This window comes from Lithobates pipiens, unplaced genomic scaffold (genome assembly GCF_037356315.1).
Source record: "Lithobates pipiens isolate NorthernLeopardFrog02 unplaced genomic scaffold, aLitPip1_a1.2 Scaffold_10, whole genome shotgun sequence".
Classification (NCBI taxonomy): Eukaryota; Metazoa; Chordata; class Amphibia; order Anura; family Ranidae; genus Lithobates; species Lithobates pipiens.
Genome location: NW_027507686.1, coordinates 191112816 through 191184904, shown reverse-complemented (window position 1 = coordinate 191184904; position 72089 = coordinate 191112816). Strand labels below are relative to the sequence as shown.

The 72089-nt window shown below is 43.7% G+C and overlaps 1 protein-coding gene across 1 annotated transcript; it reads right to left on the bottom strand.

Moving 5' to 3' along the window:
* Window positions 1-14661: 14661 nt before the first annotated feature.
* INCENP (inner centromere protein) lies at window positions 14662-61262 on the bottom strand. The gene is made up of 18 exons (XM_077460777.1): window positions 61100-61262; window positions 48772-48916; window positions 48384-48494; window positions 45736-46478; window positions 43493-43541; window positions 42690-42717; window positions 40955-41081; window positions 35389-35422; window positions 33290-33407; window positions 33067-33213; window positions 31192-31301; window positions 28099-28219; window positions 27867-27989; window positions 21593-21780; window positions 16585-16696; window positions 16039-16203; window positions 15774-15930; window positions 14662-15031 (listed from the first exon to the last, which is right to left on the bottom strand). The coding sequence occupies exons 2-18, from the start codon at window positions 48906-48908 to the stop codon at window positions 14817-14819; spliced, it is 2685 nt and encodes an 894-aa protein (XP_077316903.1). The 5' UTR covers window positions 48909-48916; window positions 61100-61262; the 3' UTR covers window positions 14662-14816.
* Window positions 61263-72089: the final 10827 nt, after the last annotated feature.

Here is a 72089-nt window from a genome sequence, read left to right as displayed (position 1 = left end):
GGCACCCTGTGGTCCCCCCCACCCCAAAGCACCTTGTCCCCATGTTCATGAGGACAAGGGCCTCTTCCTGACAACCCTGGCCGTTGGTTGTCGGGGTCTGTGGGCGGGAGGAATCGGAATCTGGGAGCCCCCTTTAATAAGTGGGCCCCCAGATCCTGGCCCCCCACCCTATATGAGTATGGGGTACATCGTACACCTACCCGGTCACCTGGGGGAAAAAGTGTCAATAAAAAAAAAACACACTACACAGGTTTTTAAAGTAGTTTATTAGACAGCTCCGGGGGTCTTCTTCCGACTTCTCAGCGCTCTCCGGTTCTTTTCGCTGGGCTCCTCCGCTATCTTCTGCTCTTTTGCTAGCGGAGCAGCCCAGCTTTCTCCTTCATCATCACCAGCTTCTTCTTTTTTCTGTTCTTCCGATGTTGACACGGCACGTTTTTTCGGCGTAGGGGGTTACCCTTAAAATCCATACCAGGCGACGGGGCTCGCAAGGTGTCAATCTCGCTGATGAAAGCGGCGACATTGACTTCCTTCTCTAGTCCCGTCATACCTGGAGCCACGTTCAAAATGAACGGACTTTAGTCCGTGAGTGGGAAAGTCCCTTAATTTTGAAAGTCCGTCGGACCTCCGTCAAAAGTCCAACAGGAAGTCCGTCTGACCTAGTCCGCCAGAAAGTCAGTCCGTGTGTGCGCAATTCTGCTCATTCGGAAAGTCCGGCGGATTGTCTGCCGGACCAAGTCTGCCAGAAAGTCTGATCGTGTGTGTGTGTGCGGCATAAGACACCAGCCCGGCAGCTGCCCACTGGTGTTAATTACAATAGAGGACCAACGAGGAAGGGGAGGGCCAATCATCCACAGTCCAAGACCTAGGAGAAAGGAGAGCATCAAAGCCTGCCAGAGCAAGGAGTTCAGTAAGTATTACACCTTACTTTTATACTCTTATGCCCTGTACACACGATAGGATTTTCCGATAACAAATGTTGGATGCTAGCTTGTTGTCGGAAAGTCCGACTGTGTATGCTCCACAGAACATTTGTTGTCGGTATTTCCGCCAACAAATGTTTAAGAACAGGTTCTCAAATTTTCCAACAACAAAACTTGTCAGAAATTCCGAGCGTGTGTACATAAGTTCAAACGCACAAAAGTCCATGCATGCTCGGAATCAAGCAGAAGAGCCGAACTGGCTATTGAACTTCATTTTTCTTGGCTCGTCGTACGTCACCACGTTCTTGACATTCTGAATTTCTGACAAAATTTGTGTAACCGTGTGTATGCAAGACAAGTTTGAGCCAACATCCTTCAGGGAAAAAGAAAATCCATGGTTTTGTTGTCAGAAAAGCCTATCGTGTGTACAGGGAATTAGACTTAACGCACATTTAACCATTGCAATGCAGAAGAGGCCCACTACAAAGGAAGAGTTCACCTTTAAATCTTGTATTGTTAATGCTGCAAAGACTCCCATTTGAACCTATTCAGGACAGCTACTTGGGTTTCGCTTTCATAAAAATTAGCGCCACGTGAATCGCGCATGCGAAGTAGGAAACGAGCAGTGAAGCTGCAAGGCTCCACTGCCCGTTTCCCTTAGGATGGCAGCACCGGCACCCAATCCGATGGATAGATTGGCCTCAGGGGGGCGGACATCGTGTGCTCACTGGACAGGCAAGTCCCCTTATTAAAAGTCAGCAGTTAAAACGTTTTAATAAAATAAAAACAGCCAGACCGCCGCTTTAAATAAAATCTATTCTCTGCCATTATAAATAGGTAGCCACTATATTCTTATAATAAAAATAGTAAATTTTATTGACACATATACTTCGTAAAGCAGTATATTAAAATTGTGTATACACGGTTTACAGATGAAGCAATCAATAAGTAATGGTACACTTGTTAATCTAAAATACTTATTTTACAACGCACACATCTTGACACTCAAGTGTGGAGAGGGCAGGTGAAAATGCTTTTCCCATTGGTGCCCTTCTCGACATAGGAGTGTTTGCTGAAGAGTGTTTGACCTGAAAAGGGCATCGGTTCCATGCGCTCCTTACATGCCAGCTCCGCAGACCAATATTTGAGCCAGAGAGCCCTACCCATCTGAACAGACAGAAGACATAACCTGATTATCTGATGAAGGAAATCCCCCAAGACCATCCACACAATACCTCAAGCAATGGAGGACCAGCAGGTTAGGGAGAATAAAACCCAGGTGACGGGCAATTCTTTTTTTTTGTCAAACCACAAGGATCTTTCAACTACAGTTGCAAAAGAAGCTTAACAAGAGTTTTAGACCCCTTTCACACTGGTGCCACAGTAAAGAGGCAAGCTTTTGGTTAAAACATCTCCTGCGTTGCAGTGCTTTGAAATTCATTCATTCCGATGGGTAGGGCATTTTGGAAGTGCTAAATACTGCACTCCCAACCCACCCCAAAGATGCTGCTTGCAGGAGTTTTTGGAAAGTCCTGCAAGCGTACCACCCAAGTGTGAAAAGTTACACCTGAACGAATGGGATGCCATTTTGAGTGGTAAAGCACCTGAAAACCACCCCAGTGTGAAAGGGGTCTTAAACTTCTTGTCAGTGGATTCCTTAAAGCAGTTTTCTCTTGCAGTGGGGGTTTGGGTGGGAATCAGGTAACGTACATCAACCCTTTCACCCCCCTTTTGCCAGTGTCACTAAGCGATCATTTTTCTGATCGCTGCATTAGTGTCACTAGTGTCGCTAGGTAGCTAGTTATTTTTTTAGGTTCACCGCCAGGTTTTTATAGCGCTAGGTACCCCCATATACTACCCAATAATGGTTTTAACCCCCATTGCCCCTAGTTAAACCTTTCACCAGCGATCACAGTATAAGTGTCACTGGTGACGCTAGTTAGCCAGTTAGTTATTTAGGTTCCCCGTCAGGTTTTTATATAGCGCCAGGGACCCCCATATACTACCTAATAAAAATTTGAACCCCCTAATTGCCCCTAGTTAACCCTTTCACCAGTGATCACCATATAAGTGTTACGGGTGACTCTGGTTAGTTTGATTTTTATAGCATCAGGGCACCCACCATTTATTAACCAATAAAGGTTTAACCCCCTGATCACCCGGCGGGTGATATCAATTAGGTTTTAGGGTCAGGGTCTGCGTCGCCCCAGGCAGCGCTAGGTTAGTGCCAGTACCGCTAACAGCCACGCGCAAAGCATAAACCTCCCGTAGTGGTATAGAATCTGAACAGATCAATATCTGATCTGATCAGATCTATACTAGCGTCCCCAGCAGTTTAGGGTTCCAAAAAAACGCATTGTTAGCAGGATCAGCCCAGATACCTGCTAGCACCTGCATTGTGCCCCTCCGCCCAGCCCACCCAAGTGCAGTATCAATTGATCACTGTCACTTACAAAACACTAAACACATAACTGCAGTGATCGCAGAGTCAGGCCTGATCCCTGCGATCGCTAACAGTTTTTTTTTGGTAGCGTTTTATATTTAAATCTGGAAGGCAGTGCTTGGTTTTCGGGGTCCCGTACGTGGCTAGGCTCCCAAAAAGTCCCCCACATGTGGTATCCCCGTACTCGGGAGCAGCAGCAGAATTTATTTTGGGGTGTAATTTGACTTATGCCCATAGCATGTGTGAGCAATATATCATTTAGTGACAACTTTGTGCAAAAAAAAAAAAATGTTTAATATTCCTTCAACTTGTGGCAAAATCTAAAATATTTCATGGACTCAACATGCCTCTCAGTAAATAGCTTGGGGTGTCTACTTTCCAAAATGGGGTCATTTGGGGGGGTTTTGTGCTATTTTGGCATTTTATGGCCTTCGAAACCGTGATAGGTAGTGAGGAGTGAAATCAAAAATTTGCACCCTTAGAAACCCTGAAGGCAGTGGTTTTCGGGGTGCCGTACGCAGCTAGACTCCCAAAAAGTCCCACATATGTGGTATCCTCGTACTCAGGAGAAGCAGCAGAATATATTTTGGGGTGCAATTCCACGTATAACTATGGCATGTGTGAGCAATATATCATTTAGTGACAACTTTTTGTAAACTTTTTTTTTGTGTGTCATTATTCAATCGCTTGGGACAAAAAAAAAATATTCAATGGGCTCAACATGCCCCTCAGCAATTTCCTTGGGGTGTCTACTTTCCAAAATGGGGTCATTTGGGGGGGGGGGGGGGGTTTGTACTGCCCTGCCATTTTAGCACCTCAAGAAATGAGATAGGCAGTCGTAAATTAAAAGCTGTGTAAATACCAGAAAATGTACTCTAGTTTGTAGACGCTATAACTTTTGCGCAAACCAATAAATATACGCTTATTGACTTTTTTTTTTTACTAAAGACATGTGGCTGAAAAAATTTTGTCCTAAATGTATGACTAAAATTGAGTTTATTCCATTTTTCTTATAACAAAAAGTAGAAAATATATTTTTTTCTCAAAATTTTTGGTCTTTTTCCATTTATATCGCAAAAAATAAAAATCGCAGAGGCAATCAAATACCATCAAAAGAAAGCTCTATTGTCACGAGGATCCTGCCAGCAGTGGTCAGTCCGGACCTTCCGCCGCGCGTCCTTGCACGGGTCCTGGGAATTACGCTATCATTCTCCACCGCTTACCATCCTCAGACGAATGGTCAGACCGAGAGGACCAATCAGACCCTCGAGCAATACCTGCGTTGTTTTTCATCCTTTTCTCAAGATGACTGGGTCACACTGCTTCCGTTGGCTGAATTTGCTTATAACAATTCCATGCATTCTGCTACCAAGCAAAGTCCGTTTTTTGCTAATTATGGCTTTCATCCAGCTTTCCTTCCTAATTCCATTCCCGAATGTTCTGTGCCAGCAGTCTTGGAAACTATACATTTTTTCTCCTCGAACAACCAATTATTACAGAAGACCATGGCAAGATCCCAGGAGCAGAATAAGGAAGTGTTCGACAGGAAGAAGCGGGGTGAATTGTTGCTCGAACCAGGTGACCGTGTATGGTTATCCTCTGCGAACCTTAGATTGTCTTGTCCTTCCAGGAAATTGGGTCCCAAATTCCTGGGCCCTTTCCCTGTTTTTCATGTCTCCCTGTTGAAACCCTTTGTCCCCAATCCTTTTCCAGACTGGAATGTGAATCCTCCGGACCCTGTAATAGTGAATGGGGAGGAAGAATTTGAAGTTGAAGCTATCCTGGATTGTAGGAAAAGGAATAACCAAGCTCAATTTTTAATTAAATGGAAAGGCTATGGCCCGGAGGAGAATTCTTGGGAGCCTGTGGAGAATATCCATGCAAAGACTTTAATCCAAGCTTACAGGAGACTGCACCCTGAAAGATGGGCCCGATTGGGCATCCGGAGGCTGCTCCTTGAGGGGGGGGGGGGGGGGGCAATGTCACGAGGATCCTGCCAGCAGTGGTCAGTCCGGACCTTCCGCCGCGCGTCCGTGCGCACGGGTGTGCGGTCATGCGCGCGCGTGTGTGCGCTCGTTGGCGCCAGGCGGGCTATTTAACTCAGTTGGTCACATCCAGTTCTTGCTGTCTGATCTACAGCGTGCGAGTACCCTGATTCTGAGAACCTGCCTTCTGTGACCTGTTGACCCGGCTTGTTTACCTACTGCTCCTGCTACCTGCCTGCATCTGACCCCGGCCTGCCTGACCTCCCCTCTGCTTGATCCTTCGGTGCCTTGCTGCCTGCCCGTTTACCGACCCGGCTCGTTCGACCATCCACCTGCTTGATCCTTGGTACCTTCGCTGATCGCCTGACCTCCGACCCGGCTTGTCTGACTGCTCTGCTTCCAGCCTCCTGTTCCGGTGCCGTCTGCTGCTCTACCTCCAGTAGTGGTTCCAGCACCTGCCTGAAGTCCTGCCTCTGCCAGAGTTCCTGCATTGGTGTCCTGGTCCAGCCTCTCTGCCTGCCGCTCTGCTTCAGCTTCCTGCACCTGCCTGCTGATCCTGTTTCCCTCTGATTCCATCCCCTGATCCAGCTGTTGATCCTGCCAGACACTCGTGCCCCTCTTGACTCTTGTGTTACCTGTATACACTACCAGGGCCCTTGAGTCGGAGCCGCAAGAGAGGTCTCCTCCTGCAAGTCGGGCTCTACCACCAGGTACGTGACACTATTTGTGGGAAGAAAAGGACGCAAATTTCGTTTGGTTACAACATTGCATGACCGCACAATTACCAGTTAAAGCAGTGCAGTGCGAAATTGTAAAAAGACCTCTGGTCCTTAGGCTGAAAATTGGTCCGGGGCTGAAGTGGTTAAGCACCAGAGGTCTTTTTACAATTTCGCACTGCACTGCTTTAACTGGTAATTGCGCGGTCATGCAATGTTGTATCCAAACGAAATTTGCGTCCTTTTCTTCCCACAAATAGAGCTTTCTTTTGATGGTATTTGATTGCCTCTGCGATTTTTACTTTTTGCGATATAAATGGAAAAAGACCGAAAATTTTGAGAAAAAATTATATTTTCTACTTTTTGTTATAAGAAAAATCGAATAAACTCAATTTTAGTCATACATTTAGGGCAAAATTTATTCAGCCACATGTCTTTAGTAAAAAAAAATGTCAATTAGCGTATATTTATTGGTTTGCGCAAAAGTTATAGCGTCTACAAAGTACATTTTCTGGAATTTACACAGCTTTTAATTTATGACTGCCTATCTAATTTCTTGAGGTGCTAAAATGGCAGGGCAGTACAAACCCCCCCAAATGACCCCATTTTGGAAAGTAGACACCCCAAGGAAATTGCTGAGGGGCATGTTGAGCCCATTGAATATTTTTTTTGTCCCAAGTGATTGAATAATGACACACAAAAAAAAAAAAAGTTTACAAAAAGTTGTCCCTAAATGATATATTGCTCACACATGCCATAGTTATATGTGGAATTGCAGCCCAAAATATATTCTGCTGCTTCTCCTGAGTACGGGGATACCACATATGTGGGACTTTTTGGGAGTCTAGCCGCGTACGGCACCCCGAAAACCAATCACTGCTTTCAGGATTTCTAAGGGTGCAAATTTTCGATTTCACTCCTCACTACCTATCACAGTTTTGAAGGCCATAAAATGCCAAAATAACACTAACCCCCCAAATGACCCCATTTTAGAAAGTAGACACCCCAAGGAAATTGCTGAGGGGCATGTTGAGCCCATTGAATATTTTTTTTTTTTGTTCCAAGTGATTGAATAATGACACAAAAAAAAAAAAGTTTACAAAAAGTTGTCACTAAATGATATATTGCTCACACATGCCATAGTTATATGTGGAATTACACCCCAAAATATATTCTGCTGCTTCTCCTGAGTACGGGGATACCACATATGTGGAACTTTTTGGGAGTCTAGCTGCATACGGCACCCCGAAAACCAATCACTGCCTTCAGGATTTCTAAGGGTGCAAATTTTGGATTTCACTCCTCACTACCTATCACAGTTTTGAAGGCCATAAAATGCCAAAATAGCACAAACCCCTCCCCCCCCCCCATATGACCCCATTTTGGAAAGTAGACACCCCAAGCTATTTACTGAGAGGCTTATTGAGTCCATGAAATATTTTATATTTTGCCACAAGTTGCAGGAATATTACATTTTTATTTTATTTTTTGCACAAAGTTGTCACTAAATGATATATTGCTCACACATGCTGAGGGCATAAGTGAAATTACACCCCAAAATAAATTCTGTTGCTTCTCCCGAGTACGGGGATACCACATGTGGGGGACTTTTTGGGAGTCTAGCCACGTACGGGACCCCGAAAACCAAACACTGCCTTCCGGATTTAAATATAAAATGCTACCAAAAAAAACTGTTAGCGATCGCAGGTATCAGGCCTGACTCTGCGAACGCTGCAGTTATGTGTTTAGTGTTTTGTAAGTGACAGTGATCGATCGATACTGCACTTGGGTGGGCTAGGCAGAGGGGCAAACGCAGGTGCCAGCAGGTATCTGGGCTGATCCCGCTAACAATGCGTTTTTTTGGAACCCTAAACTGCTGGGGACGCTAGTATAGATCTGATCAGATCAGATATTGATCTGTTCAGATTCTATACCACTACGGGAGGTTTATGCTTTGCGCGTGGGTGTTAGCGGTACTGGCACTAACCTAACGCTGCCTGGGGTGACGCAGACCCTGACCCTAAAACCTAATTGATATCACCCGCCAGGTGATCAGGGGGTTAAACCTTTATTGGGTAATAAATGGTGGGTGCCCTAATGCTATAAAAATCAAACTAACCAGAGTCACCCGTAACACTCCCTGGCGCTATATAAAAACCGGACGGGGAACCTAATTAACGAACTGGCTAACCAGCGTCACCAGTGGCACTTATACGGTGATCGCTGGTGAAAGGGTTAACTAGGGACAATCGGGGAGTTAAAACCATTATTGGGTAGTATATGGGGGTACCTAGCGCTATAAAAACCTGGCGATGAACCTAAAAAAATAACTAGCTACCTAGCGACACTAATGCAGCGATCAGAAAAATGATCGCTTAGTGACACTGGCAAAAGGGGGTGAAAGGGTTAACTCTAGGGGCAATCAGGGGGTTAAACCTTTATTGGGGGGTGGTAGGGGGCTGCCCTGGACCTAACACTAACTGCCCTGACAGTTTTTACTTTTACAACTGACACTGAATGCAGTGATCAGAAAATAAATGATCACTGCAATCAGTGACACTGTGACGGGGGGGGGTGAGTGGGGGGTTTGTGTGCCTACATGTTAGTGTAGTGTTGGTGCACACTTACTTTCACTCTTCTCCTCGTAGTCCGGTCAAAAAGACCGCCCCGAGGAGAATGACATCACTTCCTCCCTGCCTGTGTTTACTATACACAGCGGGAGGAAGCTTCTCATTCGCCAGGAGCGATCGAGAGGGGATGGCCAGAAACCAACGGCCATCCCCTCATCCCGGATCGCTCCTGAAGCGAAACGGACCGCCGCATCCAGCGGGAGGGGGGTCCGATCGGACCCCCCACCCGCTGGAAGGGAAGCACGTACATGTGCCTGTACATGCCATTGTGATGACATACATTGGCATGCAGCGGTCCTTAAGTGGTTAACATCAATTAAAGCTTGAAGTTTTTTGTGGTATTTGTGGATGAGGTTGTCTTCTCAGATCGTAAAGCTGCCCATTCCCCTTTGGCAAAAAGCCTCCAGTTCCTGTAAATTCTTGGGATGTCTTGCATGAACTGCATGTTTGAGATCTCCCCAGAGTGTTTCAACGATATTGAGGTCAGGAGACTGAGATGGCCACCCCAGAACCTTCACTTTATTGTGCTATAGCCAATGACTGGTCAACTTGGCCTTGTGTTTTGGATCATTGTCATGTTGGAATGTCCAAGTACGTCCCATGCACAGCTTCCTGGTTGATGAATGCAAATATTCCACCAGTATTTTTTTGATAACTTACTGCATTCATCTTGCCATCAATTTTGACCAAATTTCCTGTGCCTTTGTAGCTCTCACATCAGCGCTCCACCTGTTGCACAGTAGGAATGGTGTGTACCTTTCAGCATAGGCCTTGTTGACTCCTCTCCAAATGTAGAATTTATGGCTGCGGCCAAAAAGCTAAATTTTGGTCTCATCACTCTAAATTACTGTCTCAGAAGGTTTGTCTCTGTGCTATTTGGCGTATTATAAGCAAGATACTTTGTGGCATGTACATAGTAATGGCTTCATTCTGGCAACTTGACTGTGCAGCCCATCTTTCTTCAAGTACCTCCTTATTGTGCATATTGAAACAGCCACACCACGTTTTCAGAGAATCCGGTATTTCACCTGAAGTTATCTGTGGGGTTTTATTTGCATCCAGAACAATTATCCTCACAGTTGTGGCTGAAATTTTAGTTGGTCCAGCGGCTGTGGTATGGTTTGAACAGAACCCCCTCATTTTCCACTTCTCGATTAGAGTTTGAACACTCTCAATTCCTTGGATATCTTTTTATATCACTTTCCTGTTTTATACAGATCTACCTTTTAGCCCAGATCCTTTGACAATTCTTTGCTTTCCCCATGACTCAGAATCCAGAAACATCAGTGCAGTACTAAATGAAAGATGAAGGGTCCGTCCGGAGTCCAGAAACTCATTGACCGTGGGTACGTACGTACGTTCGTGCGTGCAGACACACACACACGTGGGTATGGTTACCTTTAACCACTTCAGCCCCGGACCATTTTGCTGGTCAAAGACCAAACCACTTTTTGCAATTCGGCACTGTGTCGCTTTAACTGACAATTGCGCAGTCATACGACATGGCTCCCAAACAAAATTAAAATAAGGGGGGTTGTGTTGCACTACCTTAAAAACCAAATAATATGAAAGAATGATAAAATAAACAAACAACACTAATACTGGCAAAAACTAGTGTAAGTGCAAATGAGTATTGTAAAAACAATGCCAAGTTATATAAAAAGTGCATACGTGCATTTATACATAAATAAACTATTTAAAAGTGTCTATGTGCATCATTCAAGTGTCACAAATTTGAGATACATTTGCTACATGCAACAAAACGCATATACCCAAATAGAAAAACGGTGTAAAATTGCAGTGTATATTCAAAATTAAAACACACACAAAAAAGAAAATTAATTCCAAACAGGAATCAAATAGCAGCAGATGAGTGCACGTATGCACTTTTTATATAACTTATAAGCACTTGGCATTGTTTTTACAATACACATTTGCACTTACACTCGTTTTTGCCAGTATTAGTGTTATGTTTATTTATTTATCATGCTTTCATATTATTTGGTTTTTAAGGTAGCACAACACAACCCCCCTTATTTTAAAGCGGAGGTCCACCCTAAAATGGACCTCCGCTCATCGGAATCCCCCCCTCCGGCGCCACAATTGGCACCTTTCAGGGGGGAGGGGGGGGGGGGGTGCAGTTACCTGGATAATCCAGGTAACTGCACCCACTTCCGGGATAGCTGTCTGCGGAAAGGGGCGTAGATTACACCCCTTTGCGCAAGTGCCCTGCTGCCTGCTGGGAAACACACAGTTCCCAGAGGCAGCGGGGACCGTCCGGATTGCGCCGCGCGGCTCGCGCATGCGCAGTAGGGAACCGGGAAATGAAGCCGAAAGGCTCCATTTCCTGATTCCCATACCTAAGATGGCGGCGGCAGGACCCGACAGACGACCTAGCGATCGGCTTCGGGTGCCGACATCGCAGGCGCGCTGGACAGGTAAGTGTCACTATTTTAAAAGTCAGCAGCTGCAGTATTTGTAGCTGCTGGCTTTTAAAAAAAAAAAAAAAAAAAACGCGGAATCCCGGTGGACTCCCGCTTTAAGTATACAGCATTGAGAGCCAACTCATACAGTGATTGCCGCTTCTGTTATTTTACCTTCTTCCTCTATTGTCCATAGAGCGCGGAAGCCTCTTGATATACATTCCCAAACAAAATTGCCGTCCTTTTTTTCCGACAAAAAGCTTTTGGTGGTATTTGATCACCCCTGCTGGTTTTATTTTTTGCGCTATACACAAAAGAAAGAGCGACAATTATCCCCCAAAAATATATATATATAAAAAACGTTTTCTCCCCTCAGTACATATTTTTGGTTTAAAAAAAAAAAAAAACACAATAAGCAATTATTGGTTTGCGCAAAAGTTATAGCATTTACAAAATAGGGGATAGTTTTATGGCATGTTTATAAATTTTTTTTTTTTTTACTAGTAAAGGCAGCGATCAGCGATTTTTATTGTGACTGCGACATTATGGCGGACACATCGGACATTTTTGGGACCATTGTCATTTATACAGCAATCACTGCTATATAAATGCAGAGATTCCTGTGTAAATGACACTGGCAGCGAAGGGGTTAAGTTTTCCTAGGGGTGTGTTACTAACTGTTGGGGGCTGGGCTTTAATTTAGTGAACACTGATCTCTGCTCCAATCACATGGAGCAGAGATCAGCGTCACTAGTTGCTAGGCAGAACGGGGAAATGCTGTTTACAACGGCATTTCCTCACTCAGCCGCCCCGTGAGACGATCGCGGGTTTGACCGCGGCGGTAGAGTCCACGGGACCCGCGACTGGACTCACGGGGGTCCCGACCAGCATGCCGCCAGGGCGGAATTAAAGATTGGTCGTACCTGTATGCCAATATGCCTGCGCCATTCTGCCGACGTACATCGGCGTGCGCTGGTCGGGAACTGGTTAATAGCCATTCAAACTCTTGTGTCAACTTGTGTGCATGTTATCAGGCCAAAAATCACCAGAGTATGTAAAACTTTTGATCAGAGACATTTGGGTAGTTTGTTATGATTTAACAAGAGTAAACGCAATTGCTCGATAATGAATGGCTTCTGCCAAACACTAACCATGGGGTTGATGGGAAGTTTGTTATTCATATTATCTGAAAAATTGCCAAGAAATCAAATTCTGCCAGGGTATGTAGTTATGAGCACAACATATTTTTTTTTTCCTTTCGGCTATAAAAACCCATAACCAGTTAAAAAAAAAAAAAAAAATAATAATCTTGATACATTTAGGCCAATATGTGCTCTTTTTGGTAAAATAAAAAATTGCAATAAACATATATTAATTGGTCTGCGCAAAAGTTATAGCATCTACAAACTAAGGGTGCAACGGATCGTCACGATCCATGAGCCGAACGGGTCACCCCGCTTGGATCGGCACACGCTGCGATCACGGCCTTAGGAAAGGCTGTGGCTTCGGCCTAGCTCCGAAGCGGCGGCCATCTTTCTACACATAGGCCGTTTACAAAGTGATCGCTTGTAAACAAACCGGCGTTGCGACATGACACTGCTTTCTATCTGTACAGTGGAGGGGGGGGAGAGATCGGATTGGCTGCATCTGTAGTGCCCACAGCGCTGCTCTTTGACAGCCTACTCTGCCAATACTACAGTGGGGGAGATTGTGGATATTACAGTGGGGACTTAACAGCGGTGGAATTTTCACAGGTTTTTGCAAATTCAATTATTTGCTGATCCGAAAAATGATCTGATCCGTGACTCTGATCCAAGGAATGATCCAATCCATGAGTTTTTTTGATCCGTTGCACCCCTACTACAAACTAAGGCATATATACTGGCATTTTATAAGTAATGGCAGCAATCAGCGACTTCTAGCAGGACTGCGATATTGATAGTGAACAATGACACTTTATGGGAACCAGTGGCACAAACCGTGATCAGTACTAAAAATATGCACTGTACTAATGACACTGGCTAGAAAGAGGTTAAATATCTAGGGCAAGCAAAGGATTAAATGTGTGCCAAGCGAGTGTTTGGGTGTACTGTGTTAGGTGCTTTAACTAAAAAAGTTAATTCAATTATTCCCTACTTTGTGGGGAAAGAAAAGCCATTACTTCCCTGCTGACAGGCAGGGCTCTGTACTCTGTAAATTCATGACACTTGGAGGGTGTCGGTGGTAAGTCATTGGGCGGCACCCACTGATTAACATCTGCTTGTTAATAATCACAGCATGGCTAGGTTATAAGTAGAGCATGCCCCCTACCCAGCACGGGCAGATCACATACCCAATACGTAATCTGGTGCAGCAGAGCTGCTGTATATCTATGTTATAGAGATGGCTGGCCAGCAGTTAAAGAGGACAGGCGCCCTGTTTATCAACCAGAATAGGACCACAATATTCAATACAGAACGTGGCTCCCCCGTTTCACAATATCATATCCCAGAAGTCTTCAGGATCTGAGTCACACCAGAATGATTTACCACTGTCCTAGATCTGTATAGCACCCTGCAGTTAATTCCAAAAACTGCACAATGGAGGAGCACCAAAATGCAGGATCCAGTGCCCAAAGCAACGTTACAGGTTGGTCAAGCATCTTTCACCATTTCAGCTGGATCAGAGTCTTGAGTGCACCCAACTAGTACAGTGTCACTATGGTAAGAGGATGTGTAAAAAAAAAAAAAATAAATAAATAAAAAAAACACACAACCTTTAAAAAAAAAAAAAAAAAAAAAAAAAAAAAACTTGAATACTTTTTTTGGGCTTCATCTCTGCTGTCTATACAGCTCAGGTTATAGTTTTCCCACATGTCCCATCAAGTAGGTCATTTTATTTATTTTTTTAACAAACATAACGAAGGAAATATAGCATAAAAAAAAAAAAATAAAAAAAATAAAAAAAAAAAAACTGAGGCAGTACATCAAATCTGGCTCTTTTAAAAAATAAAAAAAATGATTTACCCCCAACCCCCCCCCCCCCCCCCCCCCCAAAAAAAAAAAAAAAAATTGAGGCAAACGTGAGATACATTTTATAAAGCACTTTGGTTTTACACCACACCAAGCCATGTTTTCTATAAGACCAGGTCATAACATTCTTCATTGTTGCAAAATAAAAGATTCTGCAATCCCACCATGTCATTAATGTAGTGAAAACTGCTATCCTTTGATAGCAGTACCCATTTGTGAATAAATTAACCAGACCAGTACAAACATACATATATATATATATATTTCAGTTTATAAAAAAAAAAAAAAAACATACAGAATGGCTGCTGGAAAATTACACACACTCACACTTCAATGGACTGGACCAGCCAATGGTTTTTAGATGTCATAAGCATGGACACAAAATCACCAATGTAAAAGCTACCTCTGTAATAACATTTCTACTGAGACAAAGCCAGTCAATACCTTTCAAAACAAAATCTCTTCTCTAAACTTACCTTATATGCACAAGAACATTTCAAACACCCTGCAGTTATGCAATGCAGAAAATGAACTAAATCTTTAAAGAATCTTTATTTTTATAACAAGACATCCCTACCATACAAATATATAAGATAACCAGTTTAAAAATATTACAGATAAAACAGACAGGTATGGAGCAGCGTGCAGTAGTCTGGGATATGGGCTGCAAAGCCTGCAGTGCCATTGCTTAGAATTTCTTAAGACTGTAGCCCACAGCAAGATGCTGCCTGTTGCTGTTTAGTGGTGGTGAGTGCCATACTGCAGAGCTAGTGCGCTTGTAGTAGCGGGGCTTTTTCTTATAAAACAAGTCCTCCAGTTTTGGGCTGTCAATTGTGCCAAATATTTTGTCGAGATTTATGGGGCGATAGTACTGTTGGTGCACTGCTTGAGCAAACTCGCTTCCTGTGGAGAAAAATGAGAGGATGGAATACATAGACATTACTTAAAGCGTTGGTTACCCAAATACTTCATATTCCTGATATGTGCCTGCTATAGCATGTAATTGTATGAGAAAGTAACCTGCTCTCTTTGTATTGCTTAATTTATGTGAAATCCCTGGTAATCCTGCTAGTCCCTTTGCTTTTTCAATTAGCAACTGACCACACCAATCAGGAGAGCACAACAAGCTCAGCTCTCTCTGGGAACTCAGCCTGCTCTCCTCCAATGATCAGACGTAAACTGAATGGGCTGTTTTACAAGGTGATAGTTTACAATTACTTTAATACTGATGGGGAATGAACATGCAAACTAAAAACAATCGTGTAAGGTGCCATATGATGGAGCATAGAGACAATTGCATTACTTGAGCTCTGTTCAGGTTATAAGGAGAGGGGGAAAAAAAAAAAAAAAAAAAAAGTTGATCACTGCTAAGAGGCACGATCAAAAAGGGGTGTTACTCATGTCAAAACCACAGGCAAATGAACATGCTTAGTGTCTCATAACTAGCAACCTGAAATAGCATTTTCTTCAGAGAAAAGAACATACATACATTGCCCCATTAGCAACGTGCATAAAAAAGGATGGGACAGGTAAACGTCAACTTCTAGAAGTCACAGATTTTAGTAGCTCCTATTCTCAATGTAGCAGTAGGTTTAGAGGATACTGCAGGCCTGTGAAGTCACCTCTAGGCTGATAACACACTCACCACATGCCCAAGTTGGGACAGGCTTACGAGGCTTGCTGTCATCATCTGTGGAGTCATCACTGTTTAAGTCCATGCCGTAATCATCTGGATTGAATTTAGGTGGGTGGGGTTTGTATCCTTTAGGCGTCATGTCATAGGATTCACAGGAGGAAGAGTTCTGAAAACACAGGGAACCATTTACCCAGTCTGAGCAAATAGGCAGCAAGACACAAAATAGATTTCCTGTTCCAATGTCAACATGTCCCTGTTTAAACTACAACCTTACCTGCATTTCTACAGTGACATTTAGCACTGGAGTGTTGGCAGCCAATGACTGCTCCTTAGTGATTCTCTCCTGCTCCTCACGCAGCCTCTGTGCCTCTAGTTCTTGGCGTCTCTTTGCCTCCATTTCTTTACGTAACCTCTCCTGTTCTAGCCTTTCCTGCTGCTCCTGAAATTGCACATATAGCAGGTTTTCATCATACTTGTATGTGAATTCATTGGACATCTCATTGATAAATATTACATGGCTTTATAGAGAAAAATTCACATCAGTGAAGCTCACAATATACAGTCAGTCAGTCTCAAACTCTGGCTCTACCGTAGAAGCCAATTAGCCAACTAAGTTTTTGGATTATAAAAAGGAACACCATACAAAGTCCATAATGTTTGTTCCACCAGCAGAAGTTAATTGCCACAAATTTCTCATCAGCAACAATGCCCCACCCACATATCTCACTGTAATAACAGACTTCAACTATGCTAAACACATGCATTGCTCCAATGTATTCTGAAACAGATGAGAATACTACAAAGTAGAATATCAACTCACTCTCTTCTTGCGTTCTTCAGCCTCCTTGCGCTGTTGCTCTCTGTCTAGTGCTGCCCTTTCGAGTTCTTTTTGCAGCTGAAGAGCCCTTTCACGCTCTAGTCGCTCCCTTTCCCTAAAATATCAATTTGTTGTTAAAATCTTAAAAAAATAAAAAATAAAAAAAAAGGTAGATTTACTAAAACTTGAGAATTATATAATCTGGTACAGTTGTACATGGTAGCCTAACTTCAGCTTGTTCAATTCAGCTTAACACGGAAAGCGGATTGGTTCCTATGCAGAGATGCACCAGATTTTGCACTGTCCAGTTTTAGTAAATAAACCCCCATTGTGATTCAGAGCCCAATATTCCAACCCTTCACAGCAGGATGCCAAACTTTAGCTTTGGATAAAGTGGAGAGAGAGATTAACCTCCCTGGTGGTAATCCTGAGTGTGGCTCAGGGTTCATTTTCAGTACCAAAAGCAGTAACTGAGCCACAAACATTGTTGCATCATAGTATCCCTCTATTGTTACCATATCCCTAAGATCCCCCGATGTCCTCTGGCCCATGTATCTGTCGACTGGGTTCTGTTCCCTGCGAGCGCCGCATGGGAGGCAGAGTTGGCAGGAAATTTAAAAAGTTCAAAATATAACACACAATATACATTGTAATCCGTTGTACAGTATTGTAAAGGATTACATTACTGTATCAAACCATTTCAATTCAGTTTTGTCCCTAGTGCTTTGTCCAGTGCCCTGCCTGCACTTTTACCATTCTACCTGGAAACTTGAGAACGTCCAAAGCATCCAAAGAGGATCCCTTTAAATAAAAAGGTTTTAGACTAACTAGAAAACAGCAATAGGGAATTAGAATCACTTGCAGAATTAAATTAAAATGATTAGTGGGGTAATTTGTCAGACACTGAAAGTGACAACAATTCTGCAACTGAGCTCAGTGATGTGCTAACTTGGTGCTCAATTGACTGGGATGATCAGGCAGCACCCCCAAGATTCACATTTACTGGGGCATCTGGTATGAAAGTAGACATTGAACATGACATCCCATTGGCATACTTAACTTCTGACCGATGGTTACTGAAAAAATAGTTAGAGACAACCCGGTACAAAGAGCAACAATTAGCTACCACACATCAGAAGTTTCCAAGAAGCAGAAAATGGGAACCAGTGACCAAAGATGACTTTTGGAATTTTTTTGGGGCTAATAATGCTTCAGGGAGTGGTAGGGAAAACCATGCAGAAGTGGTATTGGACAATAAAGTACAAATTTTCTCTGATCATGAAATATTTCATTTAAAAACATTTTTTTGTAATTTTGAAACTACTCATCATACTCCAAAAATAAAGAAATTGGGAAGCATCTCAAAATGATTCTAAAGAATTTCTACCGCAGCAATGTGCCAGAAAGATATCAGCATAGGTGAAAGTGATGGCCTACAAGGGGAGGCTCAGCTTGGCACAATACATTGCATCAAAGAGCACAATTTGGCATAAAATCCTACATGCTATGTGAATCAACTGGCTACATTTGGCATTGTTCTATTACACTAGAAAAGGAACAAAATTCAATCCAAAAATACAGCAACTATGGGATGTCAACATTTTCCAGTTCTGTCACTCATTGAGCCATTGCTAAAATTGGGGCTATTGAGTAACAAACTTTATAAGTCTCCTGAAATTTACGAGTTTTTTTCTGCAAAACAAAACAGATATCCAAGGAATGCTTAGCAGCTGTAGATTGGACACTCTTCATTGGAAGCTTTCAAGACATTTTAAACGTTATACCTGGGAAGTCTACTAGACTCGTTTAGACAGATTTAAGAGATTTTTAAGATTTACAGGCCTACAGTATAAAACAAAAAATTTACATGCAAAACAATGTACCACTTTTACATTTAAAAATAGACAAGACCGCCAGGGAGGTTAACACACCTGTCACCTGTGTTGCTGTCTGCACTTGTGAGATTCACACCAATTGTCCCATTTATTATCACCAAAATTGAAAGTAAATGAAAATCCCAAATTTTGGAGGAGTACCCAGAATAGTGGAGAAATCTGGAAATGCAAACACTAGTTCTGCCGACGAGCAATTCCCTACTTTTCAAACTATTTACTCACTTCCTGTTTTGGCCATGGCATAATTCAGTTTTAATCCTCCCTTACACTAGCCAAAATTAAGTCAAGTTTTGTCTTTAGTTCTACTTTACCTATGCTTATGCACAAGTTCAAAGATATATTACACCCAACATGCTAGAATAGTGTAGTTACAGGTTTTTGAAAAAATTTGGTTCTTTCGGGGAAAATACAATTTTTGGACACAATAAAAGCCTTTTGGCGGAAAATAGGAAGCCACTTTTTGGGTTATACTGAAACCTTAAAGTGGTGGTAAACTCTCCTCCACAACTTTGTCCCATGTAAATCAGTATAAAAAACCCTAACACTTCTGGTAGATATCTCCTTACTGGCTTAGTATTGTTCTAATCCTTTTTGTTCTTTAGAATGACATCACTGAACATGTCCAGATCCCCCCTGATTTACGGCACATTCTATGTGCTTGTCGATCTGTTATCAGGACTTCCCACGGCACGCCACTGAAATCCCAGGAGGCTGCATAATCACTCAGAGCTTCCTCCTACACCTCATGTGACTTCACATGCAGTGTAAAACGGGCCATTACTGCAGTGTTATCAGCTAAAGTTGATAAGGCTGACACAGGCAAACAGACAATCAACACAAGTAAATATTATGAAATAAAACAAGCCAGCTATGAACAGGGTTGCCACAAATGTTGGATTGAGAAGGAGGCTTGGTTAACAGTACAGGAAGTGCTCAATGTAAGGGCGGAAATACACTCTACTGTGGACACAGAAAACAATACAATACTTAAGATGGCGCTGCCTAACCCCTGGAAACAAGTTTTTTTTTTAAGTTTCTTTAAAAAGTAATATATGATTTGGGCTGGATTACAGTGGCTATAGTTTAATTACTTATAATGGACTAAATGACAAGCAGCGTCAGAGTGGGAGAGTTTACTTCCTTTTAAAAGCAGCATTTAACAACAAACACCCAACACTGGTTTTTATTGTAGGTTCAAAAATCCAGTTTCGCTTACACTGAGGGACACAGAAGTCTTCCATTTTTAGGACGTCCAAAAGCAGTCCAGCTGAGGGAAACCGCTCTGCTTTTGTGCATCAGGCCATGGTCTGAAGGGGTGCTAGAGACCCCAAAAAAGGGCTCCAGAAGGATGACTTCAGCCACAAAAAAAGCCTAGAACCATCTCTAAAAAAAAAAAAAAAAATGGCATCCTCCCCTGAGAGTTCTAAGGTGGCTGATCAGAGTGAGCTGTCAGCTGTTGCAGCTGCTTTCAACACTGCAGCCCCTGTCTATTACTGAAGAGTTTTTTTCCTCAACCATATTAGGATTGGAGCAGAAAATTGATGCTTTAATTGCATCCCAGAGTGGGACAAAACACGATAGGTCCCCTTCTATTGCCCAGGACCCTCAACCTAAGGAACCGGGGCTGGCCTCTAACCCACACAGTAACTACTATGGCTCTGTGTCCCGTGATGTGAACACTCAAGATGCAGACCAGAGGTTGAAAGGCAGGTCCCAGAACCAGCAGCAAAGCATAGGAAACAGTTGCGCTGCAAAGATGGAGACATGCAGGTTTGTGTGATGTTAAAAGCTAGAAGTCTACAGCTTCTCAGAGGCAACCTGATGTCTAAAAGCATGGCAGAATCCACAGGGATAAGGCACAAGAGTGTACTTGTAACCTCTACGGTCAGAGTCTGCTAGTAACGGGGTGATTTTGGCCATAAAATGTCTCTGTACACTGCTGCATTCATCTTTCCCTCAATCCCGACTAGTCTCCCAGTTCCTGCCGCTGAAAGATATCCCCACATGATGCTGCCATCACCATTCTTCACTATAGGGATGGTATTGGCCAGTTGACGAGCAGTGCCTGGTTTCCTCCAGACATGATGCTTGCCATTCAGGCCAAAAAGAGCATAATCAGTTTCATCAGACCAGAGAATTTTGTTTCTTATGGTCTGAGAGCCCTTCTAACAAACTCCAGTCATGTGCCTTTTACAGAGTTGCAGCTCCATCTGGCAACTCTACTATACAGCCCAATTGGTGGAGTGCTGCAGAGATAGTTTTTCTAGAAGATTTTCCTCTTTCCACCAAGAAACGCTGGAGCTCTGTCAGAGTGAACATCAGGTTACTTTGTCACCTCCCTAAGGCCCTTCTCTCCCTCAATTGCTTGTTTGGCCAGACGGCTCACTCTAAGAAGAGTCCTGGTGGTTCCAAACTGTGCTCATTGAGACCTTCACAATGCTGCAGAAATTTCTGTACCCTTCCCCAGATCTGTGCCTCCATACAATCCTGTCTGAGGTCTACAGACAATTCCTTGGACATTATGGCTTGGTTTGAGCTCTAACATGCACTGTTAACTGTGAGACCTATAGACAGGTGTGTGAACGCCTTTCCAAATCATGTCCAATCAACTGAATTTACCACAGGTGGACTCCACTCAAGTTGTAGAAACATAAAAAGGATGACAAGTGGAAACAGGATGGCCCTGAGCTCAATGAGTGTCATGGCAAAGGCCGTGACTACTTATGTACATGGGATTTTTTGTTTTAATAAAATTTGCTAAGATTTCAAAACAAACTTGTATCACGTTGTCATAATGGAGTATTTGTAGAATTTGAGAAAAATAATTTAATCCATTTTGGAATAAGGCTGTAACAGGAAATGTGGAAAAAGAAGTGCTGTGAATACTTTTCCAGATACACTTCAGTTGCCAGTGCTACTATGGAAAGACAATCCTGATGGGTTTTTTGTAGAGGGAATTAAACGGTTTATATGTAACCAAATCGATCATGCTTGTCTCCCAATGGTGGTTTGTAAAAGGTAATGCATCAAAAAAAAAAGGTAGGTTCTCTCAAAGTAAATAAATCGGGAAGTTGTTTCTACATCATTCAATAGGTTTTAGAAAAATCAATCCTCACCGTTCTGCTCGAAGACGCTCTTGCTCTCTTTCAGCTGCAGCCTGCAGCTGTCGTTGCCTCTCACGTTCTTGTTCTGCCTGGCGTATTTCTGCCAATTTCTTTGCCTCTGCAAGCTTTTTCTGCCTCTCTTGCTCTTCTTCCTCTCGCTTCTTCTGGAGGAGCTCCTGGTGCCGGCGCTCTTCATCATCCTACGTTATAAAAGCAACAGCAATCTTATATACTGGACCATCTAATTACTCTCAAAAATCTTACAAAGCCAGAACACACACACACACACACACACACACACACACACACACACACACGTGCAGAATTGTCACAAAATTAGAAATATAAGCCTGTAGGTTTTTTTTTCTTCTTCACAAAATAAACACCCTCACACCCTCTGGGAGGATAGAAGTTAAACTGCATTAACTTAAAGTGCAAGTCTAGTTGTAACTTTTTTTTGTAAAAAGAAAATCCCTGTTTCACATTAAAAAAGGTACACTTATTTTTTTCTTTAAAAAGCAGCATAATAACCTGCAACCACAATCCTTTTTCCATCCTCCAATGGCACTCCTGGCTCCTGTTGGCAAATGTCTGCCCCCCCCCCCCCATAGGAAGCCGCTTCCTATGAGGGCTCACTCCCGAGCCACCTTGTCTGCCTCCATTAACAGACAGGGTCACTCGGACCTGCCTACCGCTTCCTCAAAGAATTTGACAGCAGCGGGAGCCAAAGGCCCCTGTTATCAATCTGCAGTGAAGCGGGACAGCCATAGTGAAGTCACCACGACAAGCCTGGATTCACACAGGAGCAGTGAGGGGAAACCACAAGAGATTCAGACAGGATTTGCACCGCATTCCTGTTCACATCGCATGCAATTCTTTGCATTGCAATTTAAGCCCATTCATTTTGGATTGGCTCAGATTCCACGAAAAACGTATTGGTTCTAGATATCGGAACATTTGCACAAGCACTTGTGCAAATGGTTAGTATCAGCACCGATATAACACTAATTTTGAGTGTTAGATACGGGAAGCATGCGGGAGGTTTAGTGGTGGTTTTAAAGTGGTTGCAAACCCTTACAAACCACTTTGACCTACAGTTAAGCCTAGATTAAGGCTTACCTGTAGGTTCAAGAAATATCTCCTAAACCTATACAGTTTAGGAGATATTTACTTAAAGACAGCGGCGCGCAGGCGCACTGGGTAAGCCGCAGATCGCGGCGATATGCCCCGAGTGTCGGCTCCCGTGTGCATGTGCGGGAGTGCCGTCATCGCTGCTCCGGCGAATCACAGCGATGGAGCGGCGAGACCCACCAAGACGATGGATGCTCTGGACTACAGGGGACAGCAGTGACTTCGCTGGCTCCTGTGTCAGGTAAGGGACACATAATGGACTACTATGCGATGCATAGTAGTCAAAGAGGAAGTAAACCCAAGAGGATTTTTGTAGTCACTGTAAAATCCTTTTCGGTGAAGTTCATTGACAGACACAGCATCTTCATCTTGACCTTAGGGACGTCCCCAAGAAGTGCCAAAGAAACGGAGGGGTAGGAACAGCATGAAAATAACTCCACCCATAACAACCAGAGCTCCTCAAAACGGAGGAGTTTCAACCTTAAACAGCCTCCTGCAAAACCACAATCCGAAGATGCGCTCACATCAACCTTGTAAAATTAAGTGAACGGACAACCAGGTCACCGCCTGGACGCTTTATGTTGGAAAGTCCAAGAGGCACCGATTGCCCTGATAGAATGTGAAGTGACAGGAAAGGGAGGTGCCCATCCCCTTATGGCATAAGCCTGAACCATCCAGAAATGGTGGCAGATGAGACCGCCAGTCCCTTCTTCGGACCAGCCACCGATAAACAGCGAGTCCGACCTCCGAAAAGGAGCCGTAGCAGACAGATACACCCACAGAGCCCGAACAACGTCCAAGGAATGCAAAGCCACCTCTTTGGGGTGTGATGGCCAAGGACATAAGGACGGAAGCACGATGTCATTTAGATGAAAGGCTGAAACAATCTTTGTCAGAAAACGAAGGCTACGGACGCAGCACCGCTTTATCTTTGTGGAGGATCAAGTAGGGAGACTTGCAAGACAAGGCCGCCAACTCAAACCCTCCTGGCAGATGCAATAGCCACTCGAAAAGGACTACTTTCTGAGAAAGTATCAATAAGGGGATCTCCCTAATGTTTTCAAACAGCGGTTTCTGAAGCACCGAGAGCACCAGATTCAAATCCCATGGAAGTAGCTTTGGTCGAACCCGGAGGGGTCACGTGTCAAACCCCCTGAACAAGCGTACTCTCCAATGAATGTGTCGCCAAGGGTTGCCGAAAAGACAGCCAAAAGTGGATGATACCTCCCCCTTGATGGTGCTTAAGGCAAGTTTCTGATCTACTCCTCGCTACAAAAACAGCAGGATCCTGGAAATCGAGTATGTGCGCAGACACCACCCCATCTTTTAACACATGGAGATGTAGGCCTTATACTTATGATAAATGTTCAGAGAAGATGACTTCCGTGCCCTCAGCATAGTGGAGATTACCAAATCTGACAGACCTCAGTCCCATAGCACCTGGCTTTCAACAGCCATGCCATTAAAGCCAGTGACGGTAAAGCAGGATGAAGTATTGGACCTTACGACAGAAGGTCCTCTCGCATCGGCAGTTACCAAGAAACATCCGCCACCATTCATACTATATGTCGTACCACGGACACCAAGGCCAATCTGGGACAATCAGAATTAACGGAATCCCCTCGGCCTCCACTCTGAAGCAGATGTGGTAGAAGTTTGAGTGGGAGAAAGCATAAATCAGCAGATAATGCCCCCATTGAGCCACAAACGCGTCTGCCCAGGGATCCTTTGACCTGGTAACAAACCTCAGCCTTCTGATTGAGTCAGGAAGCCAGGAGATCCAAATCTGACGTGCCCCACCTTAGGCAAAGGAGCCAAAATACATCCGGATGTAGCCACCATTCCCCTTAGTCCAGCATCCGACTACTTAGGTAGTCCGCTTGCCAGTTTTCTACACCCGGAATGTACACGGCCGACAGAGCCGGCATGCGCCGCTCTGCCCACCGCAGGATGTGAGCGACCTCCAGTGCTACAGCCGAGCTCCTGGTTGGTTGACAGACGCCACCGCTGTGCTGTTGTCCGACTGCATCCTGACCGGCCACCCCTGCAGCCTCTGTGACCATGTGGAGAGGCACTGCCTGATTGCCAGAAGTTCCAGCACGTTGATCGGCAGGTGGGATTCTTCCTGGGTCCAGCGCCCCTGGGCTGACTGTATGCCCCAAACTCCCCCCTAACCGGTCAGGCTAGCATCCGTTATGATCACGGTCCAATGAAGAGGAAGGCACAATGACCTCAGTCACCAGAGCAGGGAATCCCTGACTGACTCACCCGAAATTTGACGATTGTACAGGTAGCATTACCCCGGGCAGCAGCAGGTCCTGTACTGTCCCGAACAGGGCTTCAACGAGCAAGTAGATGAAGATTGGAGGGGGAAGAAAAAAAAAAAAAAAAAAAAAACAGTTTGGCGCACAAGAAAGAAAAAACTCTTGTATCCTGATGAAACCAGTTCGCAGACCCGCTGGTTGGAAGGACCACTGGGCTGCAAACTCCCGAAGGCAACCCCCCACCCAAGAGTCCGGCGGGGGCAAACCTTCCTGCGGGAACAGATTTGCTCGAAGGCTTGCGAAACCAGGGACACTTTTGTCCCTCAGCAGCCACTTCAGACTGGAAACTCTTACCTGCCGACCTGGACGGATGAAAAATTTGCTTCTGAACAGAAAAGGAGGGCCCTTGCCTACGGCGTGACTCCTTCCCTTTTCTGGGCTGTGGGAGCAACGTACTCTTACCCCCAGTAACATTAATAATGTCATCCAGTGAGGCCTCTCTCCCTGAAAGGGCAAGACCGCCAGTGCTTTTTTTTGATGCCTGGGCCGGAGACCAGCATTTCAGCCAAATCAGGTGACGTTAACACTACTGCTGATACTGAGCCTCTAGAGAGCAAGGTGGCATCACAGACATAACTTAAGGCCCTGCACCAACTGGTCTGCCAGCTCCATGCAGACTGGGGAAGCCTGTTGCTTCTCCAAATCGTGGTGCAACAATTTTGCCCATTCAGTAAACGTCTGACACCAGTGCCGTGGCTAACACTGGCTGCAATGCTGACCCCCCCCCCCCCCCCCTCACCGAATCCTCCATTTTTACGGTATCCTGCACCGTTGTAATAAGTGCTCCTACAAGCGATTTTTCCTCTGCTGACCCGGAGTCATCCTCATTGTCCTGGTCTGCAACCTCTGATATGTCAGAACAGGGGCAGTCTGCCACAGCTGGGCCCGAGTCCGAAACAGAGCTTTCCCCAAAAAACAGGGGGAGGAGGAGGCGTTTAGCCCTCTTGCACCCACATGCCGCTTCCACCGTCAAAGGCCTCCAGGACCGCTGACAGTGTTCATAGGCACCGCAGGTGCAGGGGAACCAGTTGCAACAAGGATGTTTGGGGAAGAACCGCCAGCTTCCAGTGCCATGCTGACCCACACTCGCCTGTCACTACTTAAGGACCTAAGGCAAGTCACACAAAATGTCCACCCTCCTAGCTGCCACAGACTGAGGGGGGCCCCCCCGCAGGACTCACCACCCTGACCCAGGTACTGTGTTGTGCTGCTGCTGTCCGCTCTCCCCTCTGTCATCCACGAGGGGTGTGTGAAAAGCACATTGTTCTAGAAGGAAACACGCACCCAGGTAAAAACTATGAGGCTACTAGAAAATGGCCGCCTCAACAAAAATGTCTGAGGGCGCTGAGAAAATAGCCACCGAACTACCAGAAAACAGCTGAAGGCAACAACTGTCTGGCTACACAAAAAAATAAAAAGGGAGGAGAGAGGGAGAGAGATCCCCTAGTCGACCTCCCAGGGAATGCCCAGCTGCTCCATCCTGCTGAGACAGGTGGAACCATACCTAACCCTCCTGCAGGGACTGCTGGACACATTCCACAGACAAACCCATCACCTGAGCAGTACGGGGTGGCTGCCGGCCATGGCACACTGACACAGACAGCAGTAGCCCGGTCATATATGTGTGGTCCAGAGCATATAGCTCACCGGCTGCAACTGGATCACAGGAGCTATATCACGGCTGACCCAGTGCGTAGCTAAGGCCTGCTCCCGCTCGATGGCTAGGGGAGACTACAAAGATCTATATTATCCAGCCTGTCACCCAGCCCGGCTGTTGACCGCTGGAATCAAAAATGCAGAAAAAGTAAAAAATTCCTAGGACCAATGGTCCCACCGGGAGCCAGGTCCTTCTACACTAGGCAGAACAAAACTGAACTGCTGGATGCAGTGTGAGTGGTTATAGCCAGTAGGACCCCCCCCCCCCCTGGGCAGTACTGTGCAAGTGTTGCTGTTAAACACTCTGCCTAGTACTCTCCTCAAGGGGTGATATAACCCTAAAGTCAAGATGAAGAATGCTGTGGCCGTCAATGAACGAAAGAGAAATTAGTGCGCTACCTAGGGTCCCAAAATAAACTTGCCTTCACTTAGCCTGGCAACAACTGTTTGCCAGGTAAGTGAGGGAAAAAAGGTCAAAACAAAAACTAACCCTTTTAGCAGTGTAACAAACACGAGAACTCCAGTCTGATTTTTATTAGTGTCCGTGTTCCAGTTTTCCCTCTCACTTTGGTTAAATTGTCTTGCCAGGATTTTTGCATTTACACTCAGGCTTGTGTCTCAAGGCAACCCATGTTCTGGGGATGGGGCTGAGCTGATGGGGAACCTGAGAAAAGGAGGAAGTTTAGGGCTGCATTGTGTGTACTTCAAATTTTCCCACTCGCAAAATGCAGTGAAAGTGGAAAATGATGGCTGGTAAGCGTGGGCTGCCTGGGAGCGAAGGGGCGAGCACCACCAGCAGGTGTGTTGAATGGGAGCCGTTCGCCCAGGGAAAGAGCGTGGCGGTAAAGAGTGGATGGCCGGGTCATCACTGGTCAAGAGAGCGAGGCGGAAGGGGAGAGCTGGCCATTTCAGAGACCAGAGATTGCCAGCTGTAAAAGCTTACATTTAAATTGCCTCAGTTCGCGGTCACACAGTACCTCCTCCTGACAAAACGCCAGTGTGGACGTGTTCTGTATCACAGGAGCTGGATCAGGAGGTGGAGACGTTCCAGGAGATTTAATAGCACGTTTAGGGGAAACTTGCGGTAAAGACACCCTTAAGGCCTGGCTAGTAGCTTAGTAGGGAGAGAGGGACTTTAGACTTCAAACACTTTAAAATGCGTTATCCACACATACCAGTTGTTTTGTTTTAAGTTTGCGTGCTTCCTCTTCCTGTCGCCTTCTGCTTTCTAGTTCCTCCTGTTTTTTTGCTGTGACTTTCTTTTTGGCTTTTTCTTCAGCCATACGGTCTTCCCGAACCTGAAATAGGCATCATCGATATAAGACAACATGTTCATGAAGCTTTAGATCCTGACCAATAGCCACAAAGACATGCATGCATTACAAAAAAAAAAAAAAAAAAAATTACTTTTTCACTTTTCTCATCTATGTGTGCAAATTTCTGTTCTATTTTCTTCTTTTTCTCCTCTTCCAATTGCTCCACTCTCTCACGTGCCTGCAGAACCTTGCGCAAACGTTCTTCCCTTCTCCTAAAAGTTGGAAGGTTGAGATTGTCAGCAACAAATACATTTACAGAAAACCATTTTTTTTTTTTTATGTTGAGATGGAGGCTTCTTGTGTAGAGCTACAAAGCTTCAAAATTTAAATCCAGCTGAAAAAAGGTCTCTAGAAGTATCCTCCTCACTCTGCTCCTAACAATCAGCCATTAGACCGAAATTGATTGGCAAATTCTCTGACAAAAGACAGAAGACTTTAAAAAATAAAAATAAAATAGCAAGAGAAACAAAGAACACATCGAAGGGAACAACATTACTGATCTAGATGGAATTGCTCCAGAAAATAGTACTGAGGTGTTCCAAGGTTTGATTTTTCATAGTGCTAGTACAGCATCTGACATTTCACCTTCAGCACCTACTAAGGGCTAATCTTATATTGTGGCATAATTAAACGCAATGACTTTGTTATGGAGAATGCTTTATTTCACTAGTCCTACTGAAGTCCACGATCTTCTGCCAAAAAGCATAATTTTTCCGCTCTAATTACTTGCAAAGTTTGATTGTTTAAGGTGTAGAGCTCTTAAAAAACACATGGCTATGTCAGAGTTATATATGTGTTGCTTTTAATGGATTTCATTTATGGGTTGGATTTCATTAAGAATAGTATATGTTACACAAAAATTGTGCAAATAGGGTGGATTCCAGTCCCAGTAGAGTATATACTGCATACAAGGTAGGATTACGCAGGCAAATGAGGTATTAACTATAGCAACATGTAAATCAGAGCACTCTTATAACCCAGCTTGAGTCACCCTGCCCCATCCCCTGATTAAGTCATTTGACCAATGATGCAATGTGTTGGGTCAAAGCAGGGCGATAGACTAGGAAACTGGAAGTGCGACGCTTGAAGGATGCCGGTAATACCCAGTGTAGAACCTGTTGATTGCACCAGTATGAGAGTGCATAATTGTCTGATTTTTAAATACTGCACTATGGCAGCTTTTCATTCCTTCTGAGCACATTTCAGCTATATGCTAAAGTGGTGGACAGAAAGATGCATTCAGCCTCTTAAAAAAAAAAAAAAAGGTACACTTTGATGGAAATGACTGCATACCAATCTTTTTTTGTTGTTTTGTTTTTTTTTTTTAAGAAAAAAAGGGGGGTGGGTGATGTGGGGTAGATGCATGTTAATATATAGGTCCAAATAATAAGGCAAGGCCATAATAGTCACTGAGGTGGAGCATGATGTTCACGACTGCTGTAGAGCACTAAAAAATAAATTAAAAAAAAAAAAATCAGTGGTGAAAGTGTCATTAAATATATTGAAATTTGTTTTATTTGCATCATATTGTGGATGGACTAAAAAGGACTTTCCCACTGAGGTTTTTTTTTTTTTTTACATATACTGGCATCCACATTAGCACTGTAGACTATAAAGTTTATTTTATTAAATGGTGAATATTCTGAGCAGCACTCCAACACTTATCCACATGTGGGAACACATAGCAGGCGTCAGCTCATTGATGGATTGTTGAGTCGAAAGTAGTAGGGGGGGGGGCAGACCAGATACATGTCTTGAGGGGCCAGGAGAGAAAAGCTGGGCCTAGCGCATGCGCAGTAGTGTTCCCGGTATGAAACCATACGGCTACACTGCTGGGTTCCCTTACTCGCAATGGACGCGGCATGCCCCCGACAGCTGATGGAAAAGACAGCTGCAGACGTTGTGCGACTCCAGGACAGGTAAGTGTCCTATTGTTAAAAGCCAGCAGATGCAATACGTGTAGCTGTTGGCTTTTATTTTTATTTGAATTTTTTGGGTGGAACAGCGCTTTAAGGGACAGTTTGCATTTGTTTTGTGCATCTAGGTGGCAGCGCAGGAGCAATTTACAAAACACCAGTATCAGGGGCACATGCTAAGCATTCCCCGACATTGAGGAGTTTTCTGGGAGATGCCAGTGTCTGGTGCCAATGGCCTATTCCCTAAGAAAGTTTTCAGAGACAAGGCTTAGCAGTTAAGTTAAACCAATCTAGTTCAGAAGTAGATTGAAAAAGCACATACATGGAGTCCTGTGCCAGAGGATCACTTTCAGACTCGCCCACCATCTAGTGCAGGACAGAGCACCTTCCAGTTCAGCTAAACCTCAGTTTTGCAGCAAGCAATGAAGGTACAGAGGGGAGGGATTTCTGACAATTAGACAGTAATCAGTGCATTTTTATAGCACTGATCTCTGTATAAATGCCAATGGTCCGAAAAATGTCCGCCATAATGTTGCAGTCTCGACCACCACTATTACAAGAAATAATAATAAAAAAAAAATGATATGAATCCCCTATTTTGTAGAAGTTTTAACTTTCGCACAAACCACTCAATGCACGCTTATTGCATTTTTACCAAAAATATGTAGAAAACATATCGGCCTAAACTGAGAAAAAGAATTAGCAAAAAAAAAAAAAACACCCAACACAAAAAAGGGGATGATATAGCAAAAAAAAGTACAAAATAGTGTTTTTTTTAAAAATGTCGCTCTTTGCCATTTATAGCGCAAAAAACAAAACAAAAAACCGCAGAGATGATCAATACCATACAATTGTTTGGATGCAATTGTCAGTTAAAGTGACGCAGTGCCGAATTGCAAAAAATGGCCTGGGCATTCAGCAGCTAAATCTTCCGGGGCTGAAGCGGCTAAACTGCAAAATCTTCCTTTGTTCATCCCTTTAAAACTGGCTTTAAGTTGCAGTCATGAGCTTTAGTTTAGTTCATTATTAAATTTGATCAAAGAAATAAAGTCAACACTCTTGTCTAAATATGATTCAGGCCAGACAAGGCCATGTCTCTGGGCCAGGAAGTTAAAAAAATAAAAAAACAACAACAACACCACAAGCACACCTGGAGGGGGGTTTCTCAGGCTAATGAAGGTAACCGGTAGGTAGGGCTTACAATCTTCAAACCACCAAGACTGACCCCCCCCCCCCCCCCCTTACACACCACCCATAATAAAACTCACAGTTTTAGTTCCTCCTGCTTGCGTTTCTTGCCCTCCTCTATTTTTTGCTTTCGCTGAAGTTCAGTTTCCTCCTTTTTGCGCAAGGCTTCTAAACGCTGACGCTCCTTTTCCTATGAAATGGTTATATGAAGAACATAAGTACGGTAAATACAGAAATCTCATTGAACGTCACTAAGACAACCTAACCTTAGCTGAGACAGGACAAAATGAGCCACACAGTGAAAAAGAAACCCAAATAACCAGAACGTTGCTTGCCTTAAAGCCAAGAACCACCAGTGAGAACACAACAAAATCAAGTTACTTACTTCAGTCTGAAAGGGAAAGAAAAAAAAAAAAAAAAAAGTGGAAGGATATATTATAATTCTGCATAAATTAGTTCAAGAAACCACAAATGTTAGTGATACTTTGACATCAACTCCAGTCACACTCTGCAAGCAAAAAGCATAGAGCAGCTTGGCCATTTTAAAAGTGGAGCAAGGCAAGAAAGCAAAAAAAAAAAAAAAAAAAAAAAAAAAACACACACACACACACACACAACTCCACAATGACCTCTGAAACACACTGCTGTGGTTTTTTTTTGTTTTGCCACCCAAGTCCATTAGGGAGATTTCCCTTCACAACCTGTCGCATAGCCAAACTGAGGAAATCCTTACAATTATAATATATATATTCTGTGGGGAGCCCTAGGTCACCAGAACTAGTGTCCCGCTGGAAAATTTTAAGTATTACTTTTCTAGTGACAACTCAATTTGTGATTTTCTTTTACTAATGGTAAACAGGACAAATACAGGAGGGCAATTCTTCCTAACAGTGACAAAAAATTGCCTTTAGGGATTGTTGAGGAATCCTCGGTGTGGATTTTAATTTGTTGCAGGTTCACATTGTGATCAGGATCTAATTGGACAACCCATGCTGCAACTACTCTCCCTAGATGTTTTTCCTGTTTAGGAAAAACAGGATTTTCCTATGCCTTTCATCTAATATGCTACTATATAACAGTGTACATTTTGATGAACTGGGTCCCAATACTGCCTCGACTTATACGAGTCAGATAGGACATTCACTGATCCTTGCCTACAACATTCACCGTATCTAATACATCAACTTACTCCATTATCCACTCCTGGGAGATGTGTTTATTAATGCATGCCTAAGCTCCTGAAGAAGCGTACACACACACACGTACACACACACACACACACACACACACACACAATGTAGAATTAAGCTACTTTATACTACCAACCCACACAAAACCTGAAAACATATACAATAATTTGCATAATAGTAAACTAAAACAATTAAGTGTAACTCTAAAAAATTAAAATTCCAAAGTGCTATAATGGTGTGAACCTCCCAACTAAAGTTATTGTACGTGAAGTTAGTTTGTATTGCAATCTCTGGAGGGACTTCCCCCACCCCTGCCACATTTAATTTGTTATGATGCACATCAAACTGAAAACAATGCATATGTGACGTTACATATCAGAGACCGGTATATTGTGGCAATATTGAAGTTTGAGATTACATTCTATACATTGGGTTCCACCATGTGTTGAAATTGTTTAGCAAGTTAGCACTGCACTTTTTCTCCCCGATGTGGGAACACGCAACACTGCTTAGCGGTAGGCCTTTTACTGAAACGTATTTTACCTCCAGTAGTTTATTGTAAATAGTAGTGTGGCGATAACCTATTACACCAAAGAGTGGCATTAATAAAAGAGGTATTTCAGTTGTGCCCCACCAGGTTGTCACCCTGGTGGGGCACACTTTAATGGCAACGAACAAATATATAAAAGGAATGCTACAAAACAGGATAGATTTTTAACTTTAAAAATTGCGTAATGATAGGTACATATGTTTTTTTTTTTTTACCTTGGGGTCTGTCTTCAGGGGAGTATTGCGCTTTATAAAAGATTTCATCATTAAAGTTTTGCTGATAGATCCTGGAGTCATCATCAGCAGTTGATTTTTCTGCACGGTATGCAGGAAAGTTTTCATATGAGGAAGCGGCTTCACAACCTGAGAAAGAAATGGTTTTAAATTCACAAGACCAGCTCAAGAGCAGATACCTGTTCACAACCAATTATGAGCTTACTTTGCTGGGGGGACAAGGTGGAGAGAGAGTCTTCTTCCGTGGAGGAGAGTGTATTTGCTCATCATCTGGCTGTTCATCATCAGACCGTTCATCTACTGCTCGCTTGTAACTTTTCCTCCTGTCAGAGACCTCAAGATTACATTTCTGTCTAGAGCTCAAAATTAAAGGGCTTTGAAAGGTCCGCCCACGTATCAGAAGATAGATCTCTATCTACACACACACACACACACACACACACACACACACATATACTGTAAAATAAATAGGGACACGTTAAACCTTCAGGAGAGATTTAAAGTGGTTGTAAACCTCTAGCAAGAAATACAAGTAAATAATTTCCCTCTATAGTGTGTACTTGTCTCAATCAAGAGCACTAAAATTTACTAAAACTGGCACACAGAATCTGGTGCAGTTGTGCATAGTAACCAAACCACTTCTACATTTAAAATCTGTCAAAGTTTAATTGAAGTTAGAAGCTAATAGTTACTATGTACTGCTGCACCAGATTCTGTGTGCACCAGTTTTAGTAAATCTCCCCGTAAGTGTCCTTTGTTTGCCGCCTTGTTCCTCTGCTAGCTGCACGAGTAAGCTCTGACCCCGAAGGTGACAGGGGAGGGAAGTTCCAGCACACAGCCTGTAAGGTCGGCCTCCGCTTTGTTCCGGTCTATTTAGACACACAGGACGTCTTGGCCCTACCCCTCCAATCACAGGTTTTGACAGAGGCATGATGGGGGAGAAGAGCCGCTTCAGACATAGTGGACTGAGATCGGCCTCACGCAAGTATTTTTTGGGGAAAGTGTTATATATACTATTAAACGTTTACCTTAATGAAGAGAATGCATTAACCACTTCAGCCCCGGAAGGATTTACCCCCCCTTCCTGACCAGAGCATTTTTTTGCGATACGGCACTGCGTCGCTTTAAATCTAAACTAATGCACTCAACTTCTTTGGTCGACCATGGTGAAGCCTGTTCTATCACTGGTCTTGGCCACCATGCTGCAGCTCAGTTTCAAGTCTTCGGCAATCTTATATCCTTGGCCATCTTTATGTAGTGCAACACTTTTTTTTTTCAGATTCTCAGAGTTCTTTGCCATGTTGAACTTCCAGTGATCAGTATATGAGTGTGAGCGAGAACACCAAAATGTAATCCTTCCAGGGCTGAAGGGATTTACCCCCTTTCTGACCAAACCCCTTTGTTGCGAAACAGCACTGTGTCGCTTTAACTGACAGACAATCGTGCAGTTGTGCGACGTTGCACCCAAACAAAATTTTCATTTCCCCCCCTCCCTCACAACTAGAGCTCTCATTTGGTGGTATTTGATCACCTCTGGTTTATTTTTTGCACTATAGACAAAGCATAAAAAATTTAATAAATAATAAAAAACAAAAAAACAAACAAACACACACACACTATTTTTTTACTTTAACAGACACACGCAAAAGATTTCTCAGTTTAGGCAGATGGGGGGGGATTTGCAATAAGCATATATTGATTGGTTTACAAAATAGGGGATAGATTTATGGCATTTTTATTCATTTTCTTAAACTTTGTATTGGAGGTGATCTGCGATTTTTAATCGTGACTGCAACATTATGGCAGACACTATTTTGGGACCAGTCATTTATACAGCGAACAGTGCTAGAAAAATGCACCACTTACGGTGTAAATTACACTGGCAGGGAAGGTGTTAAAAACTAGGGGGCAATCAATGGGTTAAGCATGTCCTAGGGAGTGATCCGTCATGTTGCTAGGCAGAACAGGGTAATGTCTTGTTTCGTCTCCCCGTTCTGCCGCTCCGTGACATGATCGCGGGCCCTGGGTGGACAGCAACTCCTACACGTGCACAATGCTGAGATTTAAAGGGGATGTACCTGTATGCCCAGCCATGCCATTGTGCCAGTGTACATCGCAGTGCACAAGAACCCCACACAATGCCAGTCACATCAACGGATAGGATAAGATAGATAGATAGATAGATAGATGAGTATACCACCACTTTAAAAACAGGACTGCAAGTAAAAACAGAAGTCATTCTAGAAAAAGGTCAAGTTTTGAACTAGCTACCAGATTTTTTGCATAAATACAAAAAAGAAGCACCTTCTTGTCTGATCATCAGTTGTCTGACCGGTTTCTGTAAAATAAAGGATGGAATATTATTAAACATAGCACTAGAACAGCAGGGGGATAGAAAAACTGTGCTACAGCACTAACATTTTTCACAAATACAGTTAGCTTGGTGTACACAAATCCACAATAAAGACTAATCTGAACAGTACAGAAGTTACATCTGCTTTTACACCGATAACTGTACATAGGGGGTTCAGATTACACACCAGTATGGGTCCTGTGTGTCATGTCACATGACAATAGGATTTTTTATGCTACATATACTTAGCTTATTATATGTATTTTTTCGTCCATCAGTAAGATGGCGGTAATCTGTCAAGTTTTGTAATGACAAATGTACAGGGGGGGGGGGGGGGGAAAGAGTATTTGATACCCTGCCGATTTTGTACATTTGCCCACTAACAAAGAAATGGTCTAATTTTAATGATAGTTTATTTTAACAGTAAGGAGACAGAACAAATAATACCCAGAAAAGCACATTTCAAAAAGTTTTAATTGATTTGTTTTATTGAGTAAAATAAGTATTTGACTTAGTACTTGGTGGCAAAACTTTTGTTGGCAATCACGGAGGTCAGACGTTTCTTGTAGTTGGCCACCAGGTTTGCATACGTCTCAGGATGGATTTTGTCCCACTCCTCTTTGCAGATCTTTGCCATTCATTAAAGTTTCAAGGCTTTTTGGTAACTTGAACCTTCAGCTCCCTCCACGTTTTCTATGGGATCAAGGTCTGATGAGTGACTAGGCCACTTTGTTGCCTTTGTGTGGCTGTGCATTTTGGGTCATTGTCATGCTGCAATACACATCCACAAACCATTTTCAAAATGCCCTGGCTGATGGTACATAATGATGGTTCCCATCAATCGTCCCTTTGATGCGGTGAAGTTGTCCTGTCCCCTCAGCAGGGAAACCCTTCCAAAGTAAAGGGATTTCACCTTCATGCTTGGTGTTCTTAGGGTCATAGGCAGCATTCCTCCCCCAAACACAGCAAGTGTTTGATTTTGTTCACGTCTGACCACAACACTTTCACCCAATTCTCCTCTAAATCAGATGTTAATTAGCAAGACTTGATGGGCCTGTACATGTGCTTTGAGCTGTGGGACCTTCTGGAGGCACTGCAGGATTTCAGTCCTTCACAGTGTAGTATGTTACCAATTGTTTTCTTAGCGACTATGGTACCAGCTACCTTGAAATCATTGACAAGATTTTCCCATTTGTAGTTCTGGGCCAATTCCTCACCGTTCATGATCAGTGAAACTCTGCGACATGGTGTCAAACACAAGGCCCGCGGGCCAAATCTGGCCTGCCAGGCCTTGTCATATGGCCCGTGCGCAGCGCACTCCTGAACGCAGGGCTGCCTACACAGCGCAAGAAGAAAAAAAAAAAAAAAATAAAAAAAATAAAAAAAAAAACTTTATTGGAGAATGCTCAGACTAAACACTATGGTGGAGAGCAGATACAACTCGCCCTTGAGGGCAACCAAACTGTTCATGCGGCCCCCAATGAGTTTGAGACCCTGATATGGTCTGGAGCTCTATGCAAGATCTCGAGAGATTGACAGTTTTGTGTTTTTCATTTGCAAATAAAATCGCACCAACTGTTGTCACCCTCTCACCAAGCTGCTTAGCGATGGTCCTGTAGTCCATTGCAGCCTTGTGTAGGTCTACAACCTTGCCCCCCAACAGCCTTGAACAGCTTTTTGGTCTTGGCTATGGTGAAGAGATTGGAATCTGATGATTGCTCCTGTGGACAGGTGTTTTATACAGATAAACTGAAATGAGCACTCCCTTTAAGAGTGCACCTAATCTCCGTTCATTACTTGTATAGAAGACACCCGGGACCCAGAAACCTTGTCGATAGGGGAATACTTATTTCACTCATTAAAATGCAAATCAATTTATAATTTTTGAAATGCATTTCTGGATATTTGTTATTGTCACTGTTAAAATAAACCTACAAAGAAAAAAATTAATAAATAATAAAATAGACTGACCTTTGTCAGTGAGCAAACGTACAAAATCAGCAGGGGGTCAAATACTTTTTTGCCCCTCACTGCATAGGCGGTAGTAGCAACAGCTAAGGGTGTTGTACAGATGTTTGATACAGTATTGAAATATAGGATGTGCGGTAGGGAGTAAAGTAAAATAAAGTCCCTTTCGTTGAGGTGGAGAATACGCCATATGTCTACTAGTTGGGCCTTATGTAGGGCTTGAATAAGTTCTTAGATCATGCCGTGGTACAGGGATCCATATCCCCTATGAGGGGTTTGATCTCCGGGTGCACGGGTACAATAGTTCCTGAATAAAGGATGGCAAGGTAAGGCAATATTGTCAGCAGTGGCTATTGTACATAAGGATGAAAAAAACATTTGTTTGCATGTGTCCTTGCTAGCATGAATGCTTTCAGTAAGGAGCAATGTCCTCAGTATATAGAATTAACATAAACTGCATAGCGTGATTCACCTTACCAGTAAGCATAGCACAGGGTAACTATGTGAGGGGCATAAGGCATCTCAGGCAGACATAATCGTAAGGAACTTGCTATACAAACATTAAGGCTCAAAAGACCTTGACTAGGAAGCATGCGAGTCTCTAAACTGCTAGATGGCAACAACGAAGCATAAAAAAAAAACATTGAAGCACAAAGACCCAGGAGAACACAGATGTTATCGCCCTGCAGAAAAATCTCATGGGGCCTTGGTCTCGCTTGCCTGCAAGCATGGGACAAATTCAGGCGGCGGGCCCACAAGGACCCCCCTCAGGAAGGCAGATGCGGAAAAGAACACATCCTTCCAGCTGTAGTCAAATAGCGAGAACTACTAAAAGTCTGCAATAAAACCAGCATGTCTATCCGGTAAGTGCAGAAAAGAGAAGAGCATAGCAACTGTAGTCACTTGACAGGGACTCTTAAGAACATCCATCAGTAATCTAGCTGCCATACACTGTACTACAAGCAGAAGATGCAAGGTACCTGCCAATTAGGATTCCCTGAATTGTAATATGTGCGCGAGAGGATCTCCAGGGAGCGGTAGGGCCAGGACGACCCATTTGTCGGAGGAGTAGTTGTAGCCAGTTTGGTACCTGAATGGGGTCCACTTCCAGGAAAGTGAACAAATCCAGTAGATCCGCCGGCGTACGCAAGGTGAATGAAGCGGTGGCTTTCCAAATGGTAACAGATAGCCCCACTGGTATGTGCAGCCTTGTGCCCATGCTAGGAGAGGATACAAGCAGGCCCTGCGCTGGAGCGTCGCCTTAGATAGAATCCGGAGGATTTGCTGAAGGCACCATCAAAGTCCCCATCTCTGGAAAGTATCACCTTCTTCTGGGGGTAGCGGTGTAGGCGATAAACCACATCCCAAGGCCTGTTTGGGTCAGTAGGCTGGGGGCCTAGAGCCCTGTGTGTTCTATCCAATTCCACATTCTGTGGGGAGGCCAAAACCTTCTGGAAAATGGCACACCGCGGTGGAAAGGTCCTCCATGCCTGTAGCTTTTGGAGGGCCCCCGAAGCCGCAGGTTGTTCTTGCGGCTTCTGTCCAAGTCCTCCAAGTGGCGTTGGAGGTCCATTGCTGTCTCCAATTGGGACACACGAGACCATTCCAGGTAGGATATTGGTGACTCACCCGTATCGATTTGCTGAGTGTAGGTGAACCTCCGCACCTCACCGACTGGATGTCACGACGATGGGCTTCTTCCACCCTAACAATCAAGGCCTCAATGTCCTGTTTGGTGGGCAAGGCCTGCAGGGGCGCCTGAATACCCCCCTGGTGGCGGTCCAGCTCTCTCCGGGTGGCAGAGTTGGTAACATCCGACATGTCCGGGGCGGAAGATCACAGGGGTCACTGGCAGGGAGCCCTATATGGAGGCAAAGCCAGGTGAGGCTGGTGAATCTGGCATCGAGATGGCGTCTGGAGAGGTGGGGTGCACATTCTGGAAAAAACTGTGTACATTTCCTGGAGAAACATGGGAACGATTTGTGGCTAGCATCCTGGATCAATAAAAACTGTTAAGATCGGTGATTTTGCAGAGATAGGCAAGGGGAAGCCGGAAGCTCACAGAAAATACATCCCTATTTTATGTGATAGAACACCCCAAAGTGGCAGGAAAATTATAAATTGTTTTCACGTTTTTTTATTTTTTTACAGATATCTGAAAAGTGTGGTGTGCATTTGTAGAACCACCTTTCACTGCATTTTCAGCTGAAAGTCTTTTTGGGTCCCTACCAGCTTTGCACATAAAGTGTAACATTTTTGCCCATTTTTTGCAAGACAGTTTAAGCTGCCAGATTGGATGGAGAGCATCTGAACAGCAACAAACTTATAAAAATGCAAACATGCTAAAAACACATGTACCGCATGTTCCTTATTTCTGCTGCTCAGTGGGCATGGAGCCCAGTTCAGATTCTACATTGGCCAAAGCAGTTGATACAGCACACAATGCACTACTTTCCAGGAAGTAGTAGAAGTTAATACTGCAGTCCAGCAACATGTTTTCCTTTGCCAGCCACCTTTACTACATCAGGTCCTGATGAAACTGCACTGAGGTTCTGCAACACTACACTTTAACATGAACTCTGCTTTGCACAGGCAGGTTACGTGAACCGTTTCCTGCCCTCGCTTTAAAGAGTTAGCATTTTTTCTGGAAAGAAAGTAAGTGTCTCTGCTGTGGGCTTTTGAGCATTTACAAATCTACTTGTTATCTGAGATATTTTCCAGCACAACCCAGTGCTGGAAGCCCATTACAACAGTAGATGCAACAACATTCATGTATAACACTAGACAGATTTGCTAATTGCAACATTTTTTAAACACAGAAGTTGTAAAGTAGGGCAAAAACAATTCAACTTTTGTAGACTGTTCATTTTACAGAAATCTTAAAAGCTGAACTTCAGTGACAGAAATGGAGCGCTTGCTGCCTTACTGGGAATAAAGTGCCCCAATGCAGGGTGATATTTCACCTCTAGAGATTACTTTTTTCTAAACAGTACTGTGTTATGGGGTTAGTCGTCACTGCAGCTGGCTGCTAAACTACTCGTAACCTACAAAAGCATTGCCTTGTCTAGGGGGGACCCTCTACAACAAACTACAGCCAGTCCTTCCTTACTCATGGTTTGTGATCATCTGTCTTCATTAGCCCAGAGTTCAGTGCAACCACTTAATCGGTGCACTGATTAGCTGTACCCTTTCACACTTGTCGGTCATTGGCTCTACTTAATAAAAATATGAATGCTGATAACTGTTTACATCTTGATCAGCCATGTATGGAAAAAATCTAATCCTGTGGTAAAGAGCCGCTGTGGACTGTTGATCACAGAGCATGCATCGCAGCAAGCAGGGATCTTGGAGGTTGTCAACAGACACCCTCTTAGAACTAAACGGCAGCACTGTAGCCGTCATTCTGCTACAGCATGGTCGGCAAGTGGTTAGAGCTTATAGCGTCAGATTAGCCATTTTCATTCCAATTCCTATGGAGATTACCTGTCAAGAATGTCACAAAAAAAAAAAAAAAAAAAAAAAAAAGGAAAAAGTCAATAGTAATCCTACCACCATTTGATGACGATGACTGTCGCGTCGGCATCCTCTGTGGCTCAGAGTCCAGTGGGTTGCTAATAGGAATCTTTTTACACGTGCGCACCCGAAGAGAAGGCCTGGGACACTCTGCAGAAGGAGCCTAAAGAACAAACAAATTTGTTATAGACAATTTATAGGGATACACAATAGAAAGTTATTCTACTTTAGACTAAGTAGTGTCAATTATGTACAGTGCCTTGAAAAGTTATTCAAACGGCTTGAAGCTTTTACTTTGTCATGTTACAACCAAAAACTTAAGATTTATTGGGATTTTCTGTGATATGTGCCACTTTGTGTTGGTCCAATTGTGAAGTGGAAAGAAAAATTATAAAAATGTGTCTTTAACACACGGATACCACTAACATCTAGTAGAATCAATTGCTTTCAGGAGTCACCCAATTAATAAAGAGTCCACCTGTGTGCAATTCAATCAAGAGTATAAAATGCAGCTGTTCTGTGAAGCCCTCAGAGGTTTGCTAGAGAACCTTAGTGAACAAATCGCACCATGAAGGCCAAGGAACACACCAGGCAGGTCAGAGATAAATGTATGGAGAAGTTTAAAGCACTGTTAGGTTATTTAAAAATATCCCAAGCTTTGTACATCTCTCAGAGCACTGTTCAATCCATCATCCGAAAATGGAAAGTATGGCACAACTGTAAATCTACCAAGACATGGCCATGCACCCAAACGGACAGGCTAGGTGGGGAGAGCATTAATCAAAGAAGCAGCCAAGAGGCCCGTGGTAACTCTGGAGGAGCTGCAGAGAGCCATAGCTCCAGTGGTAGAATCTGTCCACAGGACAACAATTAGTCGTGCACTCCACAAACCTGGCATTTATGGAAGAATGGCAAGAATAAAGAAATTGTTTAAAGAGCCATAAGAAGTCCCGTTTGCGAGAAGCCATGTGGGGGACAGAGCAAACGTGGAAGAAGGTGCTCTGGTCAGGAGAGCAAAATTTAACTTTTTTTTTTTTTTTCCCCAAAAAAAATAAAATAATAAAAATAAAATAAAATAAATCACCCTACAGCCAGAATTACAATAGAATGGTTCAGATCAAAGCATATTCATGTGTTAGAATGGGCCAAAGTCCAGACCTAAATCCAAGTGAGAATCTGCGGCAAGACTTGAAAATTGCTGTTCACAGATGCTCTCCATCCAATCTGACAGAGCTTGAGCTATTTTGCAAAGAATGGGCAAAAATTGCACTTTAGATATGCAAAGCTGGTACAGACATGCTCAAAGACTTGCAGCGAAAGGTGGTTCTACAAAGTATTAATTCAGGGGGGCTGAATTATTGGAGAGAGAGAGAAAAAAAAAAAAAAAAGCCACACTTCAGATAATTGTAAAAAATGTTGACCACCATTTATCACTTTCCTTCTACTTCACAATTATGTGCCACTTTGTGTTGGTTTATCACAAAATCCGAGTAAAATATGTTTACGTTTTTGGTTGTATCATGACAAAATTTCAATGCACTGTATACACCAATGGTTGCCAACCTGGCATTCTGGAACCACCTAATTGCATTCTGCAAGCCACTCATCTCCACCTCTGCTTCACATGTAGTACAGGCTGATGGATTAAAAGCAGCCTAATCAAGTTCAAGGGGCATGGCACAGAATGAGTAACAAAAATAAAATACCACCATAGTACTACAAATGATCAATTCTAGTTAAAAAGGACAAAAATAAGCAATTTGTTTCTTACCTCCTCAGCAGGTTCTGCAGCTTCAGCCCTGCAAATTTAACAAACAAATTTAAGTCTGAAAAATCTGGCATCAGTCATTATACCACTTAGGATTTCCGTTAATTTTAAAACGCAACCATTATATAGAGACTAGTTGCAAGTACAATCCTTAACATGGTCACACAACCAATGAAGTCACCCAGAGAAGCAGAAGATTCAAGTATAACTGGTGATAAGCACATACAAAAAAAAAAAAAAAAAAAAAAAAAAAGCGCAATTAAAGAGAAACAATAGCTAAGGCACTAGTCTAACAAAACTAACCTTTTTTGGGGGGGGAAAAACACCCACACAAAACCCATATCCAAACTTACACTAAGGAAGCAGCTCCTAGGACAGGGTGATCAACTAGGACAGCAGCAAGCTACAGATCACCGAGCTGAATGAAGATGGAGCTGGGTCAGCACACACCATGCCACAGCGAGAATATGTCGGGGGCTTTGAAAAAGGGGCAAAGCCCCAAAACGCATATGCCTTTTGGTGTTCTGACTTGTAGCACAGAGATAAGGAGGGAGCTCACACGGACGCCAACAGCGGCATGGTTTGTTTACATTAAGCTCAGTGATCTGCAATATCTAGGAAAGCAGCAAGCCACACCTCATGTGTGGATGGAGGAATCTTACTTATTTCAATCAGGCTGCTGGCTGATTGAAATATATAAAATAAGAAAAACTTTACACAAGGAAAAAAAATAAAAACACACACACACACACACACACACACACCACACTGTCAACTATTCAAACTAATCTCACAATCATTCTCACCTAACTTGAACAGTGACCTCTTCATCCACTATTTCAACAGAGCTCTGGTCTGCAAAAAAAAGTAACACATTAAAGCAGAATTAAAAAAGGAACTTTAATCCAAAAATTAAGTCCTAGATGACTTCAGGCTGGTCCTAGAATATATAAAAAATTATAATGTCTTTACTGTTTAAAATCCAGTAATGCACTGTCACATCCTGCTCTGCACATGCTCAGTTCTCCATTTTTAGGCACTACCGAGTTTGTAAAGGCCGATCCGATAGCCTTCAAGCTTAAACCCTCCTATCCTTTACAGCGAAGGAAGCTGCTTCTGTTTGATCAGTAACTGGCATGGTTCTGCACATGTGATCAGCTAGGACACCAGCAAATTAATGATTTGACAATTTGATTGAGGACACAGGCAAATGTGATAGCAATCCGAGGAACATAATCATGTTTTTTTTTTTAAACCATTAAATTGAAAGACTAACCACTTCAGCCCCCAGAGGATTTTACCCCCTTCCTGACCAGAGCACTTTTTGAGATTCGGCACTGCGCAGATTTAACTGACAATTGCGCGTGTAACGTTGTACCCAAAACAAAATTAATGTCACTTTTCTCTCACAAATAGAGCCTTCTAAGCGACTTTTCCCCAAGTTTAGGCCGATATGTATGCTTCTACATATTTTTGTTAAATCACAATAAGCGTGTATTGATTTTCACAAAAATTATAGCGTCTACAAAATAGGGGATAGTTTTATGGCATTTTTTTTTTTAGCAATGGCAGCGATCAATGCTTTTTATCAGGACTGCCACATTATGGCAGACAGATTGGACACTTGACGCCATTGTCATTTACAGTGATAAGCGCCATTTAAAAAAAAAAAAAAAAGGCATGGATTACTGTGTAAATGACACTGGTAGTGAAGGGGTCAAGTGTGTCCTAGGGAGCGATGGGCTTCAACACACAAGACGGTGATCGCTGCTCTCAATGACAGAGCAGTGATCTCTGTCCTGTCACTAGGCAGAATGGGGAAAGTCTTTGTTAAAGCTTCTTAAAGGGTACGTACCTGTACGCCCTTTTGCATACCAGTGCCATTCTGCTGATGTAAATCAGCGTGTGCTGGTCGGCAAACGGTTAGTTACGCTCTATGATTTACTGTTGTACAGGGGCTCTGGGCTTCAGCAAAATGGCAGCCTCTAGCAAGAAAATGCACACACTAATTTTGGTAGCATAATTAATACACAAAGTATGTTCCTGGCTAAGGAACTCTTTTCTTCCATCAAGTGGTTAAAAAGAGAAGGATCAGGGCTGCTCTGTACAAAATCACTGCACAGAGCAGGTAATTATGACAGGTTCTTTAAAGGTTCTTTGACACTTTAAGGCAATGTCACATCAAAATGATAACTGGCTGAGAACTGTTTTCAGCAGCAGTCCCAAGATTAGGTGGGGTGCCTGTAATATTCCAAAACAAATAAGCACCAGTGGAACCTTGGTTAACAAGTAACGCGATTAACAAGCATTTTGAAGATGAGCATTTTTTTTTTTTTTTTATTATGACTCGGTTTGCGAGTGTCGGGAGCCACTCGGAAACACTCCATTCCCGAGCCTTTCAGAGTTCAGCAAAGCTGTCCGAGTATTTCCAAGGCTCTCCGGCCCCACCCCTGGCCACATGCAGTATTGCATCCAATAGAAGTTAATACGGAACAAATTAGCTTCGTCTCTATTGACGTCTATGGGGAAACTCGCTTTGATATGCGAGTGCTTTGGATTACAAGCTTTCTCCTTGAACGGATTATGCTCATAATCAAAGGTTACACTGTACTTCATATTTTCTTAGGACACAACAATGCCTCTGTAACATTTCATCTCTTTTCATTTAGCAATTGAGACCGGTAACAGTGAAGCGAGATCAGACCTCACCTATAGTTCAGTTAAAATGTGCACAGTGGTTGTAGGGTGGAGGCAAAAGTTTGGAGTCAGTAGAAGCCAACAGCTTCGGCAATAATGTGCCAGGTTAAGAAAACACTACATGTCAATTCAGAAAAGCTGTGGCAATTTCTGTATGTGATAAAGATTTGGAACCCTTCATGCTCCAATCACTCAAGCATTTTCTCTTTCGTCAAGACCAAAGTGAGCAGAACAAAAATGATGCTGTTGCCAGCCCAATCTTGGGTGCATTATAAATCACCAATACAACATAGTTGGAAAGATAAGTGGGGCTTCAGTACCTCGAAAGTGGGGGGCAAAGAGGAGTACTTACAACTCTTGTAGCTAGAAGCAGAATTCTCTGTAGCTCTCTTTTTCGACATTGAGCGACGAATGGATTGCCGAACAGCTTCTCGAGTCATGCTTTCACGCTTCTTGGCTAGGGAGAACTGGTTAGCTAAAGAAGGACGACAGCTGACCGACTTGCGACCCACAATGCTGCGACGTACCGAGCGCCGGTCTGACTTAGAGCCTGTAGGTGTTGTGCTGTGACTTGACAATTCTAATGACAGGGTTTTAGCGGCTTCTTCAACACGCTGGGGCGTTTCACTTGTCAAATCTATCATTTCTTTATAAGCAACCTTAGGCGTGGAGCTGTCTGCAATCTTTAACTTAGCTGCTGTGCGGCCATTTTTTTCAGGGGTGATAGGATCGAGGGGTTGTGCGATGGTCACTGAAGGAGGAGACTCAGGCACAGTTGGGACAATAGTTTCTGTATTCTCTTTTTTCACCGAGCCCAGTGCAATCATCTCTTCGCAGCGCTGTTCTGCACTACGGCGTTCTTCGGCACTGATCTTCACCTGCAAGATGCGATCATTGGATACATTAGCAAGATCTTGCAGTGGTTTCTCCAATACTGGCATGCATGCTGTGCTGGCTTGTTTCCGTGCCCGGGTCATTCTCTTGGGCTGGTCAGCATCTTCCTGAATAGATTCATTAAGTGGTTTATTAAGTTGTTTAGTGGAGAGCCTGCGTACAGATGAGCTCCAACTGGCACTGCTTAGTCTCCTGGATATCCTGCAAAAAAACACAATTGTTTTGAGCTGTGCATGTGATACAAATATACAATTATAATGAAATGTTTTAGGCTATGTGCAATTTCAATGTGGAAAAAAAAAAAATATGCAATAAGCACATCTTAAACTACAGGAGATGGTTCTTCAGTGCTTTGTTCTACCAATGCTCATCTCAGGTCAACAAGCACTTTTACCATTATGTCAAAATTAATTAAGATATTATGCCACCCATCATTTGCACAAAAAGACTTTGCGAGGGGAAAAAAAAAGCAGGGAGCAGATACCTGTAAAATCCAGGCATTTGCTCCTACTTTCGGACACAGATCACGATGATCGCACTTTCTGCTGCAAACTACGCCATGTCCTGCCCTTCCACCGCTTCTGGAAGACACAGGTCCCAGATGACAGCAGGGACCATTTAGAATGTGCAGCGTGTCAAGCATGCACAGACGGGAGCCAGGAGTGAAACCGAACGTCTTCACTTCATGGTTCCCTTACCAGGAATGGCAGCGGCAGCACCCGTAAGTCGATCCGAAGAGCAGCTTCATGTGCGGACATCGCAGGCTCCCTGGACAGGTAAGTGTCCATATATTAAAGTCAGCAGCTGCAGTATTTATAGCTTCCGACTTAGTTTTTTCCCCAGGAGGAACTCCGCATTAAGTATGGAACAAAGCATCTCTATAAAATGGAGCCTCACTAAAACACTATTTTCTGAGCTGGGTATAGAGCTTTAAAGTGAATTTACCAGGTGACCACATTTTAGTGTCAAAATAAAGAAACCCGGTGATAACTGTACAAGCTGGTAAACCCTTACCTACGCTAAAGAATTAAATCTTGCAAGAGAGACTGGACATCACCTTCACTAAACAAAGTATGTCAAGGCACCGCAGACCCTGCCTCTTCTTGCTACAACACAACTACATTACATGAATGTGTCAGTGCTTGCATGACTGAAGATTTAAAGCAGTGGGCCAGCTGAAATTTTTTTTTTTTTTTTTTTTTAAGTCAGCAACTACAAAATTACTTTAGTTGCTGACTTTTAAATAAGCACTTACCTGTCCAGGGTGTCCGTGATGTCAGGCGCCTGAGGCCAACCCGTCCCTCGGCGCCTCCATTTGTACTAAGGGAAACAGGCAGTTGAGCCTTGCGGCTTCAATGCCGTTTCCTACTGCGCATGCACAAATCACACATCGCTTTGTGAATGGCTGGCTGTGTTCTGGGACACACACAATTCCCAAAACACAGTGTGCCCCATTCCTCAGAACACAACGCGAGGAGAAGATTACCGCGGTGTAGAAAATGCCAGATTAGGACAATCTGCCTAGCAACAGCCATTTCTGGCAAGTTAAAAAAATATATTTTCAGATTTTTATGAACATTTTTATTTTTTATTTTTTTTAGGGTGGTCCTCCGCTTTAAGTGAGCAAGTGACACAAACTGCTCATAAATGTACTTTTTTCTGCTCCTGGGCAACCCTCTGACTTCAGGCCCACACCTTACATAAGTTCTTGACTTTTGTCTGTAGTGATTAATGAGCTCCGTCCACCAGATATAATCTCTCTGCTGTTCCAAGATCCAATATAAGCACCTTGACTATAAAGGCTTCCACATGTAGTTTGGCAAGACCAGGCTTACTATTAGCAGCAGGCTGTAGGTATAGCCTGGGATTTAGGCACTTCCAAGGCTCTAAGAAAACTAGTTGAAGTGAAATATAAGTGATATCTCCACAAGGTGCCCACATGTGTCAGAATTATTAGTTTGAAGACCTAAAGTGTTCTTTACTATATCACTGTAAAAGCACAGATGTTGTGGCACGTTATACCTGGTTAAAAGTAGCACAATGAACCAAAGAAACAAAAAGTTGTGCATAAATGATCCATAGTATCATTACTGCTGCAGCAGTTACCTGCGCCCACTCGGGTCCCTATTTTCATCTGGCACAATAGAGATTCTTTTCTTTCTGCGTCTCTTCTGAGACGGTGTCTTTGGCATCAGTTCTGGCTCAGCAGTGAAGTCACTGTTGGCAAAGTAGACAGCTGTAAATATTATGCAGACAGTAAACCCTCTGATTGCAACAACCTGCACAAATCAGGAAAACAGAAATAAAACAAAAACACGTTTATTGAACGGACATCTGGAAAAGGTACGGGACTGTTGCTGTACAAACGAAAAGCGAGTTTTGCGGGACATTTCCATCAGTGTTTGAATTACCATCAAGATGTAGACAACTTGGCCATAATAACATTTGCAGCTTGAGAGGTTATGTGATAAGTTGCTGATCCTGCTATACTCACTTGCTGAACATCTTCCTGGCTGCCTCCTCTATCTCCATCAGCCATACCATGTGCTTGCTGTCCAGATGCCGCACAAAATCTTCTGTTTTGCGGGCACATACTTGCAGAAGATTGGAAAGGCTTTCTGGCTCATTCATGGTGACACCTATCGATGAAAAAGGTTTATTTTTTAAATGTAGTAGTCGTATACATTTCTCAAGTTGCTTGTGTGTGAAAAGACTGAGGAAGCGAGAAATCTACATACCTCTATTTAGACAGCTTTATGTTAATAGATGAAACCTAGAAGTGTTCCTTGCCATTTACCATAAGATTATTAACTTTAAAAGTATTACATTTTTATTTGGAACAACTTTGTAACCTTTGCTAGGTGACAGACTTTTATTCTTAGCCGGTCATTGTTACCTCCATCAAACAACTGAATCCGAGCGTTGGCTGGGCAGCAGAGTACCCCTGCCCAGCCACCATTCTCTTTACCTAGTCAACATCGGCTTCAATGCAGTACCACCATAACCGACCAGGTGCTCTTGTTCACCCGCCTTAAGGCAGCAGAAAAGGTTAAAAAAAAAAAAATAATTGCATTGTATAAAGACTTTCATTGGAAAAGCAGCCCTACAGTGGCTTAAACCTTCACCTGGTCTTCCATCCGAGTTCATGGCCGCTTAAATGGCTGAGCTGCGATGACATCACTCCAGCAGCATGAAGCTCTGAAGCAACAGCATGGGCTCCCTTAGAGCACTTCATGTGCTGGTGAGGTCACCTGGCTGCTGCTCCCTAGAATATCTCCTAAACTGGAGATGCCTTGCTAGTACCTGCAGGAAACAAAAGAACTGAGGGGCAGCTGTTGAACAACCAACATCAGCCCCGTTGTTGGACATTGCACCAATTGATAAAATTCCCTTTTCCCAACTCACTTTTGTATGGAGAAAAAACGAATGAGCATTTCACTGCATGGAACCTTATTCCAACTTTTTTTTCCCCAAAGAAAAAAAAAAAAATTGTATACCACAATGAAAAACACAGCCGTCTCCACGTCAGCTATTCGCTACCCAGTTACGGCTTGTTGGATGGCAACACCATCTCCTGCATCTATATGAAGTTGGTGAATGCTTTCTAGTGCCAGGGTGGCAGTCACCAGATGTGGCCTCTGGGGGAAAAAAAAAAGGCACTCAAATAATAAACCCCCTACCTCCTCTGCTGTGAAGATGGACTCGAGATGTGGCATATTGCATGACCATGTATTAAGGGTGGGGTGACACTGCCATGCGGAGCTGCTCACAGCAGGGGTCTGGTGCGATGCAGCTCTGCAAAGAAATCAGCTTCCAGGTTTTTATTTTTTAGTCCAAACAGACTCATTGAACAAGTGGAAGTTAGAATGCGATTGGCTACCATGCACAGCTGCACCAGATTTTGCACTTTCCAGTCTTAGTAAATCAACCCCAATGTTTGACTTCAATTCACAGGAAGGGTCAAAGACACCGCATTTCTAGCAGGATCAACCAAAACTTTATGATAAATTATAACCTGAAAATAAAAATCGAAAATAAAATGCACCACTTCGAAGGACTGTTGAGCTGCAATAGTACAATTCTGTTCTTGGGTTCAAAAATCGCCTTTAATAAACCTTGCATTCTAAATGCTACATGTTCTACTTTTGTACTAACTACTTTAGTATAACTCAAATCACATATTGGCATAGAATGCATTAGGATAAAAAACCTGACTTTACAACCCCTTTAGATATCAAGAAATGTACTGCATCTTAAATTTTGATTTAGTCAGTCTTGACTAAAATGCCATTTTAGTTGACTAAAATAGTGTTTAGTCAATATTGTAAAGGTAGTAGGTTATCTTAATACATTAAGATTAAAAAAAAAAAAAAAACACCAAACACCTTCTGTGTGCAGCAGCCCTCCATATACTTACCTGAGCCCATCTCGATCCAGCTGTGCTGAATGAAAGACTCGGCTGTCCAGAGACTCTCCCTCCTCGGTGGAAGTAGAGCGCCATTGGCTTCCGCTGCTATCAAAGTCCGTGAGCCAATGAGGAGAGGTGATTGAGCCAGGCCACAGCTCAGTGTTTAAATGGACACATGATGCTGTGGCTTGGGTGCCCCCATAGCAGGCAGCTTGCTGTGGGGGCATTCAACAGAAGGGTGGAGCCAGGAGCACCAAAGAGGCTCTGGGCTGCTTTGTGCAAAATAGTGGACCTTTATAGTGTAACCAAGACCATGGACGTATAAACTATTTACAAAATATTAAGTAAAAGATTTAAAATAAGCCATCTGATTTTATTGTGAAGTTATTTGTTCTCAAAGATCACAAAAGAGACAATTCAGTAGATTTCAGCTTAGAAAAACCTGCTGTGCGTTTACATTAAAAGGCGAGGAAAAAAAAAATAATTAAAAAAAAAAGCACTTCAGTGTTAGCGCCTGTGTTGTGCACTTGTAGAGAATTTTCAAATGCTTACAGAAGAATTTTAAAGCCACTCAAAATTCTTGATATAGGGAGCAGATTGAGATATACTCAAAGCAGCATAGGCCCCAGCTCTCACTATTAATGACACAGAATCACGCTGCGCATTACCGTGCAATTGAAGTCACGTGCATCGCAGTCTGAGCCCATTCATTTTAAACGGGTTCAAATCATACTGCATCGCAGCAAAAGTAGTGCATGCACTACTTTTTGAAATGTGCCGCATGATACTTTTGTACCGAGATCTGGTGCAGGAAAACGCACTGTGTTTGGGGTGTTAACACAGATACCCCCTGCAGACTGCAACTGCAGCGATTGCGCATCGGAACGTGGGTTTCCCATACTGCATCTAGTGTCAGCCTAACAGGGTTGACTTGGGAAAAGCAAATGCTTGCAGGCAGTAAATCACCTCTATTAAATTCTATAGAAATGCACTGCACTGTAAGGTTCATCTATGTGTTAAGTCGGCGGGGGGGGGGGGGGGGGAGAGAGACGGCTGAAGCCTTGCACTGTTTTCCAGCCACAGTCCGTCTCCACCCCCAAATAGGCCCGCACTTGCCTCCGCTTGCATGGGCAAAGGCACTGTGCCTTTTCAAGTGTTCACTTGTATCGTTAGCTGGCGGGTCTTGTAGCTGGGACCTGCGTTACCTTATCACTTTATTTCTTCCTCTTCTGCTACCCCACTCTTTACACCCCCTTCTTTTCCCTCCCCTGATCCCTTCTTTCCCTCCCCTCCTCCCCCCCTCCCTTTTTTTTCCCCTCCCTCTCCTATTTTGCTGTCAGTAGGCAGGGCGATGGACTCCATGAAAATTGTATCAATTAATGCCAAGGGTCTAAATATCCCAGAAAAGAGACGTGTATTGTTGGGTGACCTCCGCAAATTACATGCGGACGTTGCTTTTATCCAGGAAACACATTTTAGACAAGAGAAATACCCGATCCTTAAAAACAGATTCTTACCGACCGTTTACCACTCCACTAATCCCTCAGCCAAGTCTAAAGGAGTCTCCATCCTCATATCAAATAAACTTCCCTGGCAATGCCAAGCAGTATTGGGAGACCCGGAAGGTCGTTTTATGTTCATTAAGGGTCTGGTGGGAGTAACCCCTTTCACGCTGGCATCCGTCTATGCGCCGAATGAGCACCAGAGTGCCTTTATAGCGAGGGTCTTGGATAAGCTTGGAGATTTTACAGAGGGACACTTAATCCTTGGAGGAGACTTTAATGCCCCGCTGATTCCCTCTACCGACACGTCTTTGGGACTTCAATTCCCCCACGCATAGCTAATTCCCTCCATAAGGCCCAATTGGTGGATGTATGGCGCTTAACGCACTCTGGCGAACGTGACTACACGTTTTTCTCGCACACTCATAAATTATACTCTAGGATTGATTACTTTCTGGTGCCCCATAGTCAGCTACATTCGGTAAAAAATGCCTCCATTGGGAATATTACATGGTCTGACCATGCCCCCATTATTTTAGAATACACGCCGACAGGGGGACACAGGGCGGGCTCAAAGTTCTGGCGGCTAAACGAGAGCCTCATCCAGGTCCCTGAACTCGTGGCTGAGGTTACAAGGGCGCTGACCCTGTATTTTCAAGAAAACGCTTCCCCAGACTGATTTGGGCACTTTATGGGAAGCGCACAAGGCGGTCATTAGGGGGATTTTGATCAGCCATGGTTCACGGATTAAGAGGGAGCGATCGGAACAGTTGGCCAAGCTACTGTCCGCCATGTCCTCTCTGGAAGCATGCCACAAGCATGCCCCCACCCGGTCCCTGGAATCTGAACTGGGGGCAGTCCGTAGACAGATAACCGACTTGCTGTACTACAGAGCCAAGGCGGCACTCCAACGTTGCCGACAGACTACCTACGCGTTTGGCAACAAATGCGGCAAAACTCTAGCTAGAGCGGTCCGGGAACAGAAACGTGCTTCCTATATCACCCATATCGCTAAGCCCGATGGCCAAAGGGTTACCCTCCCTGAACAGATAGCAGATGAGTTTGGGCAATTTTACTCTAAATTATACAATCTGACGTCCAACCGGCCCTCCCACACTGCTATAGCTGACTATATTACGTCCTCACATATGCCCTCTGTCCGCAGATATAAGGGAAGACCTAGAAGCGCCCATTACTATAGAGGAACTCCGCACTGCCATCGGACATACGAAACCGGGTAAAGCCCCGGGCCTGGACGGTTACCCAATATCATACTATAAGACTTTCCTCCACATTCTAGGCCCGCACATGATATCTTTCTTTAATGCACTTGGGCCGGAGGTGCCCTTCCCTAGGGAAATGCTGAGAGCCCATATTTCCCTGATCCCCAAAGAGGACAAGGACCTGACCCTATGTGGTAGTTACAGACTCATCTCCCTACTAAACGTAGATCTGAAGCCATTCTCCAAAATCCTGGCACAGCGCCTAGCGCACCATCTCCCATCCTTAGTACACCAGGACCAAGTGGGTTTCATACCCAACAGGGAAGCCAGAGACAATACGATACGGGTCCTTAACCTCCTCCACATAGCCAATAAAGGGAATATCCCCCTGTGTATTTCTGAGCACGGATGCTAAAAAGGCGTTTGATAGAGTTAACTGGGAATTCATGCTCGCCGTGCTCAGACATATAGGTCTAGGGCAGTGATGGCGAACCTTGGCACCCCAGATGTTTTGGAACTACATTTCCCATGATGCTCATGCACTCTTCAGTGTAGGTGAGCATCATGGGAAATGTAGTTCCAAAACATCTGGGGTGCCAAGGTTCGCCATCACTGGTCTAGGGGATAGAATGCTTAATTGGATACAACAAATTTATTCCAATCCCACGGCGCAAGTGAAGGCGAATGGTATTCTCTCTTCGACCTTCACAATTGCTAATGGCACGAGGCAGGGGTGTCCTCTATCACCTCTCCTCTTTGCCCTATCATTGGAGCCATTTATGTGTCAGGTACGACTGAATGCGGACATCCAGGGCCTGGTGGTTGGGGATTTGCACTGCAAGATCGCAGCTTACGCTGACGACCTCCTATTTACCTTGTCCAACCCTACGATCTCTCTCCCCAACCTCCTTAAAGAATTTGACACATACGGTGGTCTGTCAAATTTAAAGATTAATTTTGACAAATCCATGGGTATTGCTGTACCCCCCAAAGCGGCGCTCGCCATGCAAACGCACTTCCGCTTCAAATGGATGAGTGAAGCACTGAAATATCTAGGTACTTTTATCTAACCAGATATTAAGCGTACTTTTGCCTTGAACTTTCCACCCGTTCTGACAAGGACCCGTGTCCTGCTGGACGGGTGGAATAGTGGATTGCACTCTTGGTTTGGTAGGTGCAACCTGCTAAAGATGTGTATCCTCCCTAAATTTTTATACCTCATCCAGGCTCTTCCTATTCATATACCCCTGTCCTTCAAACAAGTCCACACGATATTCACCTGGTTTGTCTGGGCGAATAAAAAACCCTGTATCGGCAGGTCCTATATCTCCCTTCCAAAAAGACAGGGGGGGTCTGGCGTTGCCAGATGTCAGGCAATACTATATGGCCTCGCACTTGGGCCGCATTCTGGACTGGAGGCGTAACAAGCATCTTAAGCTCTGGGTAGATATTGAGCAAGCCCAAACAAAAACCATACTGAAAATTGCGCTCTGGTGTTATGAGGCCCTCTCTGGGGAACTGAGGAGTCATCCTCCGATAGGCACCACCCTGCAACACGGTAATCGGTGCGCCCTTCAGCTTTCCATCACCTCAGCACATTCACCTTTGTACCCGGTGTTGGGCAATCCGGATTTCCTGCCAGGCTTAGAGCCACATGAGTACTACTCTCTGAGGGAGGCCGGTCTAGACTGTGCCTCTGCCTTTGTGATTGACGGACAATGGCCCTCTATAGCGGCCCTGACTGCAGGGGAGGGGAGATTCCGACTTCCCTTCTGGAAGGCGATACGGCTCCACCATTTTCTCCACTCGTTGCCCCAATCCTAGGGACTTCATTAGACCCCCAACGGAATTCGAGGAGTTGTGCCTGCATAATGACCCGATATCGGGCACTTTGTCCACCATGTATTCCATGCTAGGCAATGCCGCGCCGTCTCCACACTTGGTCTACCTTACTAAATGGGAGAGGGACCTCAGCCGCACGTTCTGAGACACAACAACAAAAAATTATTAGCTGTGCCCTCCAAACTTCCATATGTACCAAAATACAGGAAACCAACTACAAAATTATGACGCGCTGGTATCTCACGCCCTCTAGACTGTCTAAGTGTTTCCCCAACTCTTCGGATCGCTGTTGGAGGTGTGGAGGGGAGGAGGGCACTTTGTTGCATGTGTTTTGGTCCTGTCCCAGCCTGCAGGGATTTTGGAAGGAAGTTAGGCGCATCACCCAGAAGTTCACAGACTACGAAATACCAGAGGATGCGGCCTTCTTCCTTCTTCACTTAACTGAAGTCCCACTCAAAAAGTATAAAAGTTCACTTACCCGCCACCTGCTCAATGCTGCGAAGGCCTGCATACCCCTGCGCTGGAAACAATCTTGCCCCCCCCCCCCCCCCCACCATAGCAGACTGGCTGAGGAGAGTGGAGGAGGTCAGTAAGCTGGAAGACCTGGTCCTTACGGCGCAACACAAACATGAGAAATATGTGGAAACCTGGACCCAATGGAAAATCATCTATTCCGATGAAGGGACTGCACTGCTGCATCCCTAATTGATCATGCACTTCCTGTGTCTTCCAAGACCTGCTCTCAGTAGTGTGGTGCTCGCCCGCGCCCTGGCTGCTGTCAGCCTGCCTCAACCTTCCCAACCGCCCTTTTTTTTTCCCCTTCCCCCCCGTCTACCTCTCCCTTCATCTTTCTTGTTCTACCCGCGCTCCCCCCCCCTTTTCTGTCCCCACCCGCTCTCTCGCTACTTTCACCAGAAAATGGAAAAAAGTTTAGACTACCCAGCTGCCCCTTAGTTGCCGCCAAGTTTCCTCATCCTGCATGTAACATGACTTGTTTTATTGCTCCTGGATAAACGTCTAATGTTTTGGGTGACAAGCTATTTATTCTCTGTCTGTACTTCTGTTTATTCATTATGTATTGCTGGGATTCTTTCCCTTTGGTGTTTAATAAAAATATATTTGGAAAAAAAAATAAAAAAAATGCACTGCAAATGTACCAATGGCAATTGAATCACACATAAAGGTGCAGTTGCAAAGCAGCAAAAGTGATAATTTATAAGGAAAAATAAATAAAAAAAAAAAAAATGTGCTAGAAGTGGTAGAGTTATAAATAGTTGACCTGTGACAAAAAGTTCACTCTGCACTAATCCTATTCCACACTTTTGGTTGTATGCGATAGCGTGTCCCCCACAAACCCTTACAGACATAGGATGATGGGAGGTGCTCTGTAGTCCAGCAGGAGAGAACTCAGGCAGGGCTCACAACACCATTTAGAATTTCAGTACCAAGGCTGCAAACTAAAGGCTTTACTGACAATTGTCTTCCAAACATACATCTGGGAGCAATTTTACATAAAGATATAAAAACATATTTCAAGAATTTTAACATTCCTGCTAAAACAATCAGAACTATTCAAGTGTGCAAAATAAAATAAAATAAAAAATTCAGTTTCTCCATAGTAAGCACATTCCAAATATTCTAAAAGTAACCCAGGCTTTGCTTAACCGGCTCCTAAAAGAACCCGCTGGCATTTACCTGCTACAAGTTCTCTACTTTTCCTGGTTTTCAATAAATACAACGGCATACTACGGATTTCAAAGTCAAAATGCTTATATTGTATACATGTATTCACATGAGGCAACATTCATAGAAGTACAAGTTTGGACAGCCGAGGTTTTCGCTCTCCAACCTTTGACTACATATCAATTTATAAAAAGATTGTCTGCAGACCTTACAACCCAAAGCAGTATACGCGACACCAAAAAAAGTATTTAAAAGTCAAGATATCTGCCATGAGACTAGAAACACTATAAAAAAAAAAATAGGTGTCACTTACAGCTCCAACATAATTCTCCTGCATCAGTAAGTTTGGGACACAAAATGATGCGTGGGATGTCAGATGTTTGGGACAAACCAAATTTGTGATTCTGCTGGTTCCAAGAAGCTACACATCCCATCATGACTTGCCACAATTGCCAACATCAAGGCAAGGATCCAAATCTACTAGGTAATTGCATGCCATCAGTTTGTGCTAAAAGAGCTGGGGTGAAAAAAAGCATTCATGTACAATACAGTGTACATGAAAGCAAAGTGGCAAACAGGCAGGTTCTTTTTTTTCTACATCTCATTAAAGTTAATTACCTACCTGCACACGCAGCTCAGTGTATTATTTTGCCATTGGTCAAGATTAATGAAATTTGGGTTTAAGTGTAGTGCTAAATAATCAAACCAATGAAATGTGTATAAATCACTACATAAAAACTATTAAAAGTCCACCGATAAAAATGAAATAGAAATAAAAGTTTCCATCATGGAGGTAGAAGAATATCACGGTAATGATCTCATAAAAGCCACAGACCATCACATGGAAATTTCTTTCAAGCAAGTGGTATTGACTTAAACACGCTTAGGCTGCTTTCACACTGGGGCGGGAGCGGTGTCGGCGGTAAAGTGCCGCTATTTTTAGTGGCGCTTTACCGTCGTTTTAGCGGCGGTCTGCGGGCGCTAGCGGGGTGGTTTTAACCCCCGCTACCGGCCGAAAAAGGGTTAAACCCGCCCGCAAAGCGCCGCTGCACCGGCGCTTTGCCGGCGGTATTGCCGCGGTGTCCCATTGATTTCAATGAGTAGGAGCGGTTTAGGAGCGGTGAATACACCGCTCCTTCACCGCTCCAAAGATGCGGCTAGCAGGACTTTATTCACCGTCCTGCCAGCGCATCACTCCAGTGTGAAAGCCCTCCGGCTTTCACACTGGAGTGAAAGGGGCCGGTTTTTTTCAGGCGCTATTTTTAGCGCTGTAACGCCTGAATACCGCCCCAGTGTGAAAGCAGCCTTACTGAAACCGTTGGACCCGACTGTCAGCGACAACTGGTCAATCAAGCAAGGATTATCCCAATCGGCAGATGGTCCAAACTGTCACATTCTTGTGTAGCTGCTTACCTTTTTGTCTATTGTTTGAGTAAGCGCAATAATTTTCTTTATTCACAAGATTAATGAAATCCCATGCATTTGCACAAGTGACAAAATCTTGGCCCAGACAAACAGGTCAGCAGCCGGTGTGGGAGCTCCAGGACACTGTAGCGCTGAAGTGGAGGCGAGTATACTTCCACTTTAAGCTTACCTAACTGATTCCATCCTACACCCTTCAGATACATGCTTTGTAGAGGTTAAGAGCTCTTATCCAAACAATGTTGCTCCTTCCCCTTCTTTCAAGAAACTGCAGATACTAAAATGACACAGGAGGCCACACACATGGGCCAAATATCAGGGAGCATTGGCTGGTTCAATAGAGAGCAGCCGACATTCAGCCTGTGTGTGCAGCAGCTGGTCCAGCTGCTGTCAAAAGAGGCATGACAGAAAAAAGGTCTGCTGATCGGCATCTGTTCAGTACTCTCAGCCAATGGCTGAGAATGCTGACTGGTGTATTCTGGCAGAAGCAGTCCCCCTGTCAGAACACAATTGCACAGCATAGGAGATTGCTGTACTAACATTGCATTGTACAGAAGCCCTCCTAAGAGCTTCAGTTTTTCATTCAGCCCACTGGGTTGAACAAAAATTAAAAACCTACGAGTGTGTACCAGGTTTTAGGGGCAATTTAAAAATGCACATTAGCTGCCACACGAGTGGGCCGAATACAAGAAGCTTGAAGAGACAACTGCCCCCTTCCCCCCATTGTAAAATGGCGGTGTGGCACCCAGCATCTGACTATATCAGAGGTGCACTCATGGGATGAGTATGACTAAAACTGGGTACACACTAAATTTTATGTTCAGCTGGTTGAAAAAAAAAAAAAAAAAAAAAATTAACAGATTGCTATATCCACACAATCAAGGATTGAGAGGTCCCTGTGCTATTATATTTTGACAACAGGGACTCCTCCACTGTCACAGTTCACTAATCAGCTCTGCAGCCAACTGCCTGCAAGCCTCTGATTGAAGGAGGTTTTCCAGCAGGACCGTTTGACAGAAACTACTAACTGTCTTCTGTCAAACCAGGAGGACAGAGTGAAATTCAGGCTGTCCCTACCAAAACAGCTTAAAGCGTTATAAGAAATGGGACGTTACTATCTACAGGCAAGACAATAAGACGGCTTACCTGTAGTACAGTTAATATCTCCTACACGTGGTGTTTAGAAAATATTTACTTTAGTAGCAGGTAGTGACATCAATGGCGCATGCACACTACACTCTCAATGGACGGCATGAGCTGTGCTGTAGTAATCGCTCCTCTAGGCATGAATGGCCAGACCCCACAAACCTGCGCGAAGACGGAAGCCCTGTCGGGGTAAAAGCATATAGCTGGAGAGATTCGTTTTAAGGGAAGTCTTTCTGAATGTGCGAATATACAAAGCATACTAGCACATTATATTCAAATTTCTCTTCTCTTGCTGTTAACTACTGCTTTAACAGTCATGCACGCTAATAAATAAAAAAGCAACACAACCACATGCCTTTAGCCTTGGTTCACATTGATGTGATTTGGCATGTCAAATCGGCAGTGTCAGAATCAGATGCCGCATTTGTCCCAAAAGTTGTTTCTGTACTACTTTTGACAATTTTAGGGTGTGATTTCCATTGATATCTGTGCAGAAACCTCAGCTGAACTTGCATGAATTCCCACAGTCAGTGTGAACCTGGGCTTAAAGTGAAAGTACAGCTGGTTTATCAACACATGGCTGACAGGCAGGGTATTACCCTATAGGTCTCTTCTGCCACAAATGCATCTGTCTGCTTGTTTGCTGTCATGTTCCCTGAGCCTCGCACACGCGTGGAAGTGGCATTACTGTAGCCTGGCCTATCAAGTGGCCCAAGGCACAGGACCCAGAAGGAAGACCAGGCAAAACTGGAAGTGCCAAATCAGTCCCAACGGTGCGCTGAACACCATATGACAGGCAAGTCTGCCATAATGTACCAATACGCCGTGCATACTAGTACATTATGGCATAACCCCCCTTGGGTGCCAAAAATACGATAGCGGATTTACTTACGCTTTAACAACCCGCAACCACATATCTAAATGAGCCCGGATGTATTTTAGAGGACAGCCCAGGAAACCAGACAAAATTAGGGTAACACTACAGGGTTTTGTGCGTGCCACGTTTGGATGGGCATAGCCGCCCATTCCTTTGATCCCTGCGCCTTCTCTACAGTGCAACCGCATGCAAACCAAAGTGTGCAGCACCGTGATGTTTCAAGCACCTGAAAGGAACTTGAATTTGTAAAGCACTGCGTAAACTGTCGGCGCTATATAAATCCTGTATAATAAGTTATCAACAACATTGGATTTTATAACAGTGAGATAAACCTGAATCCTTCAGAACTGTGTACACACACACACACACACACACACACACACACCACTGTTATGTCAGATGTATTTATTTAGTAAATAACACGCACAGTAACAGATGAGAAGATCATCATGCAGAATAATAATCCTCCGCACACACTGTGAAGATCAGGGACACTTCCATGGACAGATAGAAGCACACAACCCCGGCCTATCCCTGGAATGGGGTCAGCTGACCCCTCCTCACACTGCAGGGCCCGGGCCGGACACTGGCGATGACAGAGGCGGCCATGCTGGGCTCACCCAGGATTAAAGCCCCCTGACCGGCGCTTGTGACAAGTCACCGCCCGGCTATACTGTGACTAACTTTCCATACAAGGGTTAATGGAGGACGGCGCTCACCTATTCCGGGACCCGGTCTCCCGAGTTTCCGTTTCCCCGGTGTTGTTATTCTATAGTTCTGGCTCCCCCGTCACAGCAGCTCCTTCCTCTCCCGCTCAAACCGTTCAAATAGTTCAAATCCAAACGGCTGCAAGCCAGCCAGACAGCGCGACGTCAGAGGGCGGAGCCGGAGACCATAGAGGAAGCCGGGTAAGGATACAAGAGCCCCGCCTTCCGGGCGCTGGAGGACTCGCGAGACGCAACAAAGGAATGGAACGCCGTTGGTTGGGTCGATGTGTTCTATGCTACAATAGTTCTAAACTGGAAGTCCCTTGTTATTCCAGTCACTGAATCCTCATACAACTCTATTCCAAGTAGTACAAGCACAGTACACCGCATTACACACACACACACACACTGCAATAGTGTGTATATATATATATATATATATAAAAATAAAGAAAAAAGCATTACAATAGTATATAGATAGATAGAACTATATATATATATATATATATATATATATATATATATATATATATATATATATATATATAAAGAAAAAAGCATTACAATATTTTCTAACTTAGGAGTAGTTGTAAAACCAGTCACTGAATTCTCATACAACCGTTTTGTCATTCCAAGTAGTACAAGCACAGTAACATATTTATATATAAGAAAATATATGATAAGAAAAAAAAACAAAAAAATTACAATAGTTCCAAACTGAGTATTTGTAAACCCCAGCCACCAAATTCTCATACACACAGGCATATAAAGAAATGTGTCAGTTGTTGACAGAAAAAAAAACGCCTCTAATGCCACAGTTTTCAGCACAGATACGTATCTACGTATGCACATATATACAGGTGTTTAGATGCATATGAACATAAACTCATTGTATTGGGTAAAATATTCATTTACTCTTACCACTAGAATACATTTCCACTCCCACGTACATCTACATAAAATGGATATGCGCTAGAGCTGCATGATAAAAAAAAAAAATCAGGATCTCCATGCAACCCCCTTACAATCTTAATCCAGCATTTCCAGATTCATGTATAAAGTGCAGAGCAGTTCTCTGCTCACAGCTGTCACAACATTGCTCAGGGCTGAGAGATAAAAAGAAACATTGGGGGTCATTTGGTTCTTTTAGATCAAAGGGATGAACTTCGGTCTGCAAATGAGATCAGTTTATCCACTTAAAGCAGAGTTCCATCCAAAAGTGGAACTTCCACTTTAAGGACTCCTAACCCCTGGCATGCCACATTTGGGATCATTGGTGTTGAGGGGGGTACCTAGTTTTGACAGGTTCTCAGCTCCTACTTCTGCTTGTGCCACCTAGGCAACTCAAGCGGAAGTTCTCCTCTCCCCCTCCCTCCCTGCAATCTTCCGGGACATGTCACAGGTCCCAAGAGATTGCCTGGCCATTGAGAAGGCACAGCGCGACTTGCGCATGCACAGTGCACACCCAGCTGTGAAGTCACAAGTACCTACACTTGTGATGCGAGAACCATGAGAGAGAAGCAAGGGTTGAGGCGACCACATCGCTGGACCATGGGACAGGTGAGTGTCAGTTTTTTTTAACAGAAATGTTTAACCAGTTCCCGACCGGCTCATATCTTTTTACAGGGGCAGAATGGCTCCCCTGCGTGAAAACCCCATACGGGTTTCCTTTAAGAGCCGCCAGAGGCTGCGATCGCCACCGGCCATGAGCGATCACGTGACCGAGCACCAACACGGGGATTTGTGTGTGTAAACATGCAAATCCATGTGCTGTCAGAGGAGAGGAGACATGTTGTTTGTTCCTAGTAAGTAGGAACAGCGAAATGGCTCCTCTCCTACTCAGTCCTATCCCCATACAGTTAGAACACACTGAGGAAACACATTTAACCCCTTGATCGTACCCTAGTTTAACCCCTTCCTTACCAGTGTTATTTACACAGTAATTAGTGCATTTTTATAGCACTGATCACTGTATAAATGTCAATGGTCCCAAAAATGTGTCAAAAGTGTCTGATCCATCCATCGCAATGCTGCACTACCACTAAAATCGCAGATCACTGCCATTACTAGTAAAAAAAAAAAAAAATGGCAAATTTTACAACACTGCATGACGGCGCAATTACCCGTTAAAGCGACGCAGTGCCAAATTGTAAAAAAATGCTCTGATCTGAAAACCTTCGGGGGCTGAAGTGGTTCATAAACAAATCATCATTACAGCATATTCAGCAAAAGGTATTCACGAAAATACAATACAAACTATTATCAATGGAATGAATTATTAATAATATGAAGAGTGTGTGTTGATTGAAAGTCAGCAGCTACACCTTTTGTATCTGCTGACTTTTAATAAACACAAAACCGAGTGGAACTTCGCTTTCAAGACTAAGCTTTTTTCTGACACTTGTTGCTTACAAGTTAAAATCAGTATTTTTTGCTAAGAAATAACTTAGAAACCCCAAACATTTATATATATATATATATATATATATATATATATATATATATATATTTAGCAGAGACCCTAGAGAATAAAATGGCGGCTGTTGCAATATTTTATGTCACGCTGTATTTGCGCTGCGGTCTTTCAAACGCAATTTTTTGGGAAAAAAAACCACTTCAATGAATTAAAAAAAAAAAAACAGTAAATTTAGCCCAATTTTTTTTGTATAATGTGAAAGATGATGTTACGCTAAAAATTGTAGTCTTTAGTCTAAGCAAAAAAAATCGTGATTCTCATTTTATCCAGAATCCTGCCGCTCATCATTTTTTCCCATCCTAAAAACTCTCCTCTGTATTTTTGGGGGCCAGTCAGTCTCCAAATATGAGAAGCGCTTTTGCGCATAATATACTTTTATGCTAAAAAAGTCATCCTACTCTCATGGAAGGGTGTCGCCGTCCCTACTATATCTATGTGGCTACAGTTGATTAACAATAGCCTCTTAATTTATAAACTCACCTATGAGCTTCGGAAGAAGCCCCGTTTGTTTAATGCGGTTTGGGACCACTGGCTTTCCAACCCACTTACTCTTGTCTCTGTTACTCCAGTCACTGAATGTAACTCCATACTACAATAGTACAATAATACAATAGTATTATATGACCTACTGTTTGATCTGACTCCCGATATTTCATGTATCATCTAAGCATTGGGAAACAGCTCAGAGTTTTGTTTTTGTTAAAAAAAAATTTTTATTACTGTGTTTTTTTTTATGAAACGCAATAAACATATCTTTAAAAAAAAAAGAAAACATTTCCTCACATAAGCACGTGTTTAGTTGTGTTTATGTGCATACAGGTGTAAATTACACAGAAAAACTCTTCACTGAACTCAGGTTTGGGACTTTTTTGTATGCCCCTGGGCACTGCTCTAAATATACCTATAAACATCACAATGTACACACACAGTATCTCACAAAAGTGAGTACACCCCTCACATTTTTTAAAATATTTTATTTTACCTTTTCATGTGACAACGCTGAGGAAATGACACTTTGCTACAATGTAAGTGTACAGCTTGTATAACAGTGTAAATTCGCTCTCCCCTCAAAATAACTCAACACACAGAACAATTGGGCCCAATTAGCCATTTTCCCTCCCTGGGGGAAGTGACTCATTAGTGTTACAAGGTCTCAGATGTGAATTGGACGCAGGCATGTTAAATTTGGTGTTATCGCTCTCACTCTCTCATACTGGTCACTGGAAGTTCAACATAGCACCTCATGGCAAAGAACTCTCTGAGGATCTGAAAAAAAGAATTATTGCTCTACATAAAGATGGCCTAGAGTGACTAAAGGGAAGATTGCCAAGACCCTGAAACTGAGCTGCAGCACAGTGGCCAAGACCATACAGTGGTTTAACAGGACAGGTTCCACTCAGAACAGGCCTCGCCATAGTCGACCAAAGAAGTTGAGTGCACGTGCTCAGCGTCATATCCATATGAGTGCTGCCACCATTGCTGCAGAGGTTGAAGGGGTGGGGGGGGCCAGCCTGTCAGTGCTCAGACATTACGCTGCACGCTGCATCAAATTGGTCTGCATGGCTGTCTTCCCAGAAGGAAGCCTCTTCTAAAGATGATGCACAAGAATGCCCGCAAACAGTTTGCTGAAGAGAAGCAGACTACGGACTTGGATTACTGGAACCATGTCCTGTGGTCTGATGAGACCAAGATAAACTTACTTGGTTCAAATGGTGTCAAGTGTGTGTGGCAGAAACCAGGTGAGGAGTACAAAGACAAGTGTGTCTTGCCTACAGTCAAGCATTGTGGTGGAAGTGTCATGGTCTGGGGCTGCATGAGTGCTGCTGGCACTGGAGAACTACAGTTCATTGAGGGAACCATGAATGCCAACATGTACTGTGACATACTGAAGCAGAACATTATCCACTCCTTCGGAGACTGGGCCGCAGGGCAGTATTCCAACATGATAATGACCCTAAACACACCTCCAAGACGACCACTGCCTTGCAAAAGATGCTAAGGGTAAAAGTGATGGACTAGCCAAGGATGTCTCCAGACCTAAACCCTATTGAGCATCCGTGGGGCATCCTCAAACAGAAGGTGGAGGAGCGCAAGGTCTCTAATATCCACCAGCTTTGTGATGTCATCATAGAGGAGTGGAAGAGGACTCCAGTGGCAACCTGTGAAGCTCTGGTGGGCTCCATGCCTAAGAAGGTTAAGGCAGTGCTGGAAAATAATGGTGGCCACCCATAATATTGACACTCTGGGCCCAATTTGGACATTTTCACTTAGGGGTGTACTCACTTTCGTTGCCAGCGGTTTAGACATTAATGTCTGTGTGTTGAGTTATTTTGAGGGGACAGCAAATTTACACTGTTATACAAGCTGATTACAAATCTGAATGCAGTGCACGTTAACACATCTGTGTGAATATCTCCATTGAAAACAATGCGGCTGTGTTCATATCCATAGATAGAGAATGGTTGTAAACATTATTCATTTTGGCATCCAATTTCAATTTAGTTTTAGTCATAGTCTTTTGACTAAAATGGCAATTTACTGTAGTTTTAGTTGTATTCTAGTCATCTGCATTGTTTTAGTTTAAATTTTATTTAGTCGACTAAAATCTGCAGTACATTTTAATCAACTAAAATCTCCAGTACATTTTAGTCGACTAAGCCACATGATGCAAATTTCTTTCCTGCAAATATGGGTTGCAGGAAAGAAATTTGCACGATTTTCCCAATCAACACGTATAGTGCTGACAGAGGAATCCCTCCTGCCAAGCAATTGTCTGCCCCAGCGAAGGGGCGGGTGGGGAAAGCCATCCCAGCCAGAAGGAGACAGAGATAATCGTAAAATAATCCAACAGGTTGGTTGTATCCAAGTTAAGCAATTGCTCAACTTGGAACATTCAGCCTGCCCATTAAAAGTTTAAATCTCGGCTGCTTCCTGCTGAATCGGGTGAAATTGAAATCGTGTATGACTGATGTGACAGTACAGTTCCCTGTCCTAGTAATTGTCGCCCAGGTTTCTCAAATAGACAGGTTGAGGGGCTTCAGGGGTATTTAATGTGGAGGAATCTGTTTTATCAGTTTCCTCCAAAGTTTGTAAAATCCCGTTGGGGGCCTGGAGATTCCATAGCGTTATGGGTGAGACTGAATTTCCAATCCTGGGACCGGAGTTTGGAAACAGCCAGTAGTCTGGCTGGTTGATTGTGTAGGTGGGTCCTGGGCTTATAGCAGAGTCAGGATTAGGGTTCTGGGCTCCACCGAGAGAGGCAGGAGGTCTCCAGGAGTGCAGGAGTGCAGGAGTGAAAGCCAGAGACCCAAGTCTGAAGATTAGAGCAGTGAGGGGCTGGTTTCTAGATAGACGCTGTGTGCATCCAAGGAGACAGATGAGAGCCTGAAGTGGAAGGCCTGAACAAGGAAGCTGAAAAGAGGTACAGTAGTTGTACGGGAACCCTGTTATATGGCCAAGAGGGCTGAAGCGTAAAGTGGCAGTACTGCTGAAGAGAGAGAGCCATGTGGCTTGGCATTTTTCATTTGTTATTGTTTTTGGGAGAAGAACCCCTGTGTGGGCATCTAAGTGCATGTATGAACTATCCTTGATTTTGTTCCTTTTTAATAAAAGTGGGCTACTATGTCCTTATACTAAAGTTCCTGTTCGCTGTGAACTTACTGAAAAGGCATCTACCACTGAGCTAGACATCCCCCAATGTCACACTGGCCTAAGGCCCCATTCACACTTGTGCAACTTGTCATGCAAATTTGGAACCCAAAGTTGCATGCCAAGCCGCCCACAGTGTTTCCCTAAGATAACTGTTCATATCTGAGCAACTTCGCAGCAATTTCTTTGGTTTGAGGTTCTTTGACCTCAATGTAAACTCTCAAAATTCACATGAAAGTTGCAACTGCATGACATAGATGCGCTTTGGGTGTGCCAGCAATTAAAAATATTGAAAAAAACAGCGTAGAGTCCCCCTCCAATACATACCAGGAAGGGTCTGGTATGGATTTTAAGGGGAACCCCCCCGCCAAATAAAAAAAATACAAAATGGCATGGGGTCCCCCCAAAATCCATGCCAGGCCCTTATCCAAGCATGTATAGGCTTTGCTGGCAGACAGTGGGAGCCTTTGTTAGGACTGGAGGTTTGTTTTTTTTTTTTTCCTTTTTTCGAGGTCGGCGATAGCAGCTGATTGATGATGGATCTACACAGGGGAAAAATTTTTTTTTCATTTTTTATTAAAGGAATTGTCAAAAACTTGTGTTGTGTTTTTATTTACTTTTTTGGTGAATGAGTAGGGGTACTCATTCACATGGGGAATGGGATCTAGAAGCCCCCTTTAACAAGGGGGCTTCCAGATTCTGATAGGCCCCCCGCCCGCAGACCCCCACATCCACCGGCCAGGTTGAGGGGAAGAGGCACAAGGTGCTTTGGGTGGGCAGAGCCCCCCCCCTGCCTCAAAGCACCCCCCATTTTAAGGGCTTATGGCATCCTTGAAGGGCCTGTTATGCATTGGGGGGGACCCCAATGCCATTTTATTCAGTTATTTTTCATTGCCGGCATTTTTTTTTTACATTCAGCTGTAATTTGAGATCCCCGCTGACAACTGATGAGTCATCGGTTGTTATGGACGCAGTGGCTGGCTTCCTGGCCTTCTCCAGCTATTCTTCACACAGAATATGAAAAAATATAGTATAGCGCTACAATCTGTGCACTCTATGGTAGTGTAAAAGCAAAAAAGTGATAATCACAGAAAAAAATAAAAATATATCACTTTTAACCACTTAAGCCCCGGACCAATTGTCAGCCTAAGGACCAGAGGTTTTTTTACAATTTTGCACTGCACTGCTTTAACTAGTAATTGCGCATTCATGCAATGTCGTACCCAAATGAAATTTGTGTCCTTTTCTTCTCACAAATAGAGCTTTCATTTGATGGTATTTGATTGCCTCTGCGATTTTTATTTTTTACGATATAAAAGGAAAAAGACTGAAAATTAAAAAAAATATATATATATTTTCTTCTTTTTGTTATAAGAAAAATCGAATAAACTAAATTTTAGTCATACATTTAGGCCAAAATGTATTCAGCCACATGTCTTTAGTAAAAAAAATGTCAATAAGAGTATATTTATTGGTTTGCGCAAAAGTTATAGCGTCTACAAACTAGAGTACATTTTCTGGAATTTACACAGCTTTTAATTTATGACTGCCTATCTCATTTCTTGAGGTGCTAAAATGGCAGGGCAGTACAACCCCCCCCCCCCCCAAAATGACCCCATTTTGGAAAGTAGACACCCCAAGAACATTGCTGAGGGGCATGTTGAGCCCATTGAATATTTTTTTTTTTGTCCCAAGTGATTGAATAATGACACAAAAAAAAAGTTTACAAAAAGTTGTCACTAAATGATATATTGCTCACACATGCCATAGTTATATGTGGAATTGCACCCCAAAATATATTCTGCTGCTTCTCCTGAGTATGGGGATACCACATATGTGGAACTTTTTGGGAGCCTAGCCGCGTACGGGACCCTGAAAACCAATCACTGCCTTCAGGATTTCTAAGGGTGCAAATTTTTGATTTCACTCCTCACTACCTATCACAGTTTCGAAGGCCATAAAATGCCAAAATAGCACAAAATCCCCCCAAATGACCCCATTTTGGAAAGTAGACACCCCAAGCTATTTACTGAGAGGCATGTTGAGTCCATGAAATATTTTAGATTTTGCCACAAGTTGAAGGAATATTAAATTTTTTTATTTTTTTTGCACAAAGTTGTCACTAAATGATATATTGCTCACACATGCTATGGGCATAAGTCAAATTACACCCCAAAATAAATTCTGCTGCTGCTCCCGAGTACGGGGATACCACATGTGGGGGACTTTTTGGGAGCCTAGCCACGTACGGGACCCCGAAAACCAAGCACTGCCTTCCAGATTTAAATATAAAACGCTACCAAAAAAAACTGTTAGCGATCGCAGGGATCAGGCCTGACTCTGAGAACGCTGCAGTTATGTGTTTAGTGTTTTGTAAGTGACAGTGATCGATCGATACTGCACTTGGATGGGCTGGGCGGAGGGGCAAAACGCAGGTGCTAGCAGGTATCTGGGCTGATCCCGCTAACAATGCGTTTTTTTGGAACCCTAAACTGCTGGGGACGCTAGTATAAGATCTGATCAGATCAGATATTGATCTGTTCAGATACTATACCCCTACGGGAGGTGTATGCTTTGTGCGTGGGTGTTAGTGGAACTGGCACTAACCCAGTGTTTCTCAATTCCAGTCCTCATGGCCCACTAACAGGTCATGTTTTCAGGATTTCCCTCAGATGAAACAGCTGGGGTAATTATTAAGGCAGTGAAACTGATCAAATCACCTGTGCAAAATAATGGAAAGCCTGAAAACATGACCTGTTAGTGGGCCATGAGGACTGGAATTGAGAAACACTGCACTAACCTAACGCTGCCTGGGGCGACACAGACCCTCACCCTAAAACCTAATTGATATCACCCGCCGGGTGATTAGGGGGTTAAACCTTTATTGGGTAATAAATGGTGGGTGCCCTGATGCTATAAAAAGCAAACTAACTAACCAGAGTCACCCGTAACACTTATACGGTGATCACTGGTGAAAGGGTTAACTAGGGGCAATCAGGTGGTTAAAACTTTTATTAGGTAGTATATGGGGGTCCATAATGCTATATAAAAACCTGACGGGTAACCTAAATAACTAACTGGCTAACCAGCGTCACCAGTGACACTTATAGGGTGATCGCTGGTGAAAGGGTTAACTCTAGGGGCAATCAGGGGGTTAAAATCTTTATTGGGTAGTATATGGGGGTACCTAATGCTATAAAAACCTGGCGGTGAACCTAAAAAAATAACTAGCTACCTAGCGGCACCAGTGACACTGATGCAGCGATCAGAAAAATGATCGCTTAGGGACACTGGCAAAAGGGGGTGAAAGGGTTACCTGGGGGCAATCAGGGGTTAAAACCTTTATTAGGTAGTATATGGGGGTCATGGACGCTATATAAAAACCTGACAGGGAACCTAAATAAATAAAATAACTAACTGGCTATCCAGCATCACCAGTGACAGGTATACGGTAATCGCTGGTGAAAGGGTTAACTCTAGGGGCAATCAGGGGGTTAAAATCTTTATTAGGTAGTATATGGGGGTACCTAATGCTATAAAAACCTGGCAGTGAACATAAAAAATAACTAGCTACCTAGCGGCACCAGTGACACTAATGCAGCGATCAGAAAAACGATCGCTTAGTGACACTGGCAAAAAGGGGTGAAAGGGTTAACTAGGGGCAATCAGGGGGTTAAACCTTTATTGGGGGGGTAGGGGGCTACCCTGGACCTAACACTAACTGCCCTGACACTTTTTACTGTCAAAACTGACACTAAATGCAGTGATCAGTAAATAAATGATCACTGCAATCAGTGACACTGTGACTGGGAGGGGGGCTGGGGGGGATTGGGGGGGTGATCGGGGGGTGATTTGTGTGCCTATGTGTACCTACATGTCAGTGTAGTGATTGGTCCACTTACTATGTGTTCTCTTCGCAGTCCGGTCAAAAAGATCGCCCCGAGGAGAGTCACATCACTTCCTCCCTGCCTGTGTTTACACTACACAGGCAGGGGAAGCTTCTCATTCGCCAGGAGCGATCGAGAGGGGATGGCCAGAAACCAACAGCCATCCCCTCATCCCGGACCGCTCCTGAAGCGAAACGGACCGCCGCAGCCAGCGGGAGGGAGTCCGATCAGACCCCCCACCCGCTGGAAGGCAAGCACGTACCGGTACGTGCTTGTGCCTGTCGGTGCCATTGTGCCGACGTATATCTCCATGCGGCGGTCCTTAAGTGGTTAAAAGTGTATACTCATAATATTTGGATGTGCATAAATAAACACACAAATAAAGTGATTGAAACAAAGTGACATTATCCTGTAACAAGATAATATTGAAGTAATAGTATCCAATAAATAATCAAATCATAAAGTCCAATGAATATCTGAGGTTGCTTTTATGACATTCACAGGATCTCAGTGGGTTTAGAAACTTCACAGGTGATAGTCAAATGAATAGATCAAACTCTTAGGGTCCGTTCACACAGGGCAACACGACTTTCAACACGACTTTTGGAGGCAACTTGGACACGACCTGAACACGACTTCAGTAAAAGAGCTGAAAGAAGAAGCGGTGGCCCGGCAAGAAGAACCGAAGAGGGGGACAAGACCCCCGAAGTCGGAAGAAGAGGGCAGCGACGAAGAAGAAAGCCGGGCTCCTCCGCTAGCAAAAGAGCTAGCAGAAAATAGCGGAGGAGTCCGACGAGAAGACCCCCGAAGACGGAAGACCCCCGGAGCTGTGCAATAAACTATTTTAACCCTGTGTTGTGTTTTTTTTTACATTTTTTTCACAGGTGAATGGGTAGGGGTATGTTGTACCCCATACTCATTCATATAGGGTAGGGGCCGGGATCCGGGGGCCCCCTTATTAAAGCCCCCCGCCCGCAGACCCCGACAACCA

Bases quoted from the DNA above. Each gene is read 5' to 3' on its own strand.
- INCENP (XM_077460777.1), bottom strand. From the start codon at position 48,908: ATGAATGAGCCAGAAAGCCTTTCCAATCTTCTGCAAGTATGTGCCCGC. The intron at 15,931-16,038 runs GTAAGGTTGTAG...CTGTGTTTTCAG, and splicing joins ATGTCACTGTAGAAATGCAG to AACTCTTCCTCCTGTGAATC. The intron at 15,032-15,773 runs GTGAGTGTGTTA...TTTTCTCCACAG, and splicing joins TGTCCCAACTTGGGCATGTG to GAAGCGAGTTTGCTCAAGCA.